This window comes from Eumetopias jubatus, unplaced genomic scaffold, assembly GCF_037043125.1.
Source record: "Eumetopias jubatus isolate StellerSeaLion01/CBP00866 unplaced genomic scaffold, mEumJub1_p1.0 scaffold_11, whole genome shotgun sequence".
In the NCBI taxonomy this organism is placed as follows: Eukaryota; Metazoa; Chordata; class Mammalia; order Carnivora; family Otariidae; genus Eumetopias; species Eumetopias jubatus.
The window spans coordinates 46,001,699-46,072,135 of NW_028274817.1; the positions used below are offsets into that span (position 1 = coordinate 46,001,699).

General features: G+C 46.4%; 2 protein-coding genes across 3 annotated transcripts in view; one reads left to right on the forward strand and one right to left on the reverse strand.

Moving 5' to 3' along the window:
• Positions 1-2,128, forward strand: part of TAF7L (TATA-box binding protein associated factor 7 like) — a 17,364-nt gene extending 15,236 nt beyond the window's left edge. Inside the window, exon 14 of the mRNA XM_088028971.1 lies at positions 2,087-2,128. Within this exon, the coding sequence (XP_087885097.1) occupies positions 2,087-2,128 (42 nt within the window). The remainder of the gene's footprint in view (positions 1-2,086) is intronic.
• Positions 2,129-8,971: 6,843 nt separating this feature from the next.
• On the reverse strand, positions 8,972-48,965 carry DRP2 (dystrophin related protein 2). 2 transcript variants are annotated; one of them, XM_028095797.2, is made up of 24 exons: positions 48,627-48,965; positions 46,393-46,608; positions 37,152-37,328; positions 32,943-33,106; positions 31,201-31,357; positions 29,119-29,239; positions 27,604-27,872; positions 27,089-27,235; positions 26,573-26,651; positions 25,013-25,073; positions 24,634-24,695; positions 23,317-23,391; positions 22,483-22,684; positions 22,175-22,260; positions 20,413-20,570; positions 19,923-20,089; positions 17,633-17,744; positions 16,093-16,229; positions 15,696-15,761; positions 15,377-15,442; positions 14,385-14,528; positions 12,606-12,843; positions 10,659-10,779; positions 8,972-10,337 (listed from the first exon to the last, which is right to left on the reverse strand). In XM_028095797.2, the coding sequence occupies exons 3-24, from the start codon at positions 37,266-37,268 to the stop codon at positions 10,213-10,215; spliced, it is 2,874 nt and encodes a 957-aa protein (XP_027951598.1). In that variant the 5' UTR covers positions 37,269-37,328; positions 46,393-46,608; positions 48,627-48,965; the 3' UTR covers positions 8,972-10,212. The 2 variants fall into 2 exon arrangements, with proteins under 2 accessions (XP_027951598.1, XP_027951600.1); XM_028095799.2 differs by lacking the exon at positions 46,393-46,608.
• Positions 48,966-70,437: the final 21,472 nt, after the last annotated feature.

Here is a 70,437-nt window from a genome sequence, read left to right on the forward strand (position 1 = left end):
TGATATATGAGAGAATGTATTTTAAAAATAGAATTGATGGGACTTGGGTCAATTAGTGGGTGTTGAAGGAAGTGTTAAGGATGCATGCCAGATTTCTAACTTGAACAACTGTATTATTTAAAGCCACAAGAGATTGAGCAGAGTGCAAAGAGAAGAGGGTAACCTGGGATAAGTGAGGGTCAAGTAACTGTACGGAAAACGTATGCTGACTTCAGCCCTAGAAAATTGAGGGTAACAGTTTTAAAGGAACCGGAGGTCATATGCTGATGGGCTTAGCTTGAGGCTCTGAAGGTAAAGACACCATCCCTCATCCCCACTCCGCATGCCAGCAAGGCGAGGGGAATTCTTCCATATATTCCCTTCCCCTCAGCAGATCACTTACCAAGTACTGCTTATAAACAACCATGTGAACAATTAGTGCCAAATTGCTTTAGCACCCACCAAAGTCTTTGTTTTCATCCACATAAATAGTATTGGGGAAGTGCCATTTTCAACACAGAAATGTAGCTGTAAACTTGATTCACCCACAGTCCTTTATGTTAGCTCATTTAGTCAGCGTAGATGGATGCCTGCCTTAAGCTAGGTTCTGCAGGGAGGTACATACAAAATGCTTACCACCCAAGTCTCTGTGTCCATCTGGGGAGAGATCCATGAGAGGGACAGGAATTTAAAGGAACGAGGGCTCACTTTTGTCCATAGAGAATAGGGAAAGACTTCATGGAGAAATGGTGTTTGGCTGGAGCCTTCAAAGGTGGGCAGGGTTTTAATAAGGGTATAGGGAAAGGAGGGCGTTCTATATAGAAAGCACAGTGGCTCAGAGGTGCTGTGGACAGGCTAGAGTTGAGACTTTAGGCATAGGGCATAATGAGCCATCAAAGCTTTTCTACCCAGGGAGTAACTCAGGAAGACTTCTCTGCCAGCAGTAGGTAGGAGAAATTAAGAGTGGAGAGAGACTAGAGGAAGATCCAAGTGATAGAAGGAATCAGAGCTTAGCAATTGATTGGATTTATGGGGCAAAAAGGAGAACAAAGAGGAGTCCAAAGCCTGAGCACCTGGAAAATGGTATGGCACTAACAGAAGACACCAGGAAGGGGATTATTGGGGGCGTTGTGGGGGGTTGGTGGAGAAGGTGATGAGCTAAATTGGAAGCACGGTGCATGAGAGTAGAGGTTGGCTCATGCAGAGAAATGATCATTGAAGCCTGTGGGGATAGATGAGTTAGCCAGGGCGACTGTTTAGCAAGAAGTCTGAACCTGGGGGTGGTGAGAGAAAGAGCCCACAAAGGGGAAAGAACTGGAACAGTCAGTGGTTGTAATCATGTCAGCATTTGAGTGTAAAGAGCCTCCAAATTACCGTAGGAAGCAATTCTAGTAATTCAGTAGGTGATGTGCAGCATAGAATCATTTTATAATGTTCCATTCCTTTCATTTCACAGAATGAAAATCTACACTTGGTATGGAGTGACCTAAATTGAGTAATACTCAGAGACAATCTTTGTCCCAAAGATAGTATACCTCCCTTAATGTTATTGGTCACTTTGCCATTTCAAGTAAAAAAAAAAAAAATTAAATCCTATGCCACGAAAGGTTCAGGACTTCTGACTTAGAAAGACCCAAAACAGCTAGAACATCATCAGGCTCCTGACTGGTCGGGTCTCTGGCTCGGTTTCTCAGTGTCTCATAACATGGCAAGAAGCAGCAGCTAAGACTAGTTTAAGAGTCAGTGTGTTCAGGGGGACAAAAGGCTATCCCAGCTGCTTTATTTTCTGACTCTGAATATGGCTACAGTGATCCCCCTGTACACTCTTCCCAGAAGCCCAGAGTCTTAATGGCAAGCATATTTCATTTTTAAGCAGGTTCAACTTTAAAGCTTCCTTTTATAAGTCTGGCGCAATAAAAAACCACATTCAACATTGTACGTGCATTCTCAACCATGTGCTGTGCTTTGGAACATTGCAAGACTAAGATAACCTTATAAATACCAAGTCACAGTAGTTCTTTTTGGTTCCTACAAGTAAATTCTAGATCAAGTAATGGAACTTAAGATTTCAGATGACTTTTTCACATTTTCCCGCCTCTCCCTACAGCTCATTTCCCTACGGGAACAATTGAAATATTTTTTGAAGTGAGAGAGCCTTCAGCCTGGCCCATGAGCCTGGGATTCACTGTCTAGACCGCTGAAGACTGGATGAATTGTACGTGTTTCTGCCCCTTTTGTTGCCTTATGTTGAGTCATTTGTATTTGTTTATCTGAATCTCTGTTTGCTAGTCAAATTTGGAGTTTAGCAGGTTGCGTAGAAAGGGACAGAATATAAAAAAGTAGTAGACCTAAAAACCCAACTCAGTATGAAACTTTGCTTCTCTTTATCAATTTGAGAATTGCTTATATTGCTTCTGTTCTGTTGGTGCCATCAAATGATTCAGCCATGCTTGCCAAAGCAGATAATCCAGCTTGAAGGCCACACAGTGGTTTGCACATGTTTCCAGTGCCCTTCTCCTGTTAATTTTAAATATTTCCTAAGACATAGAATGAATCATTTCTACCAAAGGCTAGGACCTGCCACAGTGAATTGAGTGCCTACCTCGCAGCAGTTAACACTGGGTTTCGTCCTGTCTCTGTTAAGGTAATAGGAGCTGCTTTCCTGCTCAGGGATGATTTCTTGCTGCTGCTATCTTTGTTCTGTTGCATTTTTAGGATTGTGTCTGGTTATTATTTGCCAGCTAAGAGAATAGTTAGAGCAGAGATGAAATTCTGAGCTGTTACCCTTATTCTGAGCCTCTTCATCCTAACCCCTGCCAGTAAAGGTTAGGAAAAATCAAATGCCTGTGAAGCCTCCCTTAAAAACCCTGGGTGGGTTTGTTTGTCTTCTGCTGTATTGTTAAGGTTTTCTGGTTTGTGTTCTTTAAGCAATAAATGAATTTCTCATTTTAAATGGATTGCTGTCACTTTATGAAACTGCTCCCATGAGGAGTGCACTCCTATCCAAAAGGAAAACTGGAGAGACAGGCAATAAACTCTTACCATTAGGAAATGACAGAAGGGGGCGCCTGGGTGGCTCAGTCAGTTAAACGACTGCCTTCAGCTCAGGTCATGATCCTGGAGTCCCCGGATCGAGCCCCACATCGAGCCCCACATCGGGCTCCCTGCTCAGTAGGGAGTCTGCTTCTCCCTCTGACCCTTCCCCCTCTCATGTGCTCTCTCTCTCTCTCTCATTCTCGCTCTCTCAAATAAATAAATAAATAAAATCTTTAAAAAAATTAAAAAAAAAAAGAAGTTATGTAAAGGAAATGACAGAAGATGGTGTCCGTACTGGGGCATCCTTCTAAAGAGCCCTTGGGATAACTCCTAATGAACCAAGCAAATCATCTCCTATCAACCATCTAGCACTGGGATTTCGAGAAAGAGTATAGAGAAGTGATAAGAATGGCAGCTCCCGTATTCGCATCAAAGTACGTTGTAGTGGAAAGAACACAAGGTTGGAGTCCTGGCTCTGCCATTCACCTTGGGCAAGTCCCTTCACCCCTTAGAGCCTCTGTTATTTTCTCATCTGGAAATCAAGGGTGATAATGCTTATGGACCAAGAGGCATCTGGGGGTTTTCCGGAGGTCGTCCAGCTAGACCCAGGTCTGGTCCCAATTGATGGAGTCAGCGCTGCTCTAGGAAATGTACTCCCAGGTTTTCTGTGTCACTTTTAGTGCTCCCGTTCCAAGTTGAAGTTAATAAGTCAGGGGCAGTGAAGAGCAGGTCAGTATGTATGGGCAGGGCCTGTGGAGGAGGATGGAAGACGGAAGGAATGCTGGGGGCAAATGCAGGGAAGAAGTGGGACTAAGGGGGCTGGACATGTTGAGGGCAAATGAAATGAAGTTAAGATTAGGAGAGAAGTTAGAGGACAGCTTGAAAACCAAGATGATATAAAAACGATTTTTTTTTTCAGGGGCGCCTGGGTGGCTCAGTTGTGCGTCTGACTCTTGGTTTCTGCTCAGGTCATGGGATTGAGCCCCACGTCAAGCTCCATGCTGAGCGTGGAGCCTACTTGGGATTCTCCCTCTGCCCCTTTCCCTGTGCTCTCGCGGTCTCTCTCTCTCACTCTCGATTTTTTTTTTTTCCAGAAACCAAGGCTTTAAAAGATGAGAAGGAGAGTGGGAGAAAGGAATTGAGTGTCAGAGGCAGAAGGTGTGGGGGAAGAAGCAAGGTTTGCAAAGAAGACAGGCCTTCCCAGATGAAGGAAGGCAGGGGACTGGAGCAGAAACAGATAGAAAGCACCCTGGGGACATGGCTGGAGAGACTGAGGCTAGTGAGGTGGCACCTGGAGGTGAGAGAGGTAGAAGCGCCCTAGTTCAGCATCTTGTCCAATACTACAGCCCAAGAGCAGCCAGAACTGTGCTGCCGAGAGGCAGGATGGAAGGGAAGACAGCAGCCAAGGGGCAAGGGCAAATCCACGCATCGGCAGTGACCTTCCATTCCCTCTGCTGCCGCATCTCACTGTAACCCAGGGTAACTGCTTCACCACTGCCCTCCAGTCACCCAAGGCTTACGGCCACCCTGACTCCCCACCTTACCCCCTCCCCCCACACACACGTGATGCCTCATGAAGTTTTCTTTTTCTACAGTCCCGTGATTCTGAATTTTGCATGTTACAGACCTGCGCTGGCCAATATGGTATCCACCAGCCACATTGCGAGCTTCGAGCCCTTGACATTTGGCTAGCTCGAACTGAGACATGCAGTGAGTGTAAAATACACACTGGGTTTCTGCAGGGGAACTGCTCCGGGCTGGGGCCCTGCCGACCTTGCACTATTAATTAAGACAGGACACGTAGGCGAGGCTCCACTGCAGGCTGCCCCTGGCCTTGGCAGAATGCCCCGTGATCCTCCCGAAACACGGGAAGATAGGCCATCTCATGAGAAGTCGCTGCAAGACCATTTCTCACTCACCTCCCTATCTTGAGGGAAGCTTCTGGGAGGCAGTTTCTCATCGGCCTCCCTCATTTGGGTGAGGCACAGAGCTTTTGGCCTGCCATACCACCCGCAAAGGGGGCAGGGTAAAGGCCATAAAACTGCTTAGTGGCAGTGTGGAATTGGCCACTCAGCAATAGGATGTCCCACCATTCATGTTGCGTGTCCTTGGGCCCCTTCTGTTGCGGCGTCATCCCGTGGGATGAGGAATGCAGGGAGGTGATACCATTGCTGATCTTGCTTTTGCTGTCTCTATGAGTAATAAATTGTCAGGATATATGTGGGTTTCTTACTTTGTTTTGTTTTGTTTTGTTTTCCAGCTGAATCTGTCAGTCTGCTTGGCAATTTCTAAAACTTAGTAAAAAAAAGAATTACAAAGTATCTTAATAATTGTTTTATACTGATAACATGTTGAAATGTTTTGGATATACTGGGTTAAATGTTAAAGTTAATTTCATCTGTTTCTTTTTTTAAAATTTGGCTGCTAGAAAATTTGTGTATATGGCTGGCATTATATTTCTATTGGGCAGTGCTTTTATAGATTGGTGAGAAAAAAAAAACTGGTGGTGGGGAAGAGGGACTCACAGGGTTTTATTTTGCCAGAAAATGGCATTTGAAAAATTTATGTTCATAGTTTTATTCCCATAGTTACAGGCACATTTTAACACTCCAAAAATATATATATACCCATAATAAAGGACAGACCTTTAAATTGAATATATGTAACTCTATGGGAACTCACTGCATTGTCCTGATTTTTCTCATATTGCTTCAGGCTGGTGAAAAGTCCCTCAGATTGATGAGGATGGTATTTAAGTACTATTGCTGTAGAGCGCTCCACCTCGGAGGGGATAACTGGCTAATTTGTGTGGGATCTTGAGAGGCAACCAATCCAGGTAACAATAGTGGATGGGGCTAGTGCAACAATAGTGGATGGGTTTCTTTTTTCTTTTCTTTTCTTTTATCTTCTTTTCTTCCTTTCTTCCTACCTTCCTTTCTTCCTTCCTTCCTACCTTCCTTCCTTCCCTTCCTTCCTTCTCTCTCTCTCTCTTTCTTCCTTGTCCAGCAGGTGTTGAACTCATCAGGTAGCCTATGTTTTTTAGTATTCCTGTGGCTTCTTGGCCCACCCTCTCTTCCCACACCCAAATAAGGGAAGGCTGTGGAATATCAGAGTATAACCGGAAGAACCAAAGTAAACAAATACAAATTTATTATTTTCAAAGTAGAATTCCAAGGAAAGGGGAAAAGCACCACGGTGAGTGGCAAAGTTAACCGGTTTGTTCCCAGCCCCGCCCCTTTGTCCCAAACTTTTCTAGACTTGTGTGCCACCCTTGCCACCTCCCCCTCCCCTGGATCCCTTCCCCAGCTTCCATTGCTTCCATTCCTGAGACCAGTTCTTGCAGCCAGAAGCAGCAGAGCAGGCTCCCCTCTGGCCTCAATACCGCCCTGGGGACAGCAAGGACATTCAGCAGGTCTCCCCCAAATGCAGCAGCTGTGGGAGGAGATGGAGGCTGGGAGCTGAGCCCTGGCCTTGAGCCTTTCCCTCTCCCACAGCCGGTGGTGTTAAAAGAGTAAGGAGCTAAAGTATTCCTTTGTTCCCAGGGCAAGATTTCGGCAGGGAGGCCTAGAGATAGAGCTGCCCAGCTGAGCAGCTAAGTCACCACAACCCTAGGGCAGGGCCCCCAGTCTCTCCCCCAGGACTGTTTATCTTAAGGCAGCTTACTTTGCTGGACTAGCTGTCACCCATGTCAAGGGAACTTTAATGAGATTCTTGGCCTGAAACGGTGTCAGAGGCTACGAGCCGGCCACTGAGAATGTGTGCTCAAGGAATGTTCTAGCATGAAGCTGGACATGGATGGAGCCCAGATCCCAAACACACACCTCAGGCAGCACGGGTATTCCTTAAAATTAACCTGGAGGGAAAAACTTCCAGCACAGGCCTCTGCCTGACCTCAGGGTTTCTCATTACTGTGGCCTGCCAGCCCAGTTCCTGGAGCCCAAGAAACTCGAAACAGGTTTCTCTACAGGGAAATATTTCCAAAGTTTGGGCCTTGAAGGAAATGGGCACTTGAGAGCCTTGATCTCAGCCTTGCCATCCTGGAGGGAAGGGCACGTGTCCTCCCAGGTAAGGCCCTCCTCAGGGAACCATACAACAGACAGCTTGGTGTTCTGCAGTCAGTCAGCCTTTTCTGACAAGTTCCCAGTCAACGTGACTCCACTCTGTTCTCATTTGGAGCAGAGGCACCCTTGTAATGGCTTTCTTGGCCTCTGTCAGATTCCATCGAGAATCAATCGCTTCTCGATTCTACCTATTCCCTGATACTATTTGACAACCACCCCAGCAAACACTCACATTCCTTCGCACGGATGCTGATCTCACAAGTCAGAGGTTTTCTTTAGGCTGCCTCCCTGGAAACTCCCTTTACCACTCCTCCAGCACAGGGCCATAAATTAATGCAGCATTGCAGAAGCTACCTCTAGGAGACACGATACATGACAGATGCCTCACAACCTGCAACACATCTCAGTAAATCTCACCCTGATTTGGATTCATGGTGCCCAAGGATCCATTTACCTCACTGTGGGCAAACGGCCCACACATGTTGCAGTGACTGTCACTGGACCCTTGAGTGACATACTCACCTCGGGCATTGAGGTACACACAGGACCACACACAAAGTATCAGCGGCCCCACTAGTGAGAATTCAACTCTTACCCTGCTGCTTCGGTCCACCCACAGCACAAATCCTACATAGCAAGATCTACGTTTTCCCTACCATGCCTAGCCCACTGCAGCTGCCACAGGCCCTCAGCAGCCCAAGATCTCTTGGGTGAGGTGGGGGGGTGGTATGGAAAGGGTTTTCTAGGACTTCCCTGGTAAAAGATTGTTTCATAACATCTGCCCTCCTAAGGCTTGGGCAGGATATACCTCAAAGACCCTGAGCTCCCTGACCTATAGCAAATTTCTTCTTTCCCATTCCTGTCCACAAACTAGGCCCCTACAAATATGGCCTCCCTCCGCCACCCTATACCCACCCCCAACCCCCCCACCCCCGCCATGGACAGATGCCCATGGTCTGTGTCTGATGCCTGGCTACTACCTGTTCACCATACATCCAGATACCCAGTCCTCCCATCCAGAGACCTCATGAGCACCGAAGCAGACATTGTGGTTAGGTCTGATACCCCGGACCTGTGGCCTAGTGCTCCCTGGCCATTTGAGAAGGAAGCAATCCTAAGCTTCTGGACCCAAGCTTCTGCCCTCCCTCCCCTGTGGCAGAGAAATCTAACTTCCCAGCAGTTCTACCCACAGACCCACTACTTGATTATAACAGAGCACCCCACCTATCTCACACCCTCCTGACCTTGGTGGCAGCCACTGCTTTCTTTAAGACCCTGAGGCAGACTTAGGAACTGGAAGGGGCTGGAGGGTGTTCTCTGTGTCTTAGCCTGGCAAAGGCCAACAAAAGCCCATCTGTTCCTTCTTGTCTGCATGGGATGAGTAGAGCTTGCCTTTGTTCTATTTTGGCACCTGAACCGTTATTTAGGGGAAGCCCAGGAAAATTTCATCCAAGGCCCAGGTCTCAAGGGAACAAGATTTGGAACGAGTGAAGAGAACAGAGTGACTCTTCCCGTTAGATCCCACTGTGGCCACAGGCTTCTCTTGCTTTGGTCTGGAGGACAGCTCACCCCAAACATGAATGGAGAGACATCCTAGGGGAGCGGCCAGGTTGCATCTCTCTGTCCAACCAGAGGCTGGGGCTAACAAAGAGCAAGGCAGAACATTAATACTTTAAGAGGTATTAGAATTTAATGTGTGAGTGAGGCCAGGGGAGTACTGCTGTACAGTACATCTGCAGGACAGATACGTATGTATATAAACTTAGGCAAATTAAATCAATTGCAGGGCTCTGGGTTATAAAGCTCCTTTTGCAGAAAGCTGCCTAAGTGGGCTCTGACTCCGTTCAAATTTCCCAAGCCCGCTCCCCCCCCGCCCCCCCCCCCCCCCCCCGCTATCTACTCTGAACGGTTTCTGGATAAAGGGATTATGGTCTAGGCAGCCTAGCAAGAATTAGTTTACTTTGAGGATCGGGTTCACCTTCCAGAGTTAGAAAGAACAGTTTTATGCAAAGGAAGGCCTTGCTGTTGTCTGGGTGGGAAGTGGCCAGCTTCCTGATTTGTGGCCAGTGGTTCCTGGGAAGGGACCACTATTTAGGGCTGCCACTTGCATCTGCCTTGTGATTAGCTGGGGACAATCAGCCGCCTCATCTGATTCCGCCTGAAAGAAACAAGGGTCACAGCCTGCAAGAGTGTTGGGCAGTCACACTCCTCCATGCTAGTGAGTGGCTTCCCCTTCCTCACCCAAGGAGAGCAAGACCCCCTTGCTGAGCAAGCAGCTGCCCCTGCCCCAGGGCTGTGAGGGCAGATCCGGAAGAGCTAAGGGTGGCTTCAGCTGGATTCCCAGAGCAATTTCTGGTGTCTCAGGAGGCTGAGGCCTTCAGGAAGGAGGAGGGGTGGGGGCGGTGAACTAAGGGGGGCGGTGAACTAAGCTCATAAGTATCTCTTTAATGTTTCCAAATGTATGGTGTAAATAAGAATCAGAATGAACTTGAGGAAGGGCGGCCAGGGCCTGAGGCAGAAGGAACTGAAGATATTCGAAGGGGAAACAACATCTAGGGAGCATCAGGATGGCTAGAGAGAGATGCCGTCAAACTAAAGTAATATGACACATGCTGCCCAGACATTTTCAGGGACACTTTTTTGGTGGGGGGTTGTGTCTTGGGTATACCCTTCTGCCTCCCTGAGTTGGGCCAGAGAGTAGGGCTAACCTCTGTGGGTTCATAATGCTGGAACCATGGGGTCATGCGGCTTCCTTATCTCCATAATGCCATGGAGAAGGGAAAGGGGCCAAGGGGCACTGCTTAGCTCTGCAAGGCAGCTTCTCTGCTCCCCATCTTAATGGCCTCCAAGCGCCATTTGCCCGCACCGCGACAGAAACATACGTAAGGGACTGGTCTCAAACTTGAGGATTAAAGGGCACGTTTCTAGAGTTGGGGGAATCATGCCTCTCCCTCCCCCAGCCCTGAAGCATCCACTTCACACATGGGCAGATCCCTGCTGCTGCCCTGAGCCCAGATAACTCTGGCTGAGGAATGTGGGCCCGGGAGGGACCAGAAAGGTTGGGTGAAGGCGTGAAGGAAGACTTGGACCAGAACTGGGAGAGGACTGTGGATTATAGGATGGGGATCTGGCTCCATCAGGAGGCCAACAGGGGGTTGGCAGTCCCATCAGAGCTTTGCACACTGGGGAAGGCGTGGCGGAGCTTCTCCATGATGTCCTCCAAGCACAGGCTGACATCGTGGCTCTTGGACCCCACATCATCTAAGTTGGAAAAGAGAGATTTGGGGAGAGAACTAGGGATTCCCTGCTGAGGCCAAGGGGCTGAAGCGGGAGGCTGCCCGCTGAAGGACAAAACCCCACAGCGTTTGTGTCTTCCCAGCACAATGCCTAGAACATAGGAGGTGCTCAATATACACGTGTAGAATAAGCAAACAAACGCTTGGTCAATAAACCAGTCTTCCCTGACGCTAAGCTCAAAGCCACGAGGGGAAACCCATGGTCCAGCCCTAGCAGGACCTAGGGCAGATCTGGGGCAGGATGAAGCCATGGAGGAAGGGGCTGGGAGGGGCCAGGGGAACTTACCTGCAGCTTCAGTATCTGGAGTGGTCTGTCCCTTCTCCTGGGGGTGACTGCCTTCTGACTGCTGTGGAGAGGAAGCTAGGGACGAGCCTGCAGAACCATTACCATCTGATTCGGTGGGTGGCTGGCAAGAGGTAAGGCATGACTTAAGTGGCTTTGTGTTTCTGACCTCACTTTAACAGACTCCTGAGCTTAGAAGGGGCTTTAGAGACCTCATGCCCATCCCTTTGCCCTGGGACTTTAAGAAGTTTTCGGTAGTGCCCCAAACAGTGGCTTCCCCTTTGAAGAAACTTCTTAGAATATTCAGTTACCAGTTACCTTCTTCCTTCAACAACATGTGTCAAAGGCTCCCAGTTGCACCTAAAGGTCTCTTGCTGTCCATCTCAGCTATAATTAAGCTATTTAGAACCCAGATCTCCCTGAAAATATAGAGTTGCACACCTGATCCTCAGTTCATGATATATGTTAAGACCTCCAGGAATTCATCTAGAGGCTATCCCTTAGAGGATCTGGGGAAGAGGCATGGGGTGGTATTACTTGGTACATATAGTGATTAAACAGTTGACCCTTGAAAAATGTGGGGGTTAGGGGCACTGACACCCCTGTGCAGTCAAAAATCCACATATAATTTTGACTCCCCCAAAACTTAACTGCTAATAGCCTACCGTTGACCAGAAGCCCTACTGATAACATAAACGCTAAATAAACATACAGTTTGTATGCATTATATACTACATTTTTACAATAAAGTCAGCAAGAGAAAAGAAAATGTTATTAAGAAAATCATAAGGGGGCGCCTGGGTGGCTCAGTCGGTTGAGTGTCTGACTCTTGGTTTTGGCTCAGGTCATGATCTCAAGGTTGTGAGATCAAGCCCCCCGAGCTGGGCCCTGCGCTTAAGAGCCTCTCTCTCTCCCTCTCCTTCTGCCCTTCTCCCTCACTTTCCCTCTAAAAAAAAAAAAAGAAAAGAAAAGAAAAAGAAAATCATAAGGAAGGGAAAATACATTTACAGTACTGTACGGTAAAAAATCCACATATAGGGGCACCTGGTTGGCTCAGTCAGTTAAGCATCTACCTTCGGCTCAGGTCATGATCCTGGGGTCCTGGGATCCAGCCCCACATCCCCACATTGGGCTCCCTGCTCAGCAGGGAGTCTGCTTCTCCCTCTGCCTCTGCCCCTCACCGGCCTCGTGCATGCTCACGTGACCTCTCTTTCTCAAATAAACAAAATCTTTAAAAAATCCGCATATAAGTGGACCCACAAGGTCCAAACCTGTGTTGCTCAAGGGTCAGCTGTAATAGGTAACGTTTACAGAGTATTCCCTACATTCCTGGCCTCGTGCTAAATTCTTTAAATACACTATCGCATCTTAGGTTCACAATTCCACGAAGTTGGGATGTTATTATCCCTGTTTTACAGATGAGGGAACTGGGGGTAAGTGAGGCCAAGTAACTTTCCTAACACCTGACAGTCACGAATTGGCACAGCCACATTTGAACCCAGGGCTGTCTGACTCCAGAGCTACACCATGCCATATACGCGACCTCTCAAGGAGGAAAGGGACAAACAGGAGCGAAGAGCTCCCTTCCCGGCAAACATCGTTCTCTCCCCCAGCATGTCCAAAACTGCTTCTTTCCAGCAAACATCACGGTAGCGAAATCAATGTTTTGGATGATTCTTTGAGCTTCGTCCTCTCGATACCAGATTCAAATGGGTTGTGGGGAAGTGAGCACTCAGACTTGGCCAAGAGCACACCGGTCCCTTCCCGCGCCCCCTTCCCTAATGGTCAGCCCAGTTCTCTTCAGAAAGTCATCTAACAACGGCCACCACCAATGAAAGCCAAGGAGCGCTTTCATTCCTGCCCTTTGCTGCACTCCCCGGCTCCCCACATCCAGGAGGTGGGGGGGGGGCGGTCAGCCGCTCTGGTCCTCCCCACTGGCTCCAGACTCACCTGCAAGAGCAGCTCCCTTAAGCGCTGCAGCTGAGACTCCAGTTGCTTGTTGTGGTCCTCAAGGATCTGCATGCGTGTCTCCAGGCGGCTCTTGTGCTGCCGAAGGATCCGGGCCTCGGCCAGGAGCTCCTCATTGCGGTGGTCCTGTGCTACCTCAGCAGAGCACTCAGCCAGGGTGGGGGCCTCGGCAGCCTCCTCATGCTGCCACTTCAAGCGCTTCAGCTCTCCCTGGAGAATTCTGCCAAGGAGACAGGAGCCAAGACCTATGGCCCTAACAAAGTACTGACTGTGTCCGGGTCCCAGATGTCCCCTCCTACCTAGTGGTGAGCGGTCCCTTTGCTCTCCCAGCCCCACCCCCACCCCAGCCATGTTTGGGCTCGAATGGCCATATCCATTCTTCTCCAGCACACATGTCATTTACTCTGCCATCCTCGGGCCTCAGAGCAGAGAGAGCTGACATTTCATCTAACAAAGGTCTCAGGGCTTTGATGTGCTGCTTCAGGGATTAATTCTGACCTTAAAATCAGGCAGAAACATAGTCTGCAAATAAATGAGGCATTAGGGCCACAGACTAACCTACTCCATTTTTAGATTTTTAGATTCCAGCGGAAGACAAACAAAATATCACCCATCTTGCCTCTTCTCTCCACTTACCCTCCTCTTTGGCCCCCTTTGAACACCCCTGTTGAGTCATCAAGAAACAGAATCACTGTCTCACCAATGCTTCCCCGGGCCTGCCCACTGCTGATCTAACGCAGTGCTTCTCAAACTATCCATAGCAGAAAACCAGGGGAGGTGGGGGTTCAATCACTGTGGACCAATAAGTGGTCCAAATGCCTATGGCTAACACACAGCTCCCAACACACGTGACTTGCCACACAAGTTCAACAGCACGCAAATGGGTCTATGGCTGATTCCGTGAAAAGTCCACTAATTATGTGCCTGGAACACGTGGCCATGTCGAATTGCTCTAAAGGTTTCTAGAAGCTGACTTTCTATGTCTGTATTTATCTTGTCTTGAACCAGTTAGCGAACACTTGGCAGACCGGCCCTGTTCTAAGGACTTGCCACTCCAAGTAGTCTGGGGGCCAGCACCATGGGCATCCCTGGGGAGCTGGTTAAAAATGCAGAACTCAGCCCCTCCCCCAGACCTGTGCATCAAAATCTGCATTTTACCCAGCTCCCCGGGTGACTTGTATGCACACTAAGGTTCGAGAAGCACTGGTCTGAGGAATCCTTTGGGTTTTATTGAGTGCCCACCAAAGTGGCTTGGACCCTTTGACACAGGCCCCTACTGAAACCCGTACTTTATGGAGATTAATGTCATCCTCGTAATCTTCACCTTCTCTTGTTTTATTACTTTCAGTGAGTGTTAAGTTCCTCTTTCCATTTCCAACTCTGAAAGTTCCTCAAGGGCAGAGACATGCATTCTCTCTTCTGTATTCTCTGTGTTTGCGCTCTCTCTGCTTGTATCTACTGGGTACTTGAAAATATTTGGGTTGGGTTAAGAGGATTCAAATTATGATTAGAATTGCTAGCATTTATTGAACGCTTACGATAAGCCAGGTACTGGCTAACGCATCTATATGCCTGATTTCATTTGAAATTCACAAGTGACCCTAGGAGGTAGATACTATTATCATCATTCTTATTTTATAGATGAGGAAATGGGGGATCACTGAGTAGAAGTCACATAGCTAGGATGTGGAAGTGTCAAGACTCGAAATTAAACTGTTTGACTCTCCCACCCGCACAGATCTGTGCCATCACCGCACCCACCGGTTCTCATCCTCTAAGTGGGCCAGGATCTTCTCTAGCTCCCCCTTGCTTTCTGTAGCCATGCTGCATGGGGCCTGCTGTCCAAAGGCTGGCTCCCGGTCTGTAATGGGGCTGGAGTGCCGCAGCAGGTACTGGTCCTCATCTCTGCGTGGGTGTGGGAAGAGAAGAGGAGGTGGCCAGGCAGTGAACCAAGAAACATTTCAGGGCAGGAGTTCCCAGCTCCCAGCTCAGGCCCCAAGAGACATAGGCTGGAAGATTCACTTCTACATCACATAGAGAGGGAAAGGCTATATATTTAGGTTTAAGAGGGGTGAAGGTGTTTAAAGGTGGCAGAGGTCGTGGTTGAGGGTATAGGAGGGAGTGTTTTCAGGATGCTGGGGCTTCTGGGTTCTACCTAAAGCCCCCTGGGAAACAATGAGCAAATCACTTCCCAGTGTGTGCTATTCACTGACCTTGTCCTCTTTTGCTTCCTCACACCTCCCAGGGGGCTCACTGCTTGTCTAAGTTCCATCGGGGCCAGCCTGATCCATTGGCCAGTAGCTCCTAAGCCCCCTGAGCCTGTCAGGGACCTCCCTAGGGATAAGGGGCCCCTTCTCTGAGCTATAGCACCAGGGAATCCCTCTGGTCACACTTCAGTCAAGTCCCTGGTGTCTCCCCAGGGTGTGGCACTGGACAGGGCTTTAGCACCTTGAGCAGAGATAATGGCTCATTTCTGCAACTTTAGATGAGGGCGTATTCTCCTTCCTTAAGAGTTAGGCATGGAAGGACAGGATCTTGCAAGAGGAAGTGACCTGGGCAGATGGCAGCTCAGTCAGTCGATAGAGGGCTTCTATTACTAAACACTGTGCCCAGAAAGCAGCCTTCCTTCCTTGGGGCCTCTAGAACCCTAACCACCACACGTCCCTCTCCCAGAGGATATATCCTTCCCAAATGGTGGCAGAGGGATCCTAAGGAGAACTCTTCCTGGAAAATACGCAGCTGTGAAAACTTACATGCTGTCATCTGGGGACAGGCTGTCATTAAAGAAGGAACAATTCTGACTTTCCATCTCAGCAAGCCTGAGAAGAAAAAGCAGGAACAGAAGGGAAAGCAGGATGTGGGGGCTTGCTTTCATCTCGAGGACTCTAATCCCACAATAGGATCATTAGCTTTGGGGGCTGCCCCAACCACCCTGGAATGTTGGGCCTCGCTGGCTGCCACATACCCCACTGTGCACACCCCCCTGGTCTAGACTCCATTCTCTTTGCCCTGACTGAAGACCCCCTCCCCTTTAGACTCTTTGAAATCTCCCTCCCCCGAACCTGGTGGTACCTGCTGGCAAAATGCTCAATGCGGGAGTGTGTGTCAGCGTGTGGCAACATCGGGGAAGAAGCCAGCCTAGAAGAAAGCAGCGGACTCAGAGGACCAAGGAATGAGCAGCTGAGCAGTCCGTTTCCTTATCACCACCCTCTCCACCCGCCCCGCGCTCCGCCCCCGCCACTAAACTAGGCAGATGGGCAAGAGTTGATGGGAACAGGATGCAGGGACTAGATTCTAATCTATTTCTCGGGCCAGCTCCCTAGTCAGGCCCAAGCTGACCCTCCCTGTTGTTAGTCGGGTTTGCCTCCGAACACTCCTCCAGCCCATGTGGGACTCTGCCCCTACACAGTGCATCCCATCCACAGCTCGACAAGGCCCACAGCCCCTCCGCTCAGCCCCTGGTACTCACGTCTCACTGTAGTCCGCCTCCAGCACCGACTGCACAGGCAGATAACCTCGCTGAGGGTGTTTGCTGAAATAATGCTTTGAGCGGAATTTGTTCTTTAAGGTTGTGGCAAAGTCCCTCATGTTCTCACTGGATGTGGTCTAGGGGGAGACAGGGCAGAGGGACTCATCTTAATGGCTTCGGGAGGCTGGGGAGGTGGGGATGCTCTCCTAGAGCAGGCAACATGACCAGTCATCTACTCTTGTTCATGCCTACCACGCTCCACTCCCAGAAAAAGGTCAAGAAGGATATACTGCCAAACTGTGAACACTGGTTGCCTCTGGGAAGTTGGACTGGAGAGGTGGGGGCAAGGCTGAGGAGAGAGGGGGACTTTCATTTTTGACTTTATACATCTGTACAGAATTTGAATCTTTTACAGTAAGCATATATTTGTTAATTTCTAAGGATCTTTATATAAATTCTAAGGGTGCAGAAGATGAGCAAGAGGTAGAGGATTATCAGCCTACCATCTCAAGCCAGTTTTCTCTGTATGTTTATTTTGAAATGAAAATACAAGAAAAATAAAGGCAAGTCCCCTGCTCCCACTGGGTGACACATCCAGTGAGAACATGAGGGACTTTTTTTTTTTTTTTTTACCTCCAAGAGACTGAGTAATTGATTTGAGCACAAACTTGACTAGCAGGGATGGAAGAAATGACAAAGTAGCGGGTGAAGACCAGGTTGCAGGAATGCTCAAAGCTATAGCCAGGAATCCCCCAAACTGGTGAAACTCCACCCTTCATAGCTACCTGAGCCCAGGTTGGTCAACATTCCTGAACTCCACTCAGAGAATTTCTCCTCTGCTGTGTTCAGGACCCAAAACTCCAAGCTTAGCTCCCTGAGCGGACTCTGCTCCCTAAGCGGACTCTTCTCCCCAAGCTCTTTTATCCCGTTCTGCCCCACAGATACTCCCAAGTCCCAAACATATTGCCAGCTCCCCACGCTGTTCTCTCCCACCCCACCTCCCTACCTTTCAACGCGGTTCCCCATAATCCATCTCTCCAAATCGCCATCTCTTCTCCAATGAAAACCAAGTTAATTTGGGGACCCGGGTAAAGAGCATACTCTTTTTTTTTTTTTTTAACCTCCAAGAGACTGAGTAATTGATTTGAGCACAAACTTTGGAATTGACTAGCAGGGATGGAAGAAATGACAAAGTAGCGGGTGAAGACCAGGTTGATGGGAGCAATGCAGGAAGCTAGGCAGGAAAAATTAAAGTGAGCAATGGAAGGAAGGCCAGTTGCCTGGAACTGTCTTGCTCTCTCTATTTTTTTTTTTCCTGAGACTTTACTCTGCAGGAAAATAGTAAATGCCTTTTAAATGGCCACGAGTGTCCTGGGCTGCTATAGCCAGGAATCCCACAAACTGGTGAATCACCAGGACTGCTGGGAGAATGCTCCCCAAAGGAGAACGGAATATAGCTAGTCCATGCTTGGTCAAGGAGATCAAGGGCCTAGAAGCTGATTGCTGCCTCCCCGTCCTGCTCCGCCCAGAGGCTCCGTACCGGGGTGTAATACTCCATGATGGGGTAGTGAAGCTTGTTGCCTTTGCTGGCCCTGCCTGTCAGGAAGCAGGTCTGGCAGATGTCCACGTTAAATTGTTTCAGACTCCGGTACCTTGGGGAGATGAGAGGTGGTAGGACAGAGAATCCAGCGGACCGTAGTGACCTCCCCATTTCCCTAACTTCCAGATATACACACACACATTAGAAGGGGGCGAGGCATGGAGTCATAATGGGCTCAACCTCCCACACATAACAGTGGCTGCGTCCTCACTAGATGACTAGCCTTATTCTTTTTTTTTCTTTTTTTTACATTTTTTAAAAGATTTTATTTGTTTATTTGACAGAGAGAGAGAGAGCACAAGCAGGGGGAGAGGCAGAGGGAGAGGGAGAAGGAGTCTCCCCGCTGAGCAAGGAGCCCGTGTGGGGCCCGATCCCAGGACCCTGGGAGCATGATCCGAGCCAAAGGCAGACGCTTAACCGACTGAGCCACCCAGGTGCCCGGCAAATAGCTTTCTAAACGAAGATGTCTCTGAAGGGTCCCATCTCAGAGGTACCACCACCTACGTTGGAGAAGTTACACTTCCAATACGAAGGCTCTTATTCTACCAGCCTTGGGCAAATTGGCTAGGTCATTCCCAAAACTTGTTTATAATAATAACTTGGAGCGCCTGGGTGGCTCAGTCAGTTAAGCATCCGACTCTTGATTTTGGCTCAGGTCAGGATCTCGGGGTTGTGAGATTAGCCCTGAGTCAGGCTCTGCTCTGGGATCCACTCAGGAGTCAGCCTGCTTAAGGATTCTCTCTCCCCCTCTCCCTCTGCCCCGCCCCCACCACCACTCATGTTCTCTCTCTCTCTCTCTAAAAAAAATAAATAAATAAAAAGTATGATAATAATTCTAATATTACTGAATATTGACTAACCCTTCAGATCCAGGTCCAAAGCCTGGCTGAACTGCCCAGACCTAGTAGTACAGAAAGGTGAAATGCCTAGACTTAGGGAAGTCAGAGGAGCCAACATCTAGTCCTGGATCTACACTCACCAACTGTGTGAACTTGGGCAAGTCACATGCCACCTGCATGCCTCATTTGCTTATAAAAAGCAGGGCCGTTGTAAAGAGAGTGCCTTCATGCTTTCAAAAGTTGAAAACTTGAGCATTTTATGATGAAAGCCAAATTCAGGGTAGTGGGAGGAGGAGAGGGATGTAACCAGGGAAACTTTAAATGTATTGCGATCATGCTTTCTTTCTTCACCTTGGTGGTGGGTGCACCCCTTTGCGGGCTAGAGCTGGCTCAAACCAGCTCATGAGAGCCAGTTGTTAAAATTTCAGGGATTTTTTCCAAGCCAGTTGTTAAATACAGCCATTATAAAAAATATATATAAACTCACAATTAAGTAAATGATACTAAAAACAAAGTAACAAATACTCAGAACTCATCACCTCCTGATTATTTTTCTATTATCTATGCTCTTGAGGTTCAGTCTATCGTATCTGCAGTGTGGAAATGCTGTCAATTGTATACAACCAGGGATGATGCCTGGGTGGCTCAGTCGGTTAAACGTCTGCCTTCAGCTCAGGTCATGATCTCAGGGTCCTGGGATCGAGTCCCACATTGGGCTCCTTGCTCAGCAGGGAGTCTGCTTCTCCCTCTGCCTGCTTCTCCCTCTGCCTGCTTCTCCCCCTGCTTGTGCTCACTCCCTCTCTCTCTCTGACAAATAAATAAAATCTTTAAAAAATAGTATCCAACCAATGCATCTCTTCTCAACCTCTTGTGGGTAGCTGGACATCAGCCACAGTGGGAGTATTTACATCATGGAAATTAGCAAATACTACAAATCAGGTTTGGGTTTCTGTTTATTTCTCTTGCTTTCTGGGGAGTCCCTTGTGAACCACTTGCCAGCATACCATTTGGTACAAAAGTGTTCTTATATGTCAGGATGCTGGGGCTTCTGGGTTCTACTTAACGTTCCCTGGGACACAATGAACAAACTACTTCCCTCTCTATGCTGTTTCCCCACCCCCACCCCACCCCCTTTTCACTTTTCTATACATTCTTGGTAGGTCTGGACTACTTTGTAATATAGAGGAAAACAAAAGAAAGTATTTCACCATTGCTGATTTTTTTAAAACGACAAACATTCTGCAGTGGAAAGGATTAAAACAATATAGAACAGTGTGCCGTAGATGAGCTGTAATTATATAATTACGGAGTATGTTGTTTTCTAATATGTGATTCTATATGTAATGTGGCCTCTTTATTATTATCAGTCCAGCAGGTGTTGCCTTCCCTACCTGAAGCCCTTGATGGGGCACTGCCTACAGATAGAGCACTTGGTCTGATGCTTCACTTGCTCAGCAATGGTGACCCGATGCAGAACAGCTAGCCACACCATGGACTGGGGCTCCAAGTTGACCCACTCTAGGAACTGTGAAGCTTCAATGACTGGCTTCCCAGTGCTCTAGGGAAACAAGAAACCCAATGACAATGACTGAGGCCCTTGTCCCCAGATTGGCAGCCCGCAGAGGGGCAGGAGAACCAGCAAGACCTGGGCTGGCCTATGGCCTTTTCTACAGAGGTGTCCACCTTCTGCTAGTTGAGCTGGCATCGCTCCCCGCCCCCACAGGACTCTGACCTTAAAAGCCCAGAGAACCTTCTGCTTTGTTATTCCATCTGAGCAAACTCCCTTACATCTGAGTAGTTCAGATCGGAAACCTCGCTCTTAGTTTTCCCTCCCTTCCTCCCACCCTCCCTCTCATCATCCCTCCCCAGTTTCATACTCACAAAACGGAAGCAACTACGGACACTGGGCTCCACATTGCTGCCCCCAAAGGCTGCCACTTCCCCCAGCTGCCGAGGCACCTGAATGGCCTCATGAAGCAGGACGCCGAGGTGGCGCTGGTCACACTGGCTGCCTGAGTTGGCTACTTGGCTGAAGAGGTCTGCGGGCCACACCATAAGTCATGGCCCACCCCGAAACAGGAATGGCCAGAGAATGGTGTAAGGAGAAGGAGCAGAAAAGGAAGACAGGGAAAGAGCACATCGACTTAGCTAATGACTTTTGAAACTGGAATACTTAAAGGTCCATCCCTGACCTTCTAGAAGCCCATGAGTTCTAAAAAGAGCATTCTCTGAGTTCAGAGAAAAAAAGTCACAAAGAGGGGGGGGGTACATCAGAAACAGAGGGAGAGAAAGAGATGTAGACAGAGAGCCGGCTGCATGTGAGACCAATGCCAGACACAGATATGACACTGCCGGGAAAACAGACTCAAGAAGCAAGATGAAGGGGCGTGGGGTTTAGGGGTGCCTGAACATGAGTCCCCTCCTACTCATGTAGCTCACGAAGCCTGACATTGCAGTAAGCTCTCAACTCTCCACTCAAATGGAAAGAAACACCAGCACGGATAATCGGCAGAGAGGAGATGATCATCTAAGAATTACCTCTAAGTGATTGTGGAATAGACTATGGTACTTATATTTGAATCGGGGCTCTATCTGCCCTGTGCGAACTACCCCCATCCTACCCCAACCTTAGAAAAGCTCCTTCAAAGGTCCTTGTCTGTCTCATACATTGCCTATGTCTTAGAAAATACTCAGAAGTAGAAGGCAGATGGCCCGAGTTTTAGTTCTGGGTCCATTACTGACTAGCTTGGAGGACCTTGGGTAAGTGAGGAACCTCTCTCTGCTGCAGTTCCCTTACTTGTAAACTGAGGAGAAATAATCACTGTCCAGTCCTTCTCAAAGTGATGTTGGGAGAAATCAATAATATCATTGCTATGAACTTGCTTTGCTCTGTCTCCTTCCCTGCAAAGCTTTCCCAGACCCCTGTCATCCCTCTTCTGTGATCTGATATAGCACATACACTTTGCCATTCAGATTATTCTAATTAGCACTTTCAAAAATGCCTTCTGTGGACTTCTGTCACCACCACTGGACTGTCAACAACTTGAGCAGGGACCATGTCTACTTGCACCTTGTACTCACCGCACTTAGCACAGAAAAGCACAAAATGCTGTAGAGAAGATGGAAGATGGAGGGAAAAGTAAAGGTACTAGAAACCAGAGAGGTTAAAAACTACAGACGTACCTACTATTCACCTCCCAATAATAATCCCAATAGGGATTAGTGTGCGCCCCCCGCCCGCCCCGTGCAATCACATGGGAAGTCTCCAGTAGAATGTGTGACATGGCTTGAGCCCCAGACTGGGAGACGGCTAAGTCCGATAGGCCACAGGGGAAGGGCATTAGGAAGTCGGACCCTTGGATACCCCAGGATGCCAACTCAGAACTTGGTCAATTAATTACATTAGATCAGAAGAAGCCAACCCCCGTGGAGTGACACTGGAAATAGTAACAGGCCTTAGACCCATCTTAGCCTTCGGCTGTTGTGCGTTCTTTGCATAGCCTGGACCACCATTATAATGTAGCCCGAGTTGTGCTCTGCTCAGTAGTCATAAGACCTACCTTCTGCTTATTTCCACCTTTCCTCCTCCCACTACACCTCTCCCTCCACCCAACTCCACTCCAGACTTTGGATCTGTACTCACACTGCAATTTTTCCTTCACTTCCGTGCCACACAGGCATGCAATGCCGGTCTTAAAGGACAATGCCCGCATCTTCCCACTGCGACCACTAGGTTTAAGAGAAGAGACTGAGAACATGACTATACGGAATGAGTTAACATCTTGGCATTAATTCCCCTCACAGAGTTGATCCCAGCAGGGCTCTGTGCCAACCATGCCCCAAGCTAAGCTAAGTCTGAGTCCACTGTGGGAGCAAGCCCTTCTCACCATGCCCACTTCCGATGTCCCATTGGATTTCATCCTGGAGGCTTCCAGGGGTACAAGCCCTTACCTATCAAAAACATTGAGGAGCCAGTTGAGGCTCATGTCCACACAGAGTGGCACGTTGACCAGGATGCCTCTTTCCTCCTCCAGCCGTTCATATAAGGCCGTCAGGCAGTGAATGACCTCTACCACGTCCATCACATGCTCACTGGCCTGCAGATCATGCTCATTGAAGATCTCCAGGGCTGTGGTTAAAGTTACCATGTCCACTGGGAAGGAAAAGAGACAGGGGGAAAGGATAGCCAAAAGTAGAACTCCAAGACTAGTCAAGGAGTTAACCCGCCAGCATCACCAAATTTGACTCCATCTCCAGACCCACCATTTGTAAGTAGGATACAAGATTGCCCTTCACCAAGACCCTTATCCCAAAGAGGGGGATGGCAGCGAAAGGCCCCCTAAATTAACCCAAATTGTGTATATACCTCTACGTTCTTTGATATCAGTTTCAAGAAGATGGTAGGAGGTGAGTAAATTCACCTCCTTTGTTGTATGAACTCCTAAGGGGTCAAGTCCCATTTCCAGGTGCCTTCCATTGCCCCCAAACCCCAGACTTGTTTCCAAAATAACCATAATCCTCCTCTTCCTTGTCCCTTCCCTGCCCAACATGGAGAGTCAAGCAACTGTTTTGTGGCTAGAAGTATCCCAGCCCAAGGTTTGGAGCCATCAGGGGCACCTGGAAAGAGCAGGTACCCACAGCCAGCATTTCCCAGCATTTGGAGAATTCCCACCAAGCCAATCAACACCCTTGGCCTGAGGTGGGATAAAAATGGAGAACAGCCAACAGATGAGGAAGAGTAGGAGTAGGGGTGAAAGCCATGGAGAGACGTGAGGGGGAACTTACAACGCAGTGCCTTCTGGACTCTGCGTAGCTTCATTGCAGTGCGGTAAGCTGAGAACTTAATGTTGTTCAGATCGGCTGCAAAGAATGGAAAGAGCCACACTCAGATAGGGGAAATGCACATTAAAACCACCACAAGATACTGTATCACACCCACCAGCTTGGCAAGAGATAAAAGTCTGACAATAGCAGGTGTCAGAAAAGACGTGGATAAATGAGGAGGGCTGGTGGAAGCATGAACTGATACAATCACCTCAGAAAACAACTTGGCATTACCTCGTAAAATTGAACAGTCACATATCCTGCAACCGACTGGCTGTGTATTCCTAGAGCAGTGATTTTCAAACATTTATTGACTAAGATGCATGGTAAGAAATTCATTTGGCATCACAGTCCAATATGGACACCCATGTGTGCATGTATAAATAACTGAATGAAACATTTCAGGAAACAGTGCCTTGCTAGATTTGGTAAAGTAAAAACATAACAAATTCCGAGCAAATAGGACTCTTGCTAAGGATCTGTTGCACTTTCAAATTTCCTAGTCTATTCACGATGCACTGAAATGATGTTAGACCTGTAGACTGAAAGACATGCACAGAACGTGTCTTTCAAGAGCTCTTTAGCAGCACTGTCCTTTATGAGTTCCAAATGATAAACAACCCAAAAGTCCATCAACAGTAGACTGGATGAAGAAACTGTGGTATATATAATGGAACACTCTATGGCAGGGAGAATGAATGAACAATATTCACACGCATCAACATGGACAATATTTGCAACCTAATGGTGACTCTCTCTTAGTAGCCAACACTAAGGCGCATGAAAGTCACACTCATAGCCTGGACAGTGTCCTTCAAAGCAGAGCTGGTTCACATCTCTAAGCTTAAGTCCCTAATGTGATGGTAAAATGGTCCAGGAGGAATGTGGAGCCTCCAGTTGGGGGAGGGGGCGCTGCAGAGGGGAAAGGAAGGAAGGCTGCTGAAGAAATGAGAAGGCACTCACTTCTGCCCCCACCTGCTTGTTGAATGGAATTCCCTTCTGTTTTTGTTTTTTTTTTAAGATTTTTTATTTATTTTTTGACAGAGAGAGACACAGCAAGAGAGGGAACACAAGCAGGGGGAGTGGGAGAGGGAGAAGCAGGCTTTCCACTGAGCTGAGAGCCCGACGCGGGGCTCGATCCCAGGACCCTGGGATCATGACCTGAGCCGAAGGCAGACGCCCAATGACTGAGCCACCCAGGTGCCCCTCCCTTCTGTTCTTATAGGAAAAAGGCAGCTGTATAGATCTCCACCCTATACAGGAATCCCGAATTCTTACCCAGGGTTTGGTATAACTCCGTCATCTTGGGATGGTCCCAGCAAGTGGTCTGAGCCTGGTGACTACAAACAGAAGCATCAATGATACCAGGGTCCATGCCACCCCCCATGCCCCCACACACATGTGTGCATCACTCAGTGATAGGTTGGATGCAAGGAGCTTCAGGATCCCAGGGTGAACCATGAAGATCCCAAAGCACAAGTGTTCACCTTTACCCAGGTAAAATCTTGAGCTCTTGAGATGAGTAGGAGGAAAAACTTGACTGGATGGAGGAATCCCAACAGATAAGGAGGGACGGGGAGAAAAAAAAAAAAGACCGGCAAAGGGGGGGTGGGGTGGGCAGGTGAATGACCCACTTCTAATTCAGATGGTCACTCACTTGATGTAGTAGGGAACTTTATTGGGTGAAATTGCTCTTTCCCAGGGAACCTGCACAGAGGCTGGTAAAAGAGAAAAGAAAGAGAAAGAAGTTGGCCACTCATGCTCTTCAGATCCCTGGGGACTCCCCTGCTCTATCCTCCTGAGCAGGCAGTCAAGCCCAAAAGGGGATTCCTGACTCGCTCTGCCAGCTCTTAACAGCCCTTGAAGGTGGGACAAAAAATGATGAATGCACTTCTCTCCCTGAGGTTAGGGCAAGGGAAGAAGAAATTGTCACTGATACCCTCTTGTTTCAGCCACCCTGACGAGCTCTTCCCTGAGCAGTCTGCCATTTCTACCCATTCAGCTGTTGTGGATACAAAGGGGACCCTCAAACCCCTTCCCCAACAAGGTCAAGCTTCTCGGTCCTGTGGGGCAATGGGGAATGGTATTGCCCATTTCTCTCTGGTGAGGAATTCTGGAAAAGGATGCCCTTCTCTGCTCCATGTCTCTATCTTCCAGATGTTTGAGGAGAGGCTTCGTGACTTGGCCAACCTCTTCACTGCAGTTTCCCTGGGTATAAGAGCCCACGGGAGGTACAGCTGCATGCCAGTGATCATAAGAGCGAGAGTTCTACCCGCCATCAATGTTTATTGAGTTCCTACTATGAGCCAGAGACTCTGCTAAGTGCTTTGTGTACATAGTTGATTTTCATATCCGGACGTTCTCACCATCTCCACTACCGCCACCCCGACTTGGATCACCATAATCCCTCACCTGGATGATTACAATATGCTCCCTAACAGGTCTTCCTGCTCCCGCTCTTGCCCCCCAACACTCTGACTCTGTCAGATCATGTCATCTTTCTGCCCAAACCCCTAGAACCTGCTGTTCCCTCTGCCTGGTGTGCTTTGGCCTCAGCTATCCACGGGGCTCATGGCCTCATCTCCTTGAGGGTGCTACTCAATTGCCCTGCTCTCAGTGAGGTCTTTCCTGATAATCCTATTAAAAATTGCAATGCCTCCCTCATCGAGTCCAGCACTGCCTTTTCATGCTTTCCCCTGCTTTCCCTTCTACCACAGCACTGGTCACCAGTTTACCTTACATATATTGTACTTATTTGTTTACGTTCTGGCTTCCCCTACTAGTGGATAAGCTCTGCAAGGCTAAAGACTTTTGTCTGTTTCATTCATTGAGGCGGCTCCAGTGCCTGAAACACTACGTGGGCCCACATCAGGTCCTCAATCAACGTTGAAAAAATGAAGATATTTGACTCCCATAACCCTATGAGTTAGGTAATATTTTCTCCTCTTTTTACATATGGGGAAGATTGATGGCCAGAAAGGTTAAGCTATTTTTTTCAAGCTTGCCCAGCTATGAAGTCAAGGAGCAGTGACTCAGACCCTGGCCTCTCTGACGTGAGAGCCTGTCCTTTCAACCTCTAAACTACGCTGCTTTATCCTTACTGCTTCTTGGATGCCACGATATCCTGGGCTCCCACCAGGTCCCCAAGGGATGAGAGTAGACTCTCTTGGAAGGTATCTGAGGTTCTGCTAAGTGAAGTCTAGTTTGTCTCACGTACAGGACAGGAAGTGCTGTGACCCAGGCCCGAAGTCGCGGTGGGCATCCTGGAGCTGCTTAAGCCTCTCACCAACTGACACCTGTGGAAAGAGGCAGAAAGTCAGTGAATTCATTCCAGATATTTAGTGTGGAATTTCCAGGCACCTCTGGAAATCTTTGTGAAGTCTTTTACAGGCTAGCTCCTCCCACGGCTGCCCAACTCCTAGCCCTTCCACATCACTCCCAAGGGTCAGAGAAAAGCATCCTTAATTCCAGGCCATAGTCACCCTTCATCTGCCCCTGTCCACCCTGAATGCCTACATTTAGACAAGTCTCTCTCAGATCTTCATTTTTCAATTACTCCCTGCAGCTTAGAGGTTGAGAAGACTGTTCCCTGGCCTGAAATTCTCTACTATTCTTTTCCCATGTAGGTCCCACTTTAATGCCCCTTCACTTTCTTTTGGCCTGAAGAAGATTTCCCCCAAGCCTAGTTATATCAAAGCTCTTCCCTATGGCTCACTCCAGGCTTCTCTTCTACCTGTAGCTGTTTCCACCGGACATTGATCTGCTCCAGGGCTCGGGAATTCTCCATTGACAAGTGTACATCAGAAATGGCAAGTTGGTGGGCCAGATCATTCACCAATTTCACTCCATCTTTCATGGGGGAGAATTCTTCTTTGAACAGCTACAGAACCAGAACCCAAGTCCCACAGCAAACAGAGAGTGGGAAAGAGGAACCATTAGTCATTCACCTCAAATCCTCCCTCCTCACGACCAACAGCACGACCCAGGTGCTTGCTATTAGGCCATTTGGATTCAGGTGTGGGGGGCCACTGTCCTTATTCTCTTCCTTTCCCACTCTCAGAAAACACCAGGGGAAGAGAAGACTGTGGGAAGACAGAGGAGACTCCAGCTAAACCAGCCGCCAAAGCCAGCACATAAACTGGAAAAGGCTCAGTTGCAGTCTAGGCCAACAGTGAAGCTTCAGTAGCAGGGACTGGGAGAAGTGTCAGGTCTCAGGGTGGGCCGTAGCCAGGTTAGGGGCCTGCATACCTTAAGAGCCTGGATGTGCTCAGGGAGTGAATCAATGAAGAGATCCCCAATGGGCTCCCATGTGGCTCGGACTCCCTCAGCCTGGGTCAGAGTATTGCTTAATTCCTCCATTGCCCCTTGGATCTCCAACAGCTGCTCCAGAGTGCGCTCAATATGGCGGTGCTGGTCCACACAGCGGGCTGTCAGCTTCTCCCATAGTTCACTGGCCACTGTTGCCTGCTTCCACACAAAGCGGCTAAGGTTCTGGATCCGCTGTCTGGGAGAGGTATCTGTAAGAGCAAGCAGGAAGCCAGGTCAGGCCAACCTGGCAGGGGCAGCCCAGGGAAAGACAGGGACAAAGATAGACCTTTGTAAAATGTGTGTGTGTGTGTGTGTGTGTGTGTGTGTGTGTGTGTGTTTAGCACTATGTGATTTATCACATGTGTAGGTTCATGGATCCCCCACCACAGTCAAGAGACCATATTATTACTTTTGCCCTACTATGAGGATTTCCTCATATTCTCAAAAAATGGGCAAGGTAAAATATTTTAAGAGGTGCCATGAGGTAAATCATCCAGAGTCCTATTCCCTTGACTCTAGAGCACTATTTTGCATTAGTGTCTGCTGCCCACTTCCATCCAAAGGAAGGAGGCATTTTCTGCCCAGGAGAGGTTAGCATAACTTGCCTAGCTTTTCCACCGAGGCACCTAAATTGGGGGTTTCTTCTCCCCCCCCAGATTTCCCCTCAGGAGTAGATTCAGACCCCCAAAACTCCAGGCTGGTCCTATCTGAGGCCCACTGGGCAGTAAATTGACTACTGGCCTCCTACTGAGGGGCTGAAAGTAAACTGAGTGAGTCAACAGCTTTACCAAAGGGCTCAATTAAAAAAAGGGTCCTTCCAGGCTATTCATAGCCAGTCTTGAAAGGCAAGGACTTCCTGGAGGAGAGGACCTGCTGAGCTACCACTCAGACCGAATCACCATGAATCACCCACAGCTACCTTATTTGAACCTAGACCTAGAGTGGCCTACTCTACTGAGGAAAGGGACCAGAAGTCACCAGGGTCAGTAGCAAAGACCTATGATAAATTTTTCTCCTGAAATGTCATCACTTAGCTTTTTAGATTTTAGAAAGTTTTTTTTTTTTTTTTTTTGATCAGAGCATCACTGCATGTCTATGTTGGAATGAAGCAGTATGTTTTTAAAGGACATACTACTACTACTTTTATTCACTGAGTCAGCTCAATGTGTTCGAGCCTTTTGTGTTTTTTCCTTTTTATGTCTCATTAGAAGGCCACTCATGATGCTCCACAGAGCCACATACAGCTTTGGGCCACACGTTGGTGTGGCCCTCCCCCTACTCCAGGTTCTGTTCTCTTTGCTGTTTCCTGCAATGTGAATCTTGCTCCTTCCCAACTTTGGACCCCTAAGAGAAAATTAGCCTCCTAGATAACAGAGAAAATGAGTTTGGGGAAGGCAGGAAGGTGTTTAGCAGTTCATAGCTAAGAAGAAGGCAAAAGAGAGGAAGACCACCCACCTTTGCTCTCAGAACGAGGTTCCTCTAATTCCTCAAATGGGTGCTGGGACAGGAAGGCCTGAGCTGACTCCAGCACAGAGTAGATATAGGGCCCCCGAGACTTGACATCTTCCATAAAGGCCTATGAAGTTTAGCAACATGGTCAGCAGGGAAGTAAAATCTTTCAATTGCTTTAAATTCCACTCTGCAATTGACCACCTTTCTTCTCTTCAGTGCAACTTGATCCTTAAGCATTATCACGTATCTTTGGGCTACCCAAACAGAAAGGGGTGTAGTCCTCCCTATAGCCAGAAGAATGACTCTGACACTGGGAGGTCTATTTAGTATGAAATGGGTCTGTTTATGCCACAAGGTAGAGAGAAATGTGGACATTTGGGGTGGGAATCTTGGTTCTCTGGAAGACCCAGAAAGTCCCCCGTAAGGGGCTTAGAGAAGTCAAAACCAGATAAGCAGGATTTATATCATAATTTTTTTAAAGATTTTATTTATTTGTTTGACAGAGAGAGAGAGAGCACAAGCAGGGGGGGCGCAGAGGGAGAGGGAGTAGCAGACTGCCCGCTGAGTAGGGAGCCCGACATGGGGCTCAATCCCAGGACCCCAGGATCATGACATGAGCTGAAGGCACACACTTAACCGACTGAGCCACCCAGGCGCCCCTATATTATTATTTTAATTAAATTTTTTGTTGAAATATAGGGAAAAGTACACAAATCAAAAGCGTACAGCTTGGGGAATTTCCATAAAGTGATTCCATATCTGTAATCAGTACTGAGATCAAGAAACAGAACGCTACCAGCATCCCAGAAGGCACACTCAATGACCCCTTCTGGTCACTATCTCATCCTTCCCCTTTAGGTAACCACTGTCCTGACTTGTAATACCACTGATTAGTTTCGTCCATTTTGAAATTCATATAAATGATATTATACATTACAGTACTCTTTTTGTATTGGGCATTTTTTCACTAAACATACTTTTGCTTGTTTGTTTGTTTAAAGATTTTATTTATTTATTTGACAGAGAGAGACACAGGGAGAGAGGGACACAAGCCGGGGGAGTGGGAAAGGGAGATGCAGGCTTCCCGCTGAGCAGGGAGCCCGATGCGGGGCTCGATCCCAGGAGCCCGGAATCATGACCTGAGCCGAAGGCAGACGCTTAACGACTGAGCCACCCAGGCGCCCCTAAACATACTGTTTTTAAGAGTCATCTATGCTGTGGCATGGAGTTATAGTTTATTTTCTTGCTGTACTATATTCTGTTCTGTATCCACCTTTTAAATTGAGATATAATTGAATATACGATTGTATAAATTTAAGGTATACAACATATTGATTTGACACATTTATATTGCGATATGGTTGCCATTGTCCCCTTAGTTACACCTCTGTTGTATCACATAAGTATTTCTTCTAGTGCATTCTGTATTCATTTTTTTTCAAAGATTTTTATTTATTTATTTGTCAGAGAGAGAGAGAGCACACAAGCAGGGGGGGCAGTAGAGGGAGAGGGAGAAGCAGGCTCCTCACTGAGCAAGGAGCCCGTCTGTATTCATTCTTAAGAAATATCTGTTGCTAGTTTCTGATTATAAGAGGTAATATATGTCACAGAAATCTTAGAAATTTCAGAAAAGTATGAAGAAGAAAATTAAAAAGAACTCTAATTTCATCACCTAACATTAACCATTGTGAACTTATTGATATAGTTCCTTCTTATGTTTTTGTATATGTGTATACGTGCACACACATCTATGTAGATTTTTGTACAATTGAGATCCACCTGGATATAGCTCTGTATCCTATGTTTATGTTTTTTTCACTTATTATATTTTGTTCATTTTCCCACGTTCCCACTGAAAATCGGGGCAGGATTTTAAAGGGAGGCCAATTTCTGACGAAAGGGCTAAAGAGAAAAGGTTTGACTTACTCTGGTGGATTTTTATCCAAAACCCAGTAAAACTGGATCCAGCCTTCTGTTACTTCAGGTGCCTAAGCAGAGGCTAGGTGCCCATCTGTCAGAATCCGGCAAAAAAGATCCCTTCCCAGCTGAGAGGCTACACACGGCAGCCTCGTAACTCAAACCTACCGCATGTGTCTCCTTCTCCTGTTGCACCAGGGCCACGTCCCCTTGCAAGGGCAGCTGAGCTGACAATTCTTCATCTTTTTGGCTGAGCCAGTCAATAATCTCTTGAAGAGGGAGCTGAAGCTTTCCACTGTGGTCTGAGAAGGCCTCTAGGCGAGCACTGCACACAAGGCGTAAGACCAGTGATTTTCAATCTTCTTTTTTTTTTTAAGTAGCAAAACATCTTTTCCCCCAAATACTTATGTGTTACTTTAATGCATAAAACAGATTAAAGAGGAGCTGCTCTGGTTGAAGTGGGAGGAGGCCCAGAGCCCTCCCTCCTCCTCACCCACAGAGGTTCCCAAGGCACCTTCACATGGAGTGCAGTACTAAAAACCAATGGGTAGGTCCATGAGTGGGAAGCATCAGTGTGTATGTCAGTTAATTCAGTTGCATGCCCAGCATCAGGCTGGGAAGGGGAGAAAACTGAGCAAAGGCATTAGGGGGGACAGCTGTCTGGTTGCCGTCTTGCCCTGGAGGAACTCAAATCATGCCAAATTACTCATCAACAGAGGTTTCTCAGAGCCTGCCCTCTGAGCAGAAAAGGATACAGTAAGTAGAAAGGCTAAGTCAGGTGACTGAATGCGGGCACTCACATGTGTGAGGACGCACACAAACATACGCAGCCCAAGGGTCCCAAAAGATGACAGCACCATAGGCTAGAGATTTGACATATGGAAGGAGAAAAATGCACACACTATAATCATCTCAGTATGCCTCCCTCCACAAATGAAACGTGAGCTGAGGACCAAGCGGCAGGAAGCTGGAGGCCAGTCTAGGTACAGCCATCAAGCCCATTCCCTGTAGCTGATAATAATAACTGTTCATTGCCTTCCTACTACCTGGGCTAAGCCCTTACCTAAATGATTGCTTCCACTAATTCTCAGAGCAGCAACTTTATGAAGTAGGGAGGTTAAGTAATTTGCCCAAGGTCACACAGTTAAATCGCCGGTAGAGCTATGATTTGAACTCAGGTTTATTTACTCCAGAGCCTGCATTCTTTCAACTTCTCTATGCCACCTCATTCCAGCCAAAGCCTACCAACAGGCAGGAGTTTGGGCTTTGATAATAAGGAGTGGAGAGGAAAAGTGTGGGGGGTAGGTTTATGTAGAAGGGTAGGGAGAAGAGGGACAACTGATATAGGAATCGCCTTCATGCTCTTACTGCTTTGACCTCAGTTTGGGGAGGAATAGGTGGGCTCATAACCAATGGATGGGAGTAGAAGAGAGCAGATAAGATCTACCGAGATGGAGGGCAATTACGAGAGGAAGAGGAGGAGGGAGTAGTCATAGCCTTCATTTATACATCAGTGCTTTTAAGTTCAGAAAGCATTTTCCTATCTTATAAGAATCCTCACAACAGCACTGTCAGGTAGTTAGGACAGTTCCTTCACTTGTTTTTTTTTTTTTTTTTAAAAAAAACAAAAAAACAAAAGTGAAATTCAGATAGCTCAAACCATGTATCCAAGGTGACAAAACTACTTAAAATCAAGCTACTTAAAACCCAAGGCTCAAATCTAAGTCTCCTGACTTCCGACCCAGGGTCCTTTCCAAAGTCCAGAGAAGGAAAGGGAGAAGTGGATGATGAGGCTGACGAGAGGGTGACACACAGGCTGAGAGGAGAATGACAAGTTGCAGCAGCAAAAGGAGCCCAACACTGTCCCAGCCAATCGCCTAAGGCTCCTGTTTCTAGGGGCCAGGCCTTACCGGAGGTTGTGAGACTTCTTTTTGATTTCATTCCAACACAGATTCATGGCTGGTGGTTCTAGGGGTCCAGCGGCACCAACAGACCCGTTGAAGAGCTTTGGGCTTAGGCAGGAACCCCCAGCACCATCCTGAGGAGGCACAGGGGCGGTAGCAGCAGCTCTAACCTGGACAGAAACACAGACATCCTGCGATCCCCGGAGTGTGTCACACCCTGGTCTGCACCAAGCCAAGGATGGGACAAATGTGAACAGGGAGAGAGAAAGGCTTGTCCCAGGGTGTGTTGGGGGGGGCGGGGTGAGGTAAAGGAAGACTTCGTGGCTCTGTTCATTGCAAGGTCCTCTCTTGGCCCAGGTCAGTGACTTTGAACTGCTCACTATTATCATTATTACTCTTATTACTGTAAGTTCTGCCAAGACTACTTACTGCCCGGATGGGATTCTGGAAGTACTTGCTTTAGATAAGAGCTGCTCAGAATAGCCCAAACACTGGCAACCACAGCATTCAAGGTAAGCCGTAGGCTCATGCTTCAGTGTCCCACAGTTTACCCAACCTGCTAGAAAAGAAAGCTGATGGGCTGCCTCAGAGATTCAGGGAGAGAGAGAGCAGAACAGCCAGAGAGAGCTACTGGTAATAGATGTCCGACTTCCCAAATGAATCTAGGCCTTCCTTGGTGTTCCCTCTCCCTCTTCCCCCACCTGCATTTTCCACCAGTCAGGAAGCCTAGAAATAGTCCTAAAGAGCACTGTTCAGCTTCCATGGGTGGAGAAAGAGCTAAAGCCACATTTTTGATCCTGATCTCCAAAGGACTCTGACCGGAGTCAGCAGCTAAAAGGACCAGGCATAGAGTCTGCCAAAGGCTCGCCTTGTGCCCTTAAGCTCAGAGCCTATCACTTGCTCGCCCTGCAGGGTATCATAAGGTTTAGGGGAATGAGGGTAGTGCCAAATAGCCCTTAAGAAGCTAGCTACCTCTAGCACAGTGCCAGGACTGCCCAGCCAGGGGCAGAGGGGAATAGAGGGGAGGAAAGTATGGGGGAGGAAATCTCAGCCTGTGCCACTCAATCCCAGCCTGGGGAAACCCACCTGCCCATCCGCCTATCTACCTGCTTGCCTTTTGAAGAAAGAACATGGTTCTGGGGGTGGCTGAGACTCTTCTAGTCTCCCTGTCCCCCAAAACCATACTTCCTTCCCACACAAGACCTTCCAGGCAATCTAGGAAACCCATCATTCCATTAAAACCACAGCTCACAGCCACATACTGAAAGGGAAGTGAGGGAGCAACCCAGCTCAAGGGCAAAGTTCTGAATTCAGTCACCCTGGGTCCCCATGAGCTGACCCTACCTGTGCTGCCTGGGGACTCCATTGCAGGATTCGGCAGCTCCATGATGATCCCTCAGCTTGGGTCCAGAATCAATGTCTGGTGAGCCACAGGCAGAGTCCCAACAGGCTCTAAGCAGGTTCCCTCAGGGGAGGCCAGCAGAGCTGAGCCAGGTCAGGAGGCGGGAGTTGTCACCCTGTTTGTTTACTGACCCCCCAGGAATCTGGAGGGGGCGGCTCTGTGAGGGCTCAGCCGGTGAATCAGAGCTTTGTCCCTGGGGAATTCCAGCTTGCTCCCAACTGGGCCCACCACACCGGGGCCAGGAGGGCCCTCCCAGGCTGGCAAGGATGGCGGGAGTGGGACTGGGCATTCCATGGTGCTGAGGAGGGGCATGCACAGGGTAGTTTCTCTTGATCTGTTCTCCCTTTCCACAGAAGACACCAAAGACTCACTGCCTCCAGCCCCCCCCCACCCCAAGATAGAAGAAAAGATCAGCCCACTTGGGTGATAAACCTCTGGTAAACTATTTACCCAAAGCCTGGCAGGAGGATGGGCTTGGAAATAAGTCTTGTCTTTAACTAAGTAAGTGTGTGCCCAGAGGCAGTGAGGAATGGGTGTTGGCGCACCTGGGGACGGAGCCATGGGAAGGCAGGGTCAAGAAGTTGGACTGCAGAAGATTCATCTAAGCCCGCTGTGGAAACAAGGGGGTGCTCTGCCCTGCCTTTGGGAGGAAGAGCTGAGAGGAGGGAGAGTCATTTTCCACCCCCAGACCTCTCCCTGCACTCTAAGGCTAGGGGGAAATAGATGGGTCTATGGGCATCCCCTTGGACCGCTGCAGGGAAGAGAGAGGGCAGAATGGAACCCAGCAGCTCTGAGGATCCAGTGCCCTGCTTGTGCTGCCTTGGGCCACAGGCCTGAAGGGCAGGGCCCCTCCTGGAAGTGACTCCTCTTCTCTTTCTCCAGCAGACTTGCCTGGGGGAAAGGTTAAGATTCCCTAGCTAGGCCCCCACCCCTCAGCTCCAAGGGAAAACACTTCGTTTTTACCAAAAAAGGGTTCTGTTCCCATCCTCATTTATCTCCCACAGAGTCTTCTGGGCTTTCCACAGTTCCACATTGTTTCCATGCTGAGGCCCACCTACAGGAATAGTTGGAGCAACTGCCTGACCCTTTCTGGGGATCTGGGGTGGAGCCATTCTGGGTGGATGGGGGATGGCAAGGGAAGGCAGGCCAAGAGCAGGGAGGGGCTCTAGCTCTGGGTCACAGCTTTGCTTATGCTGGGATAATTGGGCTCAAGCCAGTCTCACAGAGTCCCCTAGACTGGGAATGCCCCAGAGTGCGAAATGGCTCCTTGTGACCCAGGGACAACCAAGTTTTCTTGTTTCTGAGAGAAGCGCCCACGATGAACTGGGCTCCACCCATATTAGGCTGTCATTCCCTTCAGACTTCTTAGTTTCCCAAATCCCCATTTGGCTCCCTTACTATACCCCCATTACCCTGTTCTCCCCTCCTAGTTCCCTCTTATATTCACAAGTCCCCCTAGCAGAGCCAGGCACACAATAGGCAACTGATGAATAACAACATTTTCCATTCTCTACCACTGGCCTTCTACTTCTGGCTTTTGTGGCCAAGATGTCTTTTTCTCACCCCAATCCCCAGAGGGCTCTCTCCTGATCTCTTGAAACTTTAAGACAAAGTCGGGGCTATTGGGAAGGAAGAGAAGAAACTGAACAGTGGCAGAGGAGAAAGGTTGGTCTCACCATTCTCAATCACAAAATGAAGCCCTCAGGTCCCTCTGCCGAGGTGGTGAAGCTTGGAGGGGGGTGGATGATGTGCAGGGCAAGCGTTTTGGAAGGGCCCGGGCTTCTCCATCCCTTGACCCTATGTCAGTCCCACTCTGGGGAAGGGGTGGGTACACTGGGGGATGCTAAGTTGACACTGGCTTGAGAATATGTTAGAGGCAGCAATTTCTCTCTGGTTAGATGTGGGAAGACAGCTCAGGAAGACCTAGCTGTTATGCCTCTCCAGACCTTTCCCTCATTGTTCTCTGCAGAAATGGACTCCCCAGCACCGACATTCTCCAACCCTGCTGCCGTTATCCCTCCCTTCCTCCTCCCTGTATATTCTGCTGCTGTCTGCACCCCCAGCAGTGACTCAGCACCACAGCCCATCTGTGAGATACTAGGAGACATAGTACTTTTTCACACCCTCATGGTCTCTGGACCCCAAAGCATTGTAGGACAAGCCAAAACATGTTTATGCCTCCCCCTTGTCCAGTTAACTTCCCATGGACCTCCCTCATTGTCAGGAAAGGGGGCTGGCTATCTTCTTGGGATTACTGCCTCTCATACTTCCTTTACCCACCCACCAACATACATAGGAAGGAACACACAGCACCACCATTCTACTCCTAGGGAGGAGAGTGGAAAGGAGAGACAGGTATGAAGGTCAAGGGACTCGAAGTGGGGTTGAGCCAGGAGCTGTAAGACTAAAGACTTGAGAGGAAGAGCCAATGGAAGGAGAGAGAATATTCTGTAGGTGCAGAATATAAAGTATGCCATAAAGAAGCTAAAGCAAAGGAAGGTCCTGCCTTGTCCTAGGTCACACCCTGAAGGGTCACTGTTCTGGGACCTCCCTTGGGAGATTAACATGGAACTAGTCCCCCTCAGCCATGGGGGTCCTGCCCAGCCCAGCACATTTCCTTGCCCTATGCCCCCTATAAAAGGCTTCATGAGTGACAAGGGATGAGCCAGAAGGAGGTCCCATGCCCTCCAAAGGGTTTCATCTATATAGAGAGTGCTCCAGAGCCTTAGGAAGCATGGACACCCACAAGAACACACACAGATCCTGTGTCCACTCTTTCTCCACAGGACTTTGTCTTGCTCTCAGCCTCTTACCTGAGGCTGGGGGCAGGTGCTTCGGAGGCTGCTGCTGTGATGGAACTGGTCAGCTGCCCGCCATTCATGACATCGTGGGAGGGTATAAGGGCATCCCTGCATGACCATAGGTTGCATCAGAACCAAGGCTCATGGGGGGTGAGAATGGGCAGTGCACCGACCGTTGACCATAAGCACCTGGAAAAGTAACGAGGAGAGATTCAGAGTCAAGACCCAGAAAAGGCCTATGAGCCCAACACTTACCTAACGGTGCCTTGACCGGTTATGTAAATAAGTATTCAAAGCTTATTGGTCTACCCAGTAGTTTTTTTCCCAGTCCACCATGTACCATAAGGGACTTTATTTAATCATTGACCAAAGAAGTATTTATTGTTTATCTGTTGTGCTCTGTGCTAGAGACACCAAAATGATTTGCTGTCTGAGATCTCACAGCCTAGAGAAGAGGGTGGGGGAGATCAGGGTGAGGGGAGGCAGTCATATAAACCCATAACTATAATAAAACGCTTATGTGGCAAGTGTTATAATCGAGATTTGACTAGAAGGCTAGGGGAGCACAGACAGAGGAACAGCTAACTCTGAGAATGTGCAAAGATTTCAGAGAGATGGCGTTTGAGATGAGTCTCAAAGGACAAGTAGATGTTTGCCTATGCAGAGAAGGGGAAAAAGGGAGAAGGGTGTTCCCAGCAGAGGAACCCACCTATGCAAAAATGGATGTCACCCAAAAAAGCATAGCATGTTCAGAGCACAGTAAGTGCCACGTGGCTAGAGTTTAAGAGGCACAGAGTTGAAAAAGACACAGTGCCTGCCCCCGAGGAGTTCACATATAGAAAGAATAGACATGGGAAAAGTCAAGCCATGAAGTGTTACTTGCATTAATAATAGAAGTATTTATGGGATGGAGTGAAGGGATAGATGAGGTGAGTTCTACCTGGTCATATCAGGAAAAGTCTCCCTAGACGAAATACACTTGAGGTGAGCCATGAAAGAGAAATCAAGATTGTCATTAGGCGGGGGAGATAAGACAAAGTAATAATAATAATAATGGTAATAATAATAATTCCCAACAGCACAAAGTGAAATGTATGGCATGGGAAGCAGTAGACGAGGCTGGCTGTGGCCCTATCGGGTCATGCCTTGAATGATAAGCAGAGAATTCTGGGCTTTATTTCGTACACAATAGGGAGGCACTGAAGATTTTAAGCAGAAAGGTGACTCGACCAGATTTGCCTTTTAGAAAGAGCCCTCTGGCTGCCTTGTGGAGTGATTCTCCCTGGGGAAGAACCCCTTGAGAAGCTGTTATAATTGGCAAGCAGTTGCAGTGAGGAGGGAGCAGAGAGCACGGCTTATGAGATACTTACCGAAGAGGTAAAATACATGGAGCTCGGTAAAATACATGGAGCTCGGTGATCAATTGAATGTGAAGAGTGAAGGAGGTGGAGGAGTGAAAAGTTTCTAATTTGAGAGCTGGGTGCATAATGTTGCCAACAGCAAGAGACGGAAGACAGGAGAAGGAACAAATTTGGTGTGGTAGGGGATGAGGGCAGTGTGCCATAGTAAGCTATGCTTGAGACACATTCAGCTTTGGATGAGCTGAGAAAAGGAAGACATGAGTGAAAAAGTTAGATGTACAAATCAGTCAACAGTTTAGTGGATGTACACAAGTGGGATGAGAATGAGTAACAAAGACAATGCTTGCAACTGTTAAAAGTGGTATCTTTTAGTGTTGGGCATGCAAACCCTGATCCAAAGAGTAGGGAGTGTGAGCATCTTTGACTCCTGATGTTGAGGATTAAAGAGCCACCATTTTTAGTCTCTATTTCAGTGGTTCCCAACAGTTTAGGTGTAAGGGCCCCTTAAGATAAAAAAAAAGAATCGCACTTCACCCACTCATACCTACAATAGTAGCTGTACTTTCAGTACTTACAGAGCGAGAAAAAACACTTATGCATTTAAAGATCTGTGGACTTCTTGCATTGAGTGCCCTTCCCTCCTCCTCAGGGGTCCTTGGTTCAAGACTGGGGACTGTTACAGATCATAAAGATACAAGAGTTTATGGTCTGAAGGACACTTTCTTGTACTCAAAGTCTCAAGAGATTACACAGCTACATAGCTCCTCATGCCCAAAGAGAGTCTCCAAAGAATGGCTGAACAGATGGCCTCCCCTCTTATCTGACACCAACATAAAATAATTAGTAACTCAGATAAAAACCAAAGTATCACTCTAGGTGTGTTATAAGCGTGAAGGCTACAAAAGGCTTGCCTTCAGACCTCTTTTTATATTAACATTTTTATTTTCGCTGATTACACAAGTAATGCATGTTCTTTTTTTTAAGATTTTATTTATTTATTTGACAGAGAGAGACAGCAAGAGAGGGAACACAAGCAGGGGCAGTGGGAGAGGGAGAAGCAAGCTTCCTGCCGAGCAGGGAGCCCGATGTGGGACTCGATCCCAGGACCCTGAGATCATGACCCGAGCTGAAGGCAGACGCTTAACTGATTCACCCAGGCGCCCGGTAATGCATGTTCTTTATAGAAAAACTGGAAAACCCAAAAAAATCATAAGGATGAAAACTAAAATTACCTATAATACTACCACCCAGAAATAGCTACTACTAATAGGCATGAAGCCTTGCAGTAGTTTTTCCATGAAAAAAATATATATCCATACATCTCCAATTGTCATCCTATGATATATATCATTTTATATTGTGCTTTTTTCACTTGCCATTTATATCATGATCATTTTAGAATGTCACTAACTATTCCTCTAAAACATGATTTCTAATGGCTGTAAAGGTGATAGAGCACTATGGTTGAGGCCATGGGCTTTGGTATCATACAGACCTAGAATCAGACCCACACTGTTCATCCTAAAAGCAGTATGGCCTGGGATGAGTTTACCTCTCTGAGCATCAGTGTTCTCATCTGCAAAATGGAGATGACAATGATACTGCCTTCAAAGAATTATTCTAATTATTAAAATTAATGAGTTTTAACAACTTAACATAGTGTTTAGCAATAGCATACTGCTCAATAAATGTTAGCTGTAATCATTGTTGTATACTACTCAGTTGAATGGATATACCATAATTTTAACGAGTAGACATAAGTCACACTGCAATGAACAGCCTTGTGCATATCTGTGATTCTTTTCTTATGATAATTTCCTAGAAGGGAGAATTCCTGGACCAAAGAGTATGAACCAATTTCAGGCTTGCGATGCATACTTCTAAATTGCCCTAGAAAAAATAGATCACTTTATACTAACACCAGCAATGTATGAGAGTGCCAGTTTCCCAACACACTTGCCAACAGTGAGTATTCTTATTTTTATTTTTATTTTTTTAAGATTTTATTTATTTAGTTGACAGAGAGAGAGACACAGCGAGAGAGGGAACACAAGCAGGGGGAGTGGGAGAGGGAGAAGCAGGCTTCCCGCCGAGCAGAGAGCCCAATGCGGGGCTCGATCCCAGGACCCCAGGATCATGACCTGAGCCGAGATGCCCAACAACTGAGCCACCCAGTTGCCCTGACAGTGAGTATTCTTATTTTTAAAATATCTTCGCCAATTTTATAAGAGAAGATGGCATCTTGAGGAGTTCTCTGTGTTTCCTTAATTACTAAAGATGCTTAATCCTACATTTTTAGCGACCAGTTGTGTTTCTTCTTTCATGAACTATCTCTTTGTCTCTTCCGAGGTTCACCTCTCTACAAATTATAACTTCCTTCCTTCTTATTCCTCTACTGACCTGATGTCAGGTTGATGCTTCACAAAACAAAAATAAAACAAACACAGGAGTCAGAGAATTCAGATCTTCTCATCCCAGTGCAGGCAGAGAAGGCATAAACTCCTTCTGGTCCTACCTTGATTATCCTCTGCTGTTTTCAGGCTTTGCCACTGACTGTGACGTCAAGTCATTTCACCTCTCTAGACCTTGGTTTGCTACCCCGTAAAACATTAATGTGTAAGAGGTGTCAAACATCAAAATACTAGCATTCCCTGTGTTTGTAGAGCCTGCTGTACTGTGTTTCTTGGTCCTCAGTGCAACCTGGTAAGGTTTGGCCCAGCCAGATTTATGATCCTATTTGAGAGATGGAGATGCTGAGACACAGGTGAGCTGGGGCTTCCTGACTCCTGGCCAGTGTCCTTTGTTCTACAAAAACATTCTTCCTTCTGCCTCTCTATTTATCTCCATGATGTCCCACATTACCACCTGTACATACTGATTCTCTTCCTCACCGCCCCCCCCCCCCCGCTGAGCAGGAGCCCAATGTGGGGCTCTCTATCCCAGGACCCTGGGATCGTGACCTGAGCCAAAGGCAGACGCTTAACAACTGAGCCACCCAGCCTCCCCCCTATTCTCTTCCTATCCCTCCTTTTAATTTGCAGAGGCTGGGAGGAATTGGAGATGAATCTCAGTCCCCAGATGGCCAAGTGTAGGAGATAAGACATATTTTTAAGAAGTATAACTTAGGGGAAAAAATGATTCATACCTTATGTGGGACACAGAAACCATGCCATGAGAGGTCACAGAAGAGGAAGCATTCGCCTTAAATTGGAGGGATTTAGGATGTATTTATGGAAGAGATCCTTTTGAGCTAAGGTGAGAGAGAAGATTTGTACACATGGAGTAATGCGAAGGATGCTTTCGGGGTGGAGCTAGCTCTTCTGTGCCTTCCCCTAGGGATCCTGCTTGATACCAAAGCTGTGGCTTTTTGCTACTAGGAATGTTCTTCCTGGTTTTCAAAGCCACACACAGGCCCTTCCAGAAAGATTCGGGGGGGAGACATTATTTCTCTTAGGCAGAGATAAAAGCTTTAAAAACATTTGGGAAATACCAGAATTCTAACATGAAAGCCAAATTATTGGCTATTGGAGGACAAGGTCTGTATCTGATATTTATTTCTATCTCACGTATTTTTTTTAAGATGGTGGCAAGTACACAGCAGGCACTCGGTGAATGTTTCCTGACTGATTTATGGAACTGAACTCCAACTAGGTCAGTGTACAGTTCCTCAACTTTGTACGTACAAATCCCAGAAGGCATGAAAAAAAAACACTTTGGATACATGTATTTATTTGCATTTGTGTAAAGTGATGTATATAGAATGTTAGCATTTGAAGCAAGCCTTGAAAGGGCAAAAAAAAAAAATTGTAAACAACCTAAATTTCCATTACTAGGGGACTAGTTAAATAAATACTGGTATAGGGGCACCTGGGTGGCTCAGTCATTAAGCGTCTGCCTTTGGCTCAGGTCATGATCCCAGGGTCCTGGGATCGAGCCCCGCGTCGGGCTCCCTGCTCAGTGGGAAGCCTGTTTCTCCCTCTCCCATTCCCCTGCTTGTGTTCCCTCTCTCTCATCTCTCTCTCTCTCTGTGTCAAATAAATAAATAAAATTTTTTCTAAATAAATAAATAAATAAATATTGGTATATCCATACAATGGAATTCTATACAGCGGTTAAAAACGTAATTAAGAACACTTTATGTATCTCTTAGGACATAATTTTAAGTAAAAAGAAAAGAAGAAAAAATAAGGTGGTTAGTTTACATTTGTGTAAAACCAAAAGGAAAGTATGTGCTTATCAATGCAAAACAATTACATGGGATAAAATAAAAGAATACAAAAGAATCTGTTAATATTGATTGGCTTCGGAGAAGGGAGCCAAGTGACTACCAGACAGAGGTGGGAGAATTCCCTCCATTCTTTAGGGATTTTCTCTCTTTAAAACTGAGAAATATAATACACTTAACAAAGAGTGCATAAAACAGATGTGTAAAATATACTGAAATATCATAAAGCAAATTCCCATATAGTCACTGCTTGGGTTGAAAAATAGAATCATTACCCACACTCACAAAAGCCCTGTGCCACCCACAAGAGATGCAGTTTTTATTGACTATCCTTTTGTACCCTGTCAATATTAGCTCTTTAACAGGCACTTCCTCCCTTCCTTCCCACTCCTCACTAACATGCCGTGGGCGTCTTCAGCAGTTTTCTGTAAAGATTAGTGCAGCGGCTTTTCCACAGCCAAATAAATAATAACAGTTAAAACTTACTGTATTCCAGGTTTTTCATCATTAATCAGTCTATATAATCAAGTCACTTAATCTTCATGACAACCCCATGAAGGGGTTGCTATTCTCTTCATCGTGTGGATAGGAACACAGCAGAACAGAGGCAGTAAGTAACCGGTTCAAAGTGATATTGTGAATTATGGGGTGAGGAGCTGGGATTTGTATCCGGGGCAGATGTGTCCCAGAACACAAGTTCTTCACTGTTCACACTATTCTGCCTCTGGAACTTCTAGAACGCAGGCCCTGAGGCACTGTAGTCACTGACCCCTAGAGCAAGCAGAGATTTTTTTTTTTTTTTTTTTTGGCTATGGGCCACCAGGGGGGAGCCCAAGCACTTGACTCAGTCATGCCGCACCCAGGCAAAGGCACAAGCAATTAAGAGGATGTAGTGAGTCTGGGGGTCTGGGGGGATCACCGAGCTGGCAAACCCTACATTTCAATGACTTTCCTAGGACATCTGAGAAGTAAAATTCTGGTCAATTCTCCTAGTCTCACCTCTGAGCTCCTCCTGTGCCTTTAGAATTCAGTAGATATATATATTTTTTAATGAACGAATAAAGTCTACCTAGAAACTAGAGAAGTCTAGGCACCCATCCTACAGAAATACTTGCAGAAATGGATGAGGATATCTGCTGCAGTATTGTTTGCAGTCGCAAAACTTTGCCATCAACTCAAGTGGTCATTACCAGGGGACCGGGTGAGTGGGCTATTGTCAAGAGAGGCGGCACAGCGTGACAGTTAGGGATGTGGGCTCTGAGCCAGGACACCCAGGTTTGCATGCTGGCTCCACTACTTATCAGCACAGGTTTGGACAAGCCCCCAAGCTTACTAGGCGTCAGTCCCTGCATCCATAAACCAGGGATAACGAAAAGACCTACCTCATAGCCTGGTAGCAAGGAGCTCATTCATGGTTTCTGACACCTAATCTTACCTATTAATACAGCCACTCATGAAATGAAATATTATGTAGCTGTTAAAAAGAGGTAGATCGGGTGCCTGGGTGGCTCAGTCGGTTAAGCGGCTGCCTTTGGCTTGGGTCATGATTCCAGGGTCCTGGGATCGAGCCCCACATCTGGCTCCTTGCTCAGCAGGGAGTCTGCTTCTCCCTTTCCCTCTGCCTCTCCCTCTGCTTGTGCTCTCTCTGTCTCTCTCTCTCAAATGAATAAATACAATCTTTAAAAAAGAAAGGTAGATCTATATACACTGATGTAAACAGATATTGAAGATATGTATTTTAGATAAAAGAAGTTCAGAATAATATGTCTGAGAGAACACCAATTATGCAAAAAGCTTTTGAAAAAAATCTATATGTGCATATGCATAGAAGGAAAGCGTGCAAGGAGACACAAAACCGCTCAGCAACATTATTTCTCGGGGAGTTGTGTGAGGGGGATTCTCCCTTTGACTTCATACACTTCGTGTATGTGTATATATACTTGTGTGTGTATATATACACAAACGTATGTATACATATATACACATACACATACACATACATTTACATGTATGTATTTTATAACAAGCATTTATTATTCTTGGGAGAAAAATAAATAAATAGGGAAGACTTTTAAATCATGAGAGGCTTGGCAAAGAACAAGGCAGTGGGAAGAAGACCCCCCTCCCATGTGCTAGAGATTCCTCTCTCCAATCCAAGGTAACACTGAATGATGGCACCCCCTCTCACAGCACTGCCTTTCTACCTGACACCATGGCACTAAGAGAGAAGACACACATCTCATTGGTGCTGAAGCTTGTTATGTGTTCCTAAAATAATTCTTGCAAGGTAGCCAAAAACTGAGGTTCTGCTTCAGATGCTCTCCCTTAATGAATAAATCATGGAGACTCGGATTGTCAAACTGGAAGGGACCTTAGAGATTATCTAGACCAACCCCCTCATTTATTTTTTTTAAGATTTTATTTCTTTATTGGACAGAGAGAGAGAGAGCCAGGGAGCACAAGCGGGGGGAATGGCAGAGGGAGAGGGAGAAGCAGGCTCTCTGGGAGCCCGATGCGGGGCTCGATTCCAGGCCCCTGGGATCATGACCTGAGCCCAAGGCATATGTTTAACCGACTCAGCCACCCAGGCGCCCCCAACCCCCTCATTTACAAACAGAAAGAATGAAATGTGTTCCTGAGAAGTTAGTTGTCAAGCAATCTCGAGAAATGAGATTTTTCTCATTTCTCTCATTCTTTTCTCCAGTGGAAAGAATCAGAGATGCATCCCCATGGGGAGCATTTTATTCTAAGGCCAATTAATGCAATACATCTGAAACCTCTATACACTGCTGGTGGGAGTATAAGTTAGTAAACCATTTTGGACAGCAATCTGACAATATCTCCCAAAGGTGAAGATTCTCATACCCTGTGATGGAACGATTCCTTTCTAGATAGATACCCAAAAGCAACAGTCACCTAAGAATATCTATAAAAGCATGATCATAATAGCCCTGTGAGCCAAAAACTGGAAGCAGCCTAAATGTTCATAAACAGCAAAATGGATAAATAAATCATGGCATATTCATTAAATGGAATGCTACACAATGGCGAAAAAAATAAGTGACCTAGAGTCACATGTCACAACATGGATGATTCACAAATATAACAGTGAATTTTTAAAAATTGGACCAGAATATATCCCACTGATATAAATTTTTAAACCACGAAAAGAAGTGGTATATGTTTTTTAAAGACACATACGTATGTAGTAAAAGTATAAATAAGTGCATGAGAATCATAAACACCAAATCCAGGAGAGTGGTTACTTCGGAGGGAGGTGGTGGGGGGAGGAGGGAGTTTTAATCATAGAAGGATAGACAGAGGGTTTCAAGTCTACTGGTGATGTTTTTTTCTTAGGCTGAAAATGGTGGGTATTTGGATTCTCATTATGTCATTCTTTGTATCTTTTTGAGCATAGAAAAAATTTTCACAGCACATTGGTTGAAAGAATGCAACAAATCTCACGGTGAAAAGAATCCACACTTTTCAGATGTAACAAAATACCAAAAGAAATGTGTAAGATCCAAATGCTGACGTCCAAATGACAGGAATATTCCTTAAACTTGTTTCATTTTCCTGGGACTAGTTTCACAGGAGGGAACCTGCCGGAGAAGCAGCAGTAAACTGAGAATCAGGAGATGAGGGTTCCACTCTCTCAGATACTCACCAGCTTTGGAAAGGAGAACAATTTGATTTGTCTCTCAATTTTTCTCGCATTTAAAAAGGCAGTATTGGACTAGATTATCTGATAAGTTTTTTTCCATGTGACAATTTCTCCCAGCTTTTTTTGGTTCCGGGTTTTTTAAGCAGCAAGTCCCAAAACTGTGTCTGCTAAAGTGTTTTCCATGTAGAAAAGCGTTCCCTGGTCAAATCCGTTTGGGATCTACTGGGTTAAACAAAAGTAAATGGATTTATTTATGGCAGTCCGGCTCGGAGCCTTTTAATACACTTATATATACATTGTGACTCTCTAAGAGAAGAATTCGGTTTTGAAGCATTTTCAAAAACAAAAAAAATATTGGACCACAGAATGCACCCCCACACTACCACCACCACCACTCCTTATTTTAAAAACAGAATCTATTAACATTCTCTCAGAACAGTGTTCTGTGAGACATCAGTGTGGTAAGTGCTGTCCAAGAAGGAATTTGTCTCACTTGCTATTTCAGTTGCAGATGTGTGTTTAGAATCCCTTATAAGGGAGAAATGTCATCTCACGGTATAGCTCCCCATAGAATGGGTTTCTTCTGAGTGTCCCTGGCCAGTTGAGAAGGATTATCTGCTTGGGCTTCATGAGTGACAGCCCCTCCTATCTGGCTCTGTGGCAGACTGAACATCAGAAACTTCTGGGGATCTATACTTAGAAGTGCTGCATCCCAGATACACTCTCTAATTCTGGCTCTTGGGCCTCTGTTAAGTTTGCTGCTTCAAGCCATACTTCCTCCTCTGGGTGATTTTGGAACTGAAGGGTGCTCTGGCGCAGAGCTCCAGAGATACTTGGCAGGAGAGCAGAATGCCTAGGGGAACAACTTTCCATGTGTCTTCTCCCCCCCCACCCCCCGCAAGAGTTTGCAGGAAGCAGGACTGCAAGCAAGATGAGGACCCAGCCAGGAATAGAGGGACTCTGTCTTCTTACAGGGACACGACACTTATCACTTTCACTCGCAGCACCTCCTTTTCAGGGAGGGTTTCCATAGAAGGCTCCCAAGTTCTCTGGAACCATATCCCACAGGGCCTCTTAAAAGGTGATGTACCTGAGGGCCTTTAGTCCAGAAACAAGGATTCCTTTGGAGAAGTCAGGAACTCAGGTGAACTAGACCTAGAGCATTTTAAAGGCTTTCGGTTCTTTTGAACGATCAAAAAGAAAACAGAAAAGTCCGTTCTCTTGCATTCGGCATGCACCATGCTATCGCTGGAAACAGGCAGCAGCTGCTGTCTCGATTCCACCCCGCCCCAGGCCAGCCCAGCTACCTGCTTGCACCCAACACCCAGGAGGCCTAGCCCTGCCTGCCTAACAAAGGTGGGATAAACCGTAGCTACCCACACGGTATCGGGCCCGCTTCCCAGGCTGGGGTGTTGGGCCCGGTGCCAGGGAAGGTACGGAGCCCAGAAGAAGCAGGGTGCTTGACTCCAGGAGAGGTGAGCCCCATTGCACAGCACGCCAAGCTCCACTTTCAGGAGTGCAGAGGTACCTCCTGATTGCACAGGGTAGGAAGGAAAGCAAGGGAAGAAGCAGAGGGCTTCAGGGAAGACGGACTGAACCAGGAAGCAAGGGCGGAGAGTAGGATGCGCCTTCAGCACCAGGCTCCTAAGGCAGAGCCCAGTCTACTCCAGGGAGGCTCTCCTGTGTCCTGTGTGCGGACTAGACATTCATCTGCTCAGGAGACCTGCTCTGAGGTCCCACGTTTCCTCTCTCCTCCCTTTTCAGCCAGTGCTTTCCACACCCCTTCCCTTCCCTCCCGCCAGGAAATCCACCCTTGGACGAAAAGCATATCATTGAGAACAAACACAAATGAACAAACAAACAAGCAAGCAAAGAAAGAAAGAAAGAATAGCCCTCTCTTCTCTAAGAAGCAAACTGTGGACCTTCCTCTTATTCATTAGTTGCTCACATTGGCTTGAGTTTCTGTTGTTCCTGGGCACCTTTTTGTCCGCCCCCCCTCCCCCGGAGTCCAAGCAGTGGCCACTTCATCGTGGGCATTTGTTTTTAATGCAAGTTTCCCCCCAAAGGCACACATGCAGGCAGCAGGTAGCGGGACACACACACACACACACACACACACACACACACACACACACACACAGAGTACCTCCGGCGCGTCCCTTCCCTCAGTCCTTTCCCCTCAGCCAGCCGAAAAAGGAGAAAGGGCGAGGCTGGGGCATCTTCTCTCCGTGGCCTACCTTCGGATTCCGACAGGTCTGAGGAGCAGGCTGCAACTGGGAGCTGGCAGGCCGGCGCGGGGCTGCCTCTGTGAATCAGCAAAGGAGTCCCTGAGACAGGGATGCCGCCAGCTGCTGGAGGCACACTCTCCCTCCGTCTCTCCCACCTTACTGCCCTCTTCTCTGTCTCCCCTTCCCCCTCCGCTCTCAGAGCCGCTGGGTGTTGCTATGCAATCGCATCAGGACTAACAGCGTCGCTCCGACCTCCAGCAAAGGTACCCTTGACTGGGCGAATGCAGAAAGCGCAAGGACAGTTTTGTGAAACTACCAGAGCCTTAGCGGCTCTCGCGGAGATTTCAGTTCATGAGAAGCAGAGGAGGAAAGCGGAAGAGGCTGAGAGGCAGATGGGGGGAGGCGGGGGGGGGGGGGGTGGGGGGAGGCTCCCACTGGGGAGGAGGAGACAAAAGAGGCCCGGAGATCAATACAAGCGGCTGAGTGAGGAGCCTGGGCCCCAACTTCCCCAGATCTAGCCCAGAGCCAAAGCCAACTTCAGAGCCAGAAGCTGGCAGGGTCTCTCAGTAGCCAGTCCAGGATTCGGCTTCTGTGCTGGAGGTTGAAACACTCTGCTCTAGAATTGTCGCTGGTACCCAAGGCACAGCCTTGGGCCAGGGCAGACCTCCAGTCATCCCCAAAGTTCTCCGCTCACCCCTGTTAGAGCTATGTGGAGGAAAAAACCTCCACGATGAGGGAAACAAAGTGGACCCTGAATGATTGGAGAAAATATTTTTCCTCCATGCCTCGCCTCAGCAACGACCCCATTCTCCCCGCTTCTGTCCACACCAGCCCCTTACTCCTCTATCACCCCTGTTGAAGAGAAGAGGGTATAAGCCCCAAACACCCTGAGAGAATTCAGAAGATCCACTCAATGGACAGAGGGGATTATATCCCTTTACAGAGTGCCCGGCACACAGTAGGTTACTTAATATTTGTTAAATGAGTAAATTGGGTGGATGCATGGATGGATGGATGGATGGATTGAATAGCAGTCAAAAAGTCACCGTCACCGGGGGCACCTGGGTGGCTCAGTCATTAAGTGTCTGACTTCAGCTCAGGTCATGATCTCAGGGTCCTGGGATCAAGCCCGTGTGGGGCCCCCTGTTCCTTGAGGAGTCTGCTTCTCCCTCTCCCTCTGCCCCTCCCCCTGCTTGTGTGCTCGCACACACTCTCTCTCCCTCTGTCAAATAAATAAATAATCTTTTAAAAAAAAGTCACCATCCCCATCCTCCTACACAAACATACTCATACGTAAAGCTCTAGCAGCTCCAGGCCAAGGCAAAGGATAAGAGAAATCTTCTTTCCTCCTTCCACTTCTGAGAACAAGGTGCATGAAAGAGAGAAACAGATTGGTTTGGGGGGGGGGTTGGGGGTGTTGCTTAACTTCAGTGATCTGCATCTAAAAATTCTATAAGCCCTGATGGCACTGGAATGTAGATCAGAACATAAGACTTGGGTCTAGTGTTTACAGAGTGTCTACAGGGATTGAGAATTATTATTGTTGTTGTTGTTGTTATTGAAAATCCTCAGCTAGGAAATAATTAGTGTGTAAGTTATGTGTGTGTTTTCTTTTGAGATGAGATTTTTAAAAACTTCAGCTGCTGTTTCCAGTACAAGTTTAACGATAAGGCCTAATCTCTACAAAACAAGCAAACAAAATGGGAACCAAATGCCCTCTGCCCGCCCCCCAGATAGGCTTTCAGAGCTGTTTGCCCCTCCTGCTTGGCCAAACCAGGAGCAGCCAGGCCTCCACGAAGGCGCAGAAAGGACCTTTGATTTCTGAAGGAACTTTTGGAAGCACATCCAGCTTCTCAATCTACACACCCTCAACAGAGCATTTCTTAGCTCCTCAGCCTAGCCCGGAACTGGCCTTGAGTCCCAGCCCCAGGCTTAGCCCTGGCAGCTTGCAGGGCTTCTCAACACCATCCAGACCTAGGGCCCCAGGAGTCCTTTACAACTGACTTGGAACGACCTGGAAGGGAGAGTTGACTCGAAGAACAACCGGAGGGAACAATCTGAGAAATTATTTGGGCTAGCACAGATGCAGAATGACCACAACAGACATACACCAAACCCTACTCACCCTGACTCACTACTTACCCTGGCACCAGCTCACCAGTAGGCCAAACAAAACCAGAGTCTAGGTCTAGACGGAGGAAGGAGAGTGAGGCGGATGGAGTACTTGCTCCCGCTTTGGCTGCAGGTGGCCTTATCCAGATCACAGGGGGCCCTTGGAATAATCCTTTTCTTTTTCTACCTCAAGAGAAAGCATTCAGCCTGCAGATAGAAAAGGACAGTATCTGCCTCCACGAAAATAAGCCCAAGGAGTTTGTTTTGAGGGGTATAAGAAAAGGCTTCCCCAAATCTCTTTCCCACTGACCCCATCATGATGGACAAGACCTCCCCTCCTTATTTCTCTGTTTAAGGCACCAACGGCTCCTGTGAAAATGGGAAGGGCTTTGCATACATTATTTGCTCATGTTATCCTCACCACACACTTAAAATAGCTTCTCATATCGTCCCCACTTTACAGATAAAGCACTGTGACATAGTGAGGTTAAATGACTTGTCTAAGGTCACACAGCTGATGTGTGATGGAGGTTAAGACTTATCCTCGATCTCTCTGGGCAACATCCACCTGATGAACCACTGCTAAGGGCTTCTGTTCATCCAGTCCTGGCCTGAACAGATGCCAGGCCTAGGTAGGTCACTGAGACAAATGTGACTAGAGCAGAAGAATTCCCCAGAGAGTTGTTCTATCCTTTGTATCTTTCTCAAGTTATTTCCTCTACTCAAACTGCCTCCCGTCCTTTGGTTAGCGACACAGGGACCTTAGAGGCCAGAGGTCTCTCCCTGAAGAATTCCAAGTGAGCAGACCCCACAAAAGAAATTGGTTAAGGGGTGCCTGGTGGCTCAGTTGATTGAGCATCTGATGCTTGGTTTCGACTCAGGCCATGATCTCAGAGTCCTGGGATCGAGCTCCGCGTTGGGCTCCACGCTTGGCGTGGAGTCTGTTTGTCCCTGTCTCTCTCTGCTCTTCCCCCTGTTCTTTCTCTCTCTCTCATAAACAAATAAAATCTTTTTTAAAAAAAAGAAAGAGGGGCGCCTGGGTGGCTCGGTCGGTTAAGCATCTGCCTTCAGCTCAGGTCATGATCTCGGGGTCCTGGGATCGAGCCCCGCATCGGGCTCCCTGCTTAGGGGGGAACCTACTTCTCCCTCTCCCTCTTCCTCTCCTCCTGCTTGTGCACTTTCTCTCCCTCTCCCTCTCTATCAAATAAAGAAATACAATCTTTTTTTTTTTTAAAGAAAGAAATTGGTTAAGGCCGTTCATGGAGTATGAAAAGGAAAAGACAAATGATCTTGAGATGAGATGGAGTTCTCCGGTTTGCCATGGTTCCCACGTAGCCTATGGTACTTCTCTACTTTCCTGTATTTGGTCAACTTGCTTAGCTCCTGTGGGCTTTTCACTATGTGCCATCTCACAGGCCACCGAAGGTACATACCTTATTGTTGTTGGTCTCCTGAGGCATTTGGAGAAGAGTTGTGTGTTTTGTTTCCTGGAGGGTGTTGGGATAGACAGAGTTTCTAGTTGTGTTGCAGGAGAGGTAAGATCTTTCCTTATCAACTAGACACATAAGTCCACTCTGACATTTATACCCCAAGGAGACTCTTTCGCACCCAGGGGACATCTGGACAAACCAGAGCAAGCACATAGGCTAACTTTAACTATTTCCCTGAGGAGGGCAGAGAAAAATCAAAGTAGTTTGGGCCATAAGCTCTGACTGTGGCTTCACCTTGATAACCTGTAGAAGGATGCCTGAGACCCATCCTGGTATCATTGAGCAGGACTCTGCTGGGTGGACAATAGGTTGGGCATTTCTCGGTAGGTAGAGAGAAAGCGTGTGCAAAGGCACAAAGTGCAGAGAACTCAGCTTGCTAAGGGACTGCAAGTACTAGTTAAGTATGGTTAAGTTAAGGTAGGGATATGGGTGGGAAATGGGAGGTGGCAGGAGATGAAGCTATGGAAGCACACGAGAAGGTGCTAGAACACCATGCTAAGGTTCATACAAGATAATTTTCAAAGGCAAGCAGCATGATCAGATTTATGGTTTAGAAATATTATTCTAGGGCACCTGGGTGGCTCAGTTGGTTAAGCGACTGCCTTCGGCTCAGGTCATGATCCTGGAGTCCCAGGATCGAGTCCCACATCGGGCTCCCTGCTCAGCAGGGAGTCTGCTTCTCTCTCTGACCCTCTTCCCTCTTGTGCTCTCTATCTCTCATTCTCTCTCTCTCAAATAAATAAATAAAATCTTAAAAAAAAGAAATATTATTCTAATGGCTTTCATTTCAATAGGATGATAAGTGCAATGAAGGATGAATTGGAGAGGAGAAACGCCAGAAGCTTGGATGCTGAGTAGGAGGCGGTTGCAGGTACTCATCTGTTGGGGGCCTGAACCAGAGGAGTTGGTAGTGAGGGTGAAACAGTATCCTCTCAGGGTGCCTGGTGGCTTAGTCGGATAGGCGTCTGCCTTCAGCTCATGTCATGATCCCAGGGGTCTGGGATCAAGCCCCGCCCCATGGTAGGGGTTCCCTGTTCAGCGGGGAGTCGGCTTCTCCCTCTCCCTCTGCCTCTCTGCCGGCTCGTGCGCTCTCTCTCTCTCTCAAATAAATAAATAAAATATTAAAAAAAAGTACCCTCTCCCAGTGGATCTTCATCATATGATCCTTTCTTTTTTTTCATTTCTTCCTAGCCTATTTGCTAATAGTCATAAGCGAAATAAACTGTGAATAGTTTTTTCGTCCTTTGGGGAGGCTCATGGGGGGAGAGGTAGCCTAGGTAATGCCCATTGCCGTTCCACAACCTTATTCATTGGCTCCCTGACCATGTTTACCAAAACTACTTGAAATTGTTTCTACTCTTCTCAAACGCCCAACCCAAGCCCACCTACTTCAGCAAATAATCTCCATTCTTGCTTTACTGAGAAGGTGGGAGCTACTCTGGCAAATTCTTTTCTGCCTCAGAATTTCTTCCAGTTTTCTTCCCCTTCTATCATCCCCAGACAAAGCAAACCCCCATTTTCCCCCTCCTTAAGGTCAATACCTCTGCTCATGATCTCACAACATTCTCTTCCTATCTCCTCTGGGACTTTTTCCATAAATTTTCTTTCTCTTGCTTTCATCTTCAGTCTTTTCCTTGCCTCTGACACTGTCCCTACTGTCTAAAAACATGTGAGGAGCAGGAATTCTGTTGACTTCTGTGAGCTGAAAAGTGGGAAGAATGTTTCCCTACTAGAGAAAGGCCCCCCTCACACCTACCCCCCTGCCACAACCCACCACACACACATAACTGCGTCAAGACTGTTTTTACAGACAAGTTGGAGAGGGTTTAGAGGGAAATAAAATCATCAGGGCAAAGAATTCCCAGGTTTTAGGTCGGGCTGGGAAGTAAAAGGCAGCATTAAGAAAATGCAGAGGATAAAAATAATATCCTCTGGGGAGCCTGGGTGGCTCAGTCCATTGAGCATCTGACTCTTGATTTTGGCTCAGGTCATCTTCTCAGGATCATGAGATCGAGCTCCTTGTCGGGCTCTGCAATGGGCATGGAACCTGCTTAAGAATCTCTCTCCCTCTCTCCCTCGGCCCCTCCCCCCTAAAAAATAAAGAAAGAAGAATAATAAACCTCTGTCAGTTATTCACAGAGTGGTTTTTACCACTTTGTTTTATTTATCTAGCAAAGATTGCTTCCAATGAATGGGGGATTTCATGCAACAAAACCAAAAGGGTTAAGTAGAGGGACAGACGAAGGTGAAATGCCTCAGGAGAAGTTGGGATGTGAGAATGAGTCAAACAGTACGAGGAGGGGTTTCATCAAGTGTTTATGACATAGACAAGGAAACAGGAAATTAGGAGACATGTTGGACGAACACGTTAGGAATGTCAGGGCACAATGCTGAAAAGGCTGGATTTTGTCATTGGAGTTGATAAGGAATAATGCAAAGGCATGACAGACAGAGAATTGAAGTCTCAGTGTTGTCCCAGTCGATGTTCTGAGCATCCTCTGCGGCTTTTGTTGAACATCTCAAAATGCAGAACTCATCTTACACACTTGGTTACCTTCCACCCTCTTTTACTGTTCTTAAAGCTTCTGCTAAATCAGAGCCAGCAGCTGGGATGTTATATAACCAAATATTATGTTCTGTTTGTTTTCAAATATATTCCATTTAGGCCACAATCATTTCAGTTACAGTTAAAGTGGAAAGAACACTGAATTAGGGGTCAGAAGACAAAGGTTCTAATCCCAAATTTGCTACTGTATTGCTGTTAACCTTTTTGAGCCATGGGTTTTTTTTTCCTCTTCCAGCTAGAGGATAATATCTGCCCTATTCACTTGATTAGGTTGTGAATCAAACAGGATAATGAATGTGAACATATATTGAATATATTGAAATTGTGAAGTGCTATTCAAATATAAAAGATTGTTATTTCCATTGCTTCAAGGTCCTAGTGGCTTTCCTATCTGCAGAAGACATAAAGACCAGAGAATCTAATATTACAATGTATGTTAACCAACTGGAATTAAAATGAAAACTTAAAAAAAAAGAAGAAGAAAACATAAAGACCCAGAGTAGGTTACAGCAAAGGTAACAGTGCCAAGAATGTAATTAGCTCTTGTTTCCATGATAGATCAGATATTACGGTGCTTTAAGGGACATACCAACAAGGTACTCAGAGTCTTATTAATCATTCCTCATGTTATCAATCTCCCCATCTGCCTGGCCAGCCCAGGATGCTAGACACACCCACACATACTAACAATATTTACATACAAGACTCCAGGATAGGATATACAATGCAATAAGAACCACTGGTTTTCTAGGCTACACAGAACAGCTACCGATTTCTACTTTGATTATGTTGAGGCTGCTGGGGCAAGGTGGGCGTTTCTTGCTTGGAACTTGCATTGAGAGCGGAGAGAACTAACATTTTTTGAGCTCACACTCTGGGCCAAACACAGTGTAAGGCACTTGCCCTGTGTTACCTCCTATGATTCTCACAAGCACTTGGTGAGGGAGTAAGGATTCGTGTTCCCAACTCTACAAACAATGAAACTACAGCTCAGTGATGTTAAGTAACTTGTTCAAGTTTATTAAGCTGGTAAGAAACACAAGCTGGGATTCTATCCCAACTCCATCCGACTCCAACGCTGATGCTATTCCAACTTCTCTCCTTCCAGACAGGGCCTCAATGTTAAAAGTAGGGCAGATCCTAGAAATCACCACTTCTTGGCGCATTCAAAAGCACATAGTGGCATAACACCTGGCCAGTCCCTTGGTCACCGACAGGTAGAGACCCCTTTCGAGGATACTCTGAAATACTTTTAAATTTAAGTTGCTTTGGAATCTAAAGCAAGCCTGGGCCCAAAAGACAAGAGCCATTAATCTTTTACTTCTGGTAGTGATCTTCCTACCGCACACAGAAGAAAGGCAAGATACTTGCCTGGCAGAGGCAAAATTAAAATTTCAAGGTGAGAATTGGTCAGTGACAAAAGGATGCCTCACACAGTGTTGTGTGATAGCCAATAGCCAATCAAACTCTAGCCTCCCCTCCACTTCAGTCTTAAATTAAATCTTACAAGAGTGCGTAGAGTCCATAGGTACCGACTTGGTATGGCTTAAGGAGGACTGAAATGTTATTACTAATCAAAATGACTTCCCGCACTGGCCCTGCCAGGAGGCCTACGGTTCCCTCTTAATCACTTCTTTCAGGTTAAGGCATCTGTCAAAATATAAGTGCTATCTTCAGTCACTATACATTATCCTCATTAGTTTATCACTTTCATTCTAATCACGAGACAGGTAAGAGACACAGGGCAAACGGCTTTGAAGGGGAAGGCAGAGGGAAAGATTCAATGTGACATTTGATGGGCAGCTAGAGTCCAGCAGGGCCAGATCAAGATATTTAGAAACCCAAAGCACCAAAGAGATCATGTTATAAACCCCACACACCCATATAGAATTTAAGATAAAAATAATACCTGTAATACTCAACCTGTAAAGTAAGTATAAGGTGGCTCAACAAAAATCTGATCTTTCCCATAATTACTACCGTAATTCTTTTTTTATTGCCATATAACTCAATCTTGAAGAGTATACAATTCAGGGATGCCTGGGTGGCTCAGTCGGTTAAATGTCTGCCTTGGGCTCAGGTCATGATCTTGGGGTTCTGGGATCGAGCCCCACATCGGGCTTCCTGCTTAGCGGGAGGCAGGGGGTCTGCTTCTCCCTCTCCCTCTGTGCTCGCTCTCTCTCAAGTAAATAAATTTGGGGAAAAAAAGAGTATACAATTTAATGACTCCTAGTATATTCAGAGTTGGGCAATCATCACCACAAGCAATTTTAAAACAATTTCATCACCCTCCCTCTACCAAAACCCCCATTTCAGTCACTCCCACCCCCCTCCCAGCCCTAGGCAACCACCAGTCTATTTCCTGTCTCTGTAGATTTTCCTATTCTGTACATTTTACATAAGTGGAGTCACATACAATATGTTTTTGTGTCTGGCTTCTTTGACTTGCCGTAATGTTACCAAGGTTCTCCCATGTTGTAGCACATATCAGTACTTCATTCCATTTGATGGCTGAATGCTATTCCACTATGTGGATCTGCCACATTTTACTTAATCCATTCCTCAGTTGGTAGATATTTGGGTTGTTTCCCCTTTTTGGTTTTTAGGAGTATTGCTGCTCTGAACATTTGTGTACAAGTTTTTGTACACACATATGTTCTCAGTTCTTTTAAGTATATACCTAGGCATGGAATTTCTAGGTTATATGGTAAACTCTATGTTGAACTTTTTTTTTATTTGAGAGAGAAAGAGGAGAGAGTGAGCACCAGCCAGGGGAGAGGCAGAGGGAGAGAGAGAAGCAGACTCCACACTGATTCGGGGCTCGATCCCAGGACCCCGGGATCATGACCTGAGCTGAAGGCAGACACTTAACTGACTGAGCCACCCAGGCGCCCCTCCATGTTTAACTTTTTGAGAATCTGCCAGACAGTTTACTGAAATGGCTGTACCATTTTATATTCCTACCACACCAACACTTATTGTTGTCTTTTTTTATTACAGCCATCCTAGAGCATATGAAATGGTATTTCATTGTGCCCATCCCTTTTTGAAATATCAAATATCTAATTCTTTTTTTAAGATTTTATTTATTTATTTGAGAGAGAGAGAAAGAGAAAGAGATCACAAGCAGGGGGAGGAGCAGAGGGAGAGGGAGAAGCAGACTCCCCGCTGAGTAGGGAGCCTGACGCGGGGCTCAAGCCCAGGACCCCAGGATCATGACGTGAGCCGAAGGGAGATGCCCAACTGACTGAGCCACCCAGGTGCCCCCAAATATCTAATTCTTAAAAAAAAATCTTTAATGCCTCTATTTATCTGGTTTCCTAAGCATATGCTTGATCTGCCCATTATGAGGCCATCCAGGACTGAGATCAGCTTGAATTGATTTGGATCCTGGGGTTGGAGGGCACGTTAAGGGAGGGCCTGTCTTGTAAAGCGTTTCCAACACCAAACCAAGATACAGAGATGACTAAGCCATGCTCCTTCTCTAATAGGGGAAGCAGACGTCTTCTCAAACAACCACAAAACAAAGGAGAACGAGAGATGTGCTCTAAGGCAATGGGAGTACAGAGGGGCACTGGGGTGAGCCTGATGCAGTCTTCCCAAAGTACGGTGCTGAGCAGCCCTAAATGTCACCCAAGCAGCCCAGCTTTCCACCCCTCCGCAGCCACAGCATGAGGTCAGAGTCTTCTTGGAAACAGCTCTTAGAGCGGGGAACAAGGCTCTTAGAGATATACTGCACTGGGCCCGAGACGTATATTTGTCACTTTCTCCTTTCCATTACTCTTCATACTTACTACCCACTGGCTGACTCTTTCAGACTCGGCCTCATTACTTTCAGTCTTCTGTCAATTTGTAGGACTGCACTGAAGAATGGCTGTAAAGTGCTATGTAATTCCGAAGTGCATTATGAATAATAATCTCCCATTGCCACCTTCTTACCAACAACACGCAAGTCCTTCTCCAGCAGTCTCTCATTGCCCCCTCGTCACTCTCCTATTTTACCTGAATCGTTCCCATTACGGCTCTCTGCAGTACACCCCCAGCTTCTGGAGATAATGCTCATAGCTAGCTCCGCCTTCAGAGGGCTTTTGCAGTCTGACAAGTACTTTGACTGGGGATTTTGCTTTGGAAATAGAAAGCAAGCTGGAGAGATCGCTCTTATTCCATGATGGAGATGCTGAGGCACAGAGAGGTTAGATGGCCCAATAATTTTGTTTTTTTAAATCACACGATCAGACTTGAGGTTCTGGGTGTTCTCCCTGTCTTACCATCACCTCTACCCATGGGAAATCTGCAGCTATGAAGGTTGTGAGTTTGGGCTACCTACTCCCCAAGTCTTAAGCCTTTCTCCTGAGAGTGGTTAAGAGTAAGCAGGCTGCCCGAGCAGAGCTAACTCATATTCAACAGCCCAGAGAAGGTAATTTCACTTTTGAACTGCTCTCTACTTTTCTGAAGTGGGACTCAATTGTGCTTGAAAAATGTCAAGCACAACCTCATTGCTCTTAGCCATCTGTCTAAACCCTGCTCGGAGCGCTGGGCCAGGGAGTTGTGAAAACACATGAATCCTCCCGAGGGAGGCCTTGGGGAAGCCCTTTGGAAAAGAGAGACCTCCAGTCATTTATTTATTCCAATATTTATTGAGCACTTACTAATTTTAATACTCCACTGTCGTCATAACATCAGGGTTACCAGCACAGGTGCTGAAGGTCAGCTGCCAGGGCTCAAATCCTGACTTTAATGCCTGCTTATTTTAGGCTTTAGTTTCCCTCTTGGTAAAATGAAAATAATGAAATTACTCATGACAGGGGGTAGGATCGAGGATGACATGAGAGCTCCCCATGAAGCACCCAGCACATGGGCTGGTGCGCCGAAAATATTCAATAAATGTTAGCTACTGTGGCTCTTCATGCAGAACCACAGCAAACTGTCAAGGATCAACGGATGGGAGTAAAATTGTACAGCGCCTCAGCCAGTTTCATGGGCCCATTGCTGGAACTGCTCTGGGGGAGAGGCCTGGGCCAAGAAGAGTGATAGGAAAGGTGCCCTGATTGGAGGAGGGCAATGGAAATGACACTCGGATGCCACAGAGCTGCTTCTCGCACCTACTGAAGTTTCAGAAGAATGTCAACACTGAAGTGGAAATGATTGCATGGCAATACATTCTGTTCTAAGGTAAAGGATTCCTCTAATGCAGCCAGGCCCCTACTAGTCCTGTTTTCCATCACATGACAAAGAGTGCAATGCAGACGTAGGGGCAGTGATTCTTAGGTACAAAGCCCCGGACCCTTGACAAATCATTCCAACTTTCTTCCCGTAGCATTTCCCCCGGGGTTGGTCCTGCAAGTCAGGGTACCCTACATGTCCCTAAGAAAAGGCAAAACTGTGGCCGAGAGAAAATCTAATGGATGAACCAGCAGAAGAGGACCACCTTGCGCAGGTAGAGAGAGGGTCTTTGGCTGGGGCAAGGCTCAAAAGGAAGGGGGGGAGGGTGGGGAGTGGAGGTTAATGGCTAATGGCTCTCAGGCAGGAATCTTTAACCCCTTTCCTGGCTTTCATGTTTATCAAGCATCTACTCTGTGTGCCGTAGTGCGAAGCTTTGTTAAGAGACACCAAGGTAGCCCTACCACCCAGCAATTGCACTACTGGATATTCACACCAAAGATATAAATATAGTGATCCAAAGGGGCACGTGCACCTCAGTGTTCATAGCAGCAATGTCCACAATAGCCAAACTATGGAAAGAGCCTAGATGTCCATCAACAGATGAATGGATAAAGAAGATGTGGTACACACACACACACACACACACACACACACACACACACACACACACCATGGAATATTATGCAGCCATCAAAAAGTTGAAATCTTGCCATTTGCAACGACGTGGATGGAACTAGGAGGTATTATGCTAAGCGAAATAAGTCCATCAGAGAAAGACAAGTATCGTATGATCTCACTGATATGTGGGATTTGAGAAACAAGACACAGGATCATAGGGGAAGGGAGGGAAAAATGAAACAAGATGAAACCAGAGAGGGAGACAAACCATAAGAAACTCTTAATCTCAGGAAACAAACTGAGAGTTGCTGGAGGGGAGGGGCATGGGAGGGATGGGGTGGCTGGGTGATGGACACTGGGGAGAGTATGTGCTATGGTGAGTGCTGTGAATTGTGTAAGACTGATGAATCACAGACCTGTACCCCTGAAACAAATACTACATTATATGTTAATAAAAAGAAAAAAAGAAAGAGACAGCAAGGTAGCAATGAATGAGCTTCCTGCTTCCAAAGTGCGATTAAACTGAAGTGGGAGAAATACTCTGCATTTTCTGCCTGTACCTTAATTGCAGATTGAAGAGTACAATGATAACAGCCGCACTGTCTTTATTCTACATATAGAGCACTTAGAGTGAGGGCCTCTTGAACTCGGTTCAGAGAGTGACCTAAAACCATGAGTGGGCACTCCTGTTTCTTACAGGATTGTAGCCAGAACTGCATAAAATTCTCTGCTTATGGTCTCTCATTGGATGGGCATTCCATAGTCTTGAAACAGCAACCAACCCAGTGGGAATATCTCTAGTCCTCCCAGGGCCAGGCTGGAGGGCCCAGGGACATACACACAGTGGGGTAACATCACTGGGCATTCCTGTGACATCTTTGCTGTTTTCTTGTAAGTCCTTTTGCCATTTGGAGGCCCTGTTTTTTTTTTTTTTTCCACTCCTGACAGGCTGAGCCTCAGAAACAGTGGGCAGGAGGAACAACCATTTGTGAACAATCTAATTGTGAGGGAACCAGGGCAATAGCAGACAGAGCATAATGAACCCTAAACACCAACAAGCCACCAACCCACACACTGATACGTGCCCCAGATTCCTGTGTCCAAGTTCCTTGCACCTCCCACTTTGGGTAAGAAGGCTAACAGTGAGGGAGGGACCAGGCGAGGCCAAGTAATTTTCTATGATTATTTTTCTCTTTTACAAGACATTCTCAAAAAGTTCTCCTTTGCTAGTCTGCGGTGGGTTAGGTGTCCTTCTGCTGAAAGCAAAGAGACCATTTCTTCCAGCTGTGTGAATCTCTGGTCACCTTTCCTGACTCCCACAAGAGATGAGCCAGGTTTAGCACCCATGCTGTCCTGTCTTTTCTTCTGTTCAAACCTATCCAGGCCAAACTATCCAGGGGCACCTGGGTGGCTCAGTTGGTTGAGCGTCTGCCTTCAGCTCAGGTCATGATCCCAGGGTCCTGGGATCCAGCCCCGCATGGGGCTCCCTGCTCTGCGGGGGGTCTGCTTCTCCCTCTCCCTCAGCCCCTCCCCCTGCTCCTGCTCTCCTGCGCTCTCTCTCTCTTCTTCTCAAATAAATAAATATTTTTAAAAAAGATTTCTACTTATTGAAAGCTTGCTGCTACTGCTAGGACTACTACTTTTATCACTGTTTCTCCTCTCAGGGATGCTCAGCCTGATAGCACAGACTGAGAAATGAACTCTGATATCCAGGAGTCACTGTGAGAATTCCAAGGGGGCCGATATTTAAACCAGTCACCAGACACACAAGGGTGTTGCAGGCTCAGGGAGCAGCATGAGCAAGGGTGCAGAGGTACTAAGTGTATGGTATGTTAAAGAAAGTGAATGGCGGGGCTCCTGGGTGGCTCAGTCGTTTAAGCACCTGACTTTTGGTTTTGGCTCAGGTCATGCATGATCTCAGGGTTATGAGATCAAGCCCCACATTGGGCTACACACTGGGCATGGAGCCTGCTTAAGATTCTTTCCCCCCCTCTCCCTCTGCACCTCCCCACTCCCACTTGCAGGCACATGCACTCTCTCTTTCTCTTTCTCAAAAATAAAAAATAAAAATTTTTAAATTTTTAAAAAAGAAAGCAAATAGCTGAGTGGGCTGACAGTGGATGGTATCAGAGCAGTGAGAGCGATGTCCAAGAGACTAGATCAAGGCAGGGTGGGGGCAGATTGTAAAGAGCATTGAATGGCACGTTAAGGAGGAGGTGGACACCCTCCTCTAGGCAATGGGGTGTTCCAAGCAGATGACACACAATGCAATCCGCTTTTACAAAATGAGCTCTGGTGGCAGTACGGAGCTTTGATAGGCAAAGGTAAGACCATTTAGGAGGCTCTAGCAAAGGGCTAGCTAAGAAATAAGAGCCATATGTAGGACACTGGTAGTGGGGACTGAAATGTGGCAGATTTGAGCAACACTAAGAAGCAGGGGTATGCTGGTAAACACCAGAAAAGAAAAAAAAAAAAAAGCCCTGATTTATGGTGTTTGCTGATTTCCACCGTGTAAATACATCCCCCCTGGCAGATCTCAAGCCACCAACCGGACATCAAGGGACGCGAAATTGAGAAGAGCTCAATCAGCTCTTTTGATCCAGTGTGTCCCTATGAAGTGACCAGTTAGATGTGGGGGAAACAAGAGAAAAATCAAAGATAATGGATGTGTCTCATTTGGATGACTCCTTAGATGTTAAATGAATGGAGAGAGGGAACTGAGGAGGAAAACCAGATTTTGTTTGTTTGTTTGTCAGGGATGGGGGAGGGCTAAGAGGTGAGAGGCATACCAGGAGGGAATTAACAATGTTGAGTTGGAAGTGCCAGCCCTGAAATTCAATTTTCAGTGAGGCTCTGCCTTGTAACAATAACCCACGTTAATGGGATACTAACACCATACTAAGAATATTCTTTCCCCTTCATAAGGACCCTATGGGTCTAGCAGAATAGCTGGCATATCGTAGTTGCTCAACAAATATCTATTAAATGAATGAATGGATTAGGCACTCTTGTTTCCTTCAGTTTATAAATAAGAGCAATGAAACACAAATTGGTTAAGTTACTTGTACAAGAGCACACAGCTGGACTCAAACTTAAGCCTGCTCGATCCCAAAACCACGTTGCTATACTACATGCGTGCTGTGGAGACAAACCATGGCAGGGACTTTTTTATCTTTCTAACTCTAGTTCATCACAATGCCTGTACCTATGCTATGGACTGAATGTTTGTGTCTTTCCAAAATTTGTCTGTGGAAGCCCTAACCCCCCATGTGACTGTATGTAGAGATAGGGCCTTGGTGGAGGTTAAGGTTAGATGAGGTCAGAAGGGTAAGTCACTGATCCAAGGGAAAGAGGGTGCAAGGACCCTCTTTCTTTCTTTTCTTTTCTTTTTTTCTCCTCTCCTCATCTCTCTCTCCAATCATCCCTCCAATGTGCACTCAATGAAGGAAGGCTTTTTTTTTTTTTTCCCATTTTCTCACCATCTCCAACCAGAGCCGGCCACAGCGAGGCCCTCCTGCCTTCAGATGGTACATACTCTCTCGTTCTCTCTCTCTCTTTTTTTTTTTTTTTTGCTGAAGGAAGGCTTTTGAGGACAGAGCAAGAATATGGCTGCAAATCAGGAAGAAAACTCACCAGAAGCTGAATCAGCCAGCACCTTGATTTTGGACTTTCCAGCCTTCAGAACTGCAAGAAAATAAGTGTCTGTTGTTTAACCAGCAAGTGTATGGTATTTTTTTAAGATTTTTATTTGTTCATTTAAGAAAGAGAGAGAGCACAAGCAGGGAGGAGGGGCAGAGGGAGAGGGAGAAGCAGGCTCCCCACCGAGCAGAGAGCCCGATGTGGGGCTCGATCCTAGGGCCCTGGGATCATGACCTGAGCCGGAGGCAGATGCTTAACTGACTGAGCCACCCAGGCGCCCCAAGTCTATGGTATTTTGTTATGGTAACCTGAGCTGACCAATATCCAAGTATCAGACCGTAAATATTTGTTGAATGCATGAGGACTGATCTTAACATTTATATTGGAAACACTCTTTTTCAGAGATAAGACCTGGTAGGGACAGAAGGAAAAAATGGGAGTTAAAGGAGGCTCCACATGAGAGATCTTTGATGGTGGATTTTTCCAGGAGAAAAGCTTCTCTCTATAGGGCTAGGAGGGGGTTTCTTGCCAGGGTTTACAGGTTATCACTAGCCAAGCCTCAGGATTATCTTCTCCTGAGGATCTTCCTACTCTGTTTCCTCCATTCTTGATTTACTTAGGACATTGGGAATGCAATGGGAGAATTAGAAAAGTATTTATTAATTTAACAAATATATATTGAATATCTTCTGTGCTGTACAATATGTCCACTATAGTATTCAGTTTTTTACTACAAGCCTTGGAAGTAGTTCATATTATCTTATAAGTGAAATCACACATTTAAACTCCTGTCTGACTTCAAAAAAAATATCTATCTATCCATCTATCTGTATCTCATCTCCCTTTCTTTACCCTTACTAACCAGCAGGGTGCGTCCTCTGCTCAATAATCTTTTCTCTACCTCTTGGCTGCTGCATGTTTCCATTTGGGGGTACTGTGCTAACTGCTCTTTATGCATTCTCTTATTTCCTTCTCATAACAACCCTAGGCATCTAGCCCAGTACCTAGCTCATAGTAAATATTCAATAAATATGTTTTGGAAGGATGACCGTGTAATAATAATAGGAAGCAACATTTATAGATTCTTCTATGGGTCAGCATCCATTCGAAATACTTTACATGCATTCACTTATTTAATTTCCACGGCAACACAATGAGTTAGTGACTACTCTTTTCCACTTTTTTAAATGTGCCTCCTGGGGCGCCTGGGTGGTTCAGTCATTAAGCATCTGCCTTCAGCTCAGGTCATGATCCCAGGGCCCTGGGATCAAGCCCCGCATCAGGCTCCCTGCTCGGCGGGAAGCCTGCTTCTCCCTCTCCCGCTCCCCCTGCTTGTGTTCCCTCTCTCGCTGTGTCTCCCTCTGTCAAATAAATAAATAAATAAAATCTTTAAAAAATAATAAATGTACTTCCTAATGATAACTTTTTGGGTGTTCCACAGGCATCTCAAGTTCAACATGCTTAAAATTGAGTACCTCTTCCCCATAGCTCCTTTCCATATAGCCACCTCCCCCCCACCACACACATCTTCCTCCCCTGAGTAGACATCTGTCTGCCTAACATCTTACTGACCCTGCTTCTACAAAAAGCGGGTATCATTCTTCGGGGGAAACTGGCCCTCCACCATTTTACTGGTTCTTGTGGAATTATGAATACAGCACCTCCCCCTTTCCACCACAGCGGTGGGGCGTGTGATCCAAACAAGGTTGGACTCTCTTAGAAAACTGAATCTCAAGTGCATATGGAGATGAAAGTTGGCTAGGGTTTGGTTATCTAATGTCAGCACCCTATAGAGACATCCATAATTTCCTGCTCGCAGCAAAACCTATAGTTGCTCTTATCCTGTCCTTTCTAAGGTCTGACCCAGCTCTTCCTTCAGTTGCGACCTACCCTTCCAATGAATTCCATTTTTTGTGCTTTAAGTCAGTCAGAGTTTTTTCCACTTAAATTTAAATTTCTTTTTTCTTTCTTTCTTTTTTTTTTTTTTTTTTTTTGCTGTTTGCAACCAAAGCACTCGGATTAAACCAAACTCAGTGAACGGTACCATTTTATTTACCCAGTAGTTTAGGTTAGAAACCTGAGAGTACTAGGCTGATAACACACTCCTATCTTGTCAGTCACAAAGTCTGATGCTGATTCTACTTCTTATATCTTCCTAATCCGTCTCTGTTTTTATTGCTACTGCCTTGATTTAGGCCCTTCTCTTGCCTTGATTGCAGCAAGTTTCCTTTGTTGGTCTTCTTGCTTCTGGTTTAGTCCCTTCCAATATATTCATGCTATAGTGGATGCTTTCTGAAAACCCAAATCTCATCATGTTACTCCACTACTTAATACCTTTTGTGGTTCCCGTACCATTGAAGATGAATTTGAATTCCTTTTTTCTTAAGATTTTATTTATTTATTTGAGAGAGAGAGAATGAAAGAGAGAGAGCACGAGAAGGGGGAGGGTCAGAGGGAGAAGCAGACTCCTTGCTGAGCAGGATGTCCGATGTGGGACTTGATCCTGGGACTCCAGGATCATGACCTGAGACGAGGGGAGTCACTTAACCAACTGAGCCATCCAGGTGCCCGCAGTTTGAGTTCCTTAGCTTAGTGCAAAGGGCAACTTATGACTAAGCCCCTGCCCATAATTTTCCCTCTATTTGAATAAAAGAAAATAAAACCACTATTTTTTGTGGTAACATTCGACTACCTGTCCACCACATAGTGCAAAGCTATAGGCAGGAGATATTTTCAAAATATTTCCCCAAAAGATCTTAACTCCTGGAGGGCAGTTTTATTCATCTTTGTAATCACCGTGCCTACTCATAGTTAGACACATGATACTTAATTCCCTTCCCTCTTTCCTGTGCTGGATATTCTCCAATAATTCCTCAGTGGCATTATTTCACTCTATTTCCTTGTTGCTTTGACACTTCTGTACAAGCCAAAATGTATACATTACTATCTTTTCTTCCTTTGGTCGTCACCCACTGAGCCCATGACTCCCTATATTCATGCTCTATGTGACCTATCCCATATCCTTCCTTTCCCCTTGCATCTTGACTGGTCTTGTGACTTTTTTTGACCAATAGATAGAAGTAACTATGTGAATGTTAAGGCAAGGTCGTAAGAAGCTTTACCCTATTACCTGAGCAACTTGGACCACTCCCACTCAGAACCCGGCCATTATGCTAAGCTCAGGCCACATGGAAAAGGCACAGGTAGTTGCCCCAGTTGACAGCCCCAGCTAAATTCCTAGCCCACCGCTAGCTAGCATCGGCCACCAGTGATGTGAATGAGCCATCTTGAATATCCAGCCCAATCGAGTCCTTTGATGAATCTAACCACTAGCCAAGAATTGCCCAGCTGAGCCTAGTCAGTTCACAAAAGTGTTAGATAAAAATAGTTTTGACTTTGGGGTGGGCTTGTTACACAACAGAAGTTAATTAGAACACTTTTCTCATTCTACCCTGTATCTTAAAAAAAATTCTCATAGGTAAACTAGTTCATGTTGTAAGATTGAAACTTCTTTCCTGGTTATACTATCGTCCAGTTGAACGAGTTTTTCCTCCTAGGACAAGCATTCAGAGAAACTAACCTAGATGACACAGCTTTACATCTTCTACAATCCGAGTTTCTCTAAAAAAGGGAATATATTCATTGAGATGTTATAAAATTAGGAATAGTACTGATTATAGAATTTTAGTAATTGCAGGCTTGTGATGAAGCATTCTGACATTCAAGTACTTTTTTCTTTCATCTCTAAATGTCTGCCCTAGATCTCTTCTACTGGTAGCCATAGAACCCACAGACATCTTTATCCCTACTTAACAAAAGTAGACCATTGACATCTCATTCCCACTTACCTTCCAATGCGTCCCTTTCTTTCTTTTTTTTTTTTTCCTTAGTGGCTAGTCACTGAATTGTCAATTGTATCTTGGTGCTTTTTTCTGACAATATATACCTATGGCAACCATTAACAAGAAACAAGTTAACTATTTTTTCAATCTCACAACTTCTCCCTGCAAATCCTCAGCATCTTCACTAAAGATTCTCACTTCAAAGGAGAATTGCTAGATAAAAGAATCCTGAGTCCATCAACTACTATCATTCTAAGCAAAATGTTTCCCTAGGTACTTAATGTACTTAATGATGATAAGTTGGGTGAAGAAGCAATAATAATAATAGTTAACATTCATCAAGTGATTATTATATACTAAGCACTGTTCTAAGTGCTTTACATATATTAATCCATATAATTCTGGTCACAACCATGAAAGGAAGGTGATATTATTATTCCTGTTTTATAGATAAGAAAACTGAGACACAGAGAGATTAGATAACTAGCCCAAGGCCACATACCTAGAGTATGGCAGAGTCTAGATTTGAACCTTAGGCAATCTAGCTTCAGAGTGTGCTCTCTTAACCACTATACTATTAGGTCAAGTTTTTGTTCAAAGCTTTCAGACACTCACACTTGAAAGAATGAAATAGAGAAAGCAGAATTATCCAGTACCAATTTATCTTCTATTTTCCCTGTGTTAGAAAATGATTACTCATTGGTCTGGGAAGGGTAGAACAATTACTGGTACGAATGTTATATCCAAAAATGAGTTAAACAACTCCAAAGACAACATCTCAACAATCTGTAAAAATGAAATTCTAGGGACTTGTGCCTGTAACTTACCCTTTGCCCCTCAACTTTACTCCCACCATTCTACACTTTGCTCTGTACATTTCCCAGGCTCTCTTGCCACCTTAGCTTGCTCTTAGGATCTGCCAATAGGAAGCACCAGCAGGCAATCACAGGGCAGGTGGGAGAGAGATGCTTCCTGCTTTTGGCTCTGATTGAAGGCAGTTGCTGGTAGGACTTGTAGTGCCAGCAATAGTAGTTTCTAGACCTGGTTAACGTGATACTACTTTGGTAGATCTATACTTGATTGTAATAATGTCGCTCATAGTGCAATAGTAGGTACAAGCTTCACTCCAGAAATACTAGTTTCTGATCTCTGTATCACCTCTTCCTCCTTTTTCCTCTCCTTCTCCCTTTTGCTCTATATTCTTTTCAAAATCTTTGTAACTAATTCTTTTTATCAAATTTCCTGTTTGAAACACAAGGAGTAATTTCTCTTTATCTGGCTGGACCCTAGGACCCCAAAGAACTTAGTGATGAGATTATTGGATCCCTATCAATGATCTTTGAGAAAGTGACAATTATAGGAATAGCATCAGAAAACTGAAAGCAGTGAAACACTGTACTTTAAGAAACACCTTTTGTATTGTAAACAATAACACATACAGAAAAATGAGCACACAGAGATATATAGCTCAATAGTTAACCGAGAACCAGGCATGTAACCAGAACCCAGGTCATGAAACAGAACATTACCAACACCCCAGAATCCCCTTGCCAATCACTAAGTCCTCTTTCTTCCACAAAGGCAACCATTAACCTGACTTTTGTGAAAATCATGTCATCTTTCTTTATAGCTTTACCACCTAAGCATTAATCATTAGGTAATGCCTGAACATTAATAGCTTAGGGTTTTTGTTTTGTTTGTTTTGTTTTTGAACCATTATATACATGTAATCAAACAATATGTATACTTCTGTGCTGGCTTCTTTCTTCTTTTTTTTTTTAAAAGATTTTATTTATTTATTTATTTGACAGAGAGAGAGAGAGAGAGAGAGAGCACAAGGCTCCCCGCAAAGTAGGGAGCCCGACACAGGACTCGATCCCAGGACCCTCATGGGATCATGACCTGAGCCGAAGGCAGCCACTTAGCCAACTGAGCCACCCAGGCATCCTGTGTCTGGCTTCTTTCGCTCAACATTATTTTTGTTAGATTCATCCATTTTGATGCAAGGAACTGTAATTAATACATTTTATTGCTCTATAATATTCTATTGTGTGAACAAACATGGCTACCAAACATGATCTGTTTTGGTCTGTAGGCTGTATTAATAAAGTAGGTAGCATCTGGTAAAATATCAATGAACTAGATGGCATGCTGGGAAGGACGAGCAAGACAGTAAAGGTCTGGTCGTTTACACTGGTCTGGAAAAACAGAAGGCTTAGGGCATAGAAGAAAAGGAGCTACAGCTGTCTTAAAATTTTTAAGGAGTTACCATGTGTAAGAGGAACTGAACTTATCCTCTGCCCTTTCAGAGGGCAGAATTAGGACAAATAGGCAGATGGTATAGCTATTTCAGCCATCTTATCATTATATTCTTGTCCCTGTTGTCCCAT

What these genes read in the sequence shown, in the direction of transcription:
- DRP2 (XM_028095799.2), bottom strand. Translation starts at nt 37,268, where the DNA reads ATGCAACCTATGGTCATGCAGGGATGCCCTTATACCCTCCCACGATGT. An exon ending in AGCACATCCAGGCTCTTAAG is followed by an intron (nt 27,236 to 27,603) that starts GTATGCAGGCCC and finishes CTGGTTCTGTAG; the next exon opens with CTGTTCAAAGAAGAATTCTC. An exon ending in TCCGTAGTTGCTTCCGTTTT is followed by an intron (nt 20,090 to 20,412) that starts GTGAGTATGAAA and finishes TTGTTTCCCTAG; the next exon opens with AGCACTGGGAAGCCAGTCAT.